Below are 72,089 nucleotides of genomic sequence, written 5' to 3'. Positions count from 1 at the left end.
CTCAAATAAATAAATAAAATCTTAAAAAAAAAGTAAATAAAGAACAATGTCTTCTCATAATGCCATTGGCAGAAGATTTACCTAATATAGTAGAAACAAATTTGTGGTACTTATTGTTTCAGAAATGTCACATTGCTTTAAAAAAAGTTTTATTTTTTTGAAAGGCAGAAGGACAGAGAGACAGAACGAGAGAGAGAGAGAGATCAAGATCTCCCATTTACTGATTCACTCTCTGAACTTTTATAAATTTTATCCAGCACTGAGTATCAAGTTGTGAGAGTAGACTGATCCAGGATCAGGTATTGTTAGGATTCCTTCCTCTGAGAAACTGGGAGTAGGGTAGAGTCCTAGTCCATGTAAGTTGCAATCCATACCATCACAACAGATTTGCCAGTGGTTTTCTTTTCCATATTGACATTTGCTCTTCTGCGTGGGTTAGTGCTGTCCTTCACAGCAATGCTATCTGGTGATGCACACCCAGCCATTTATCTCTTCTCAATGCTCTCCACTCCATGGTGTTGCTTCCTACTCCATCAGCATCTCTTACCGTTCCCCCTAGTAGGAACGCCCTGGATCCTGTCCTTTCTTACATATAAGAAATGACTTCTTTCTTGCAATAATCTGTAAACTGTGAGCCATTAGCCGTCATCCCACCACCACAGGTAATCTAGATGAACTGAAACTATTTACTTACTCTCTGATAATGACACATGTTTAAGGAGTTTTAGAAGACTTTCAAGGAGACATGTACATCTAAGGAAAAATTGTGGAAGACCTTGAAAAGGCAAAAAAGTTTGTTAGGTGCTCTATCTAGTGCAAACTTCCTGGTTTTTACTTTTTGTTTTCTTTGCTATTTTACACAACTACAAGTTATTCAGAAAAGTGGTAATAACGAAAATGATTTTTGTTCACAAAAATGCAAGTAATCGGCGCGGTGCGCCGGCCGCAGCGCGCCTACCGCGGCGGCCATTGGAGGGTGAACCAACAGCAAAGGAAGACCTTTCTCTCTGTCTCTCTCTCTCTCACTGTCCACTCTGCCTGTCAAAAAAAAAAAAAAAAAAGATAAAAAAAAATGCAAGTAAAATGTGTCATGTGGAATGCGATTGATAACTGCCCTGCAGATATTGATCAGTTTTTCATCTATTCATAAAGTCATTTCAGAATTTCTGATTGTCTATATAGCACATGGTAATGCTTTTTTCCAAAGAAGTTGAAACATTATGAAACATTATGAAGATGTAATTTTTGACTTGAATTAGCTTTATATTTATACGAGAACCATGGTTTTACCCCTTAAAAACCTGTCTTTTACATTACAAGCACAATGAGGATCATGAAAGGGGCATTGGGATATTTTAAAAGCTTATATTATGTATGTGCTTCATTGTTTTCCTGGTGTGTGCATGGTAGCCTAAAACAAAAAGAACAACAAAGACATTAACAACAAAGGAGATCAGTTAATAATGGTTTTCTTTTTAACTCACCATTATCCAGTTCTTTTCATGTCAGAATTCAGTTCTTTAATAATGCTCATAAAAAGAGTTGAATTATCCTATAAATATCTTATTCATTAGAAAAGAGGTTTTTTTTTTTTTTTTTGGCTGATCCTTTGCAATCTACAAAAGAACTTTAAACTCATCAATGTATTAGTGGAAGAGAAAGACTAGGAGAACTGAATAAGACCTTTGAAATTATGATTAATTTAGATTTTATTAAAATGGAATGTGTGGAATTTCACTCAAAGTCTATATAAACTTTTACTTTTGTATGTGAAAAGTAATGTATTTAGAATATTTAAAAAAGAAATTAAGTATATTAGTGTATATATTATTTCAGGAGACAACTTTAAGTGTATAGTGGGGGGCTGGCTCTGTGGCATAGTGAGTAAGGCCGCCACCTGCAGTACTGGCATCCCATATGGACACAGGTTTGAGTCCCGGCTGCTCCGCTTCTGACCCAGCTCTCTGCTGTGGCCAGCAAAAGCAGTGGAAGATGGCCCAAGTCCTTGGACTCCTGCAGCCATGTGGGAGACCCAGAGGGAGCTCCTGGCTCCTGATTTTGGATCAGTGCAGCTCCCGCTGTTGTGGCCATCTGGAAACTGAACCATTGGATGGAGGACCTCTCTCTCTCTACCTCTGCCTCTCTGTAACTCTACCTTTCAAACAAATAAATAAATCTTTAAAAAAAAAAGAGAGAGAGTAATGATTATTGGCATCCCAAGAAATCCCCATTTGTTAATATTTGCTTGCATACCATGCTGGTAGATGTTAATGTTAATAGCAGATGAATAGATTGAACTTATTTGTTTATATAATACAGGTATTTCCAAGGCCAACCCTGTGAACTGGTTTAATTTTAATGAAAACTAGCATAGAGAAACTATATGTAGTTTTTTATTTTATTTTATTTTTTTAATCTTTTATTTAATGAATATAAATTTCCAAAGTACAGCTTATGGATTACAATGGCTTCCCCCCCCCATAACTTCCCTCCCACCCACAACCCTCCCCTTTCCCGCTCTCTCTCCCCTAATAGTACTCTGAATTTATTTATTTTCCAATTTCCTTTCTTAAATTATTCTATAATAGAGAAATTTTAACATAGTTTTCATTTTCCTTTGCTATTATCTACAGATGAACAATAAAATTCATAACTACTTTTTAAAAAGTTATTTATTTATTTGAATGTGTTCATAGAAGGGGTTGGTGGGAGAGAGAGAGAGAGAGACAGAGAGAGACAGAGATTTCTTCCATCCCTTGGTTCACATCACAAATGCCCACAAATAGCCAGGGCTGGGCTAGACTGAAACCAGGAGCCAGAAATTCCATCCTGGTGTCCCACTTCGGGGCAGGAGTTGAAATACTTAGGCCACCTTCTGCTGTCTTCCTGGGTATATCAGCAGGAAGTTGGATTGGAAGCAAGTAGCCAGGACTCCAATACGGTATGCCAACATCATCGATTGTGGAGCCTGCTGCACTACCACACCACCCTTGGTAACTGATTTTTAATATTTCACTTTCATTTGAGTTCTGGCTCTGGAAAGACTCTGCTTATTAAAATGGATCAAATGAATACAGTGGAGAGACTGAAGAGAGGAAAAAAACCAAAATTAACTAATAAATAAAAATACTACTGAAACAGAGCCTACAAATTTATTTTACAAATGATCAAAAGTTAACCAAAGATAGAGTAGAAGACTACACTTAATCATTTTGTTGACGCTTAAATATATATTCTGTATAACTATTTGACAAAATTTTCAGTGGCTTAAAGATTCAGGAACTAATTAAAACTTATGGAGATCTGAAATTGTCATGTACATGGATAATTGAATAAGCAAAGGATTATAAACTGAAAAATCAATAGAGATTGATTTGGAGAGATTAAAATGGAATAAATAAAGCTAAGCAAATATTAAAGAAAAACACCTCTTATTCAGATATATGGATTTATTTGATGGGGTACATTTTTAAGGCTGCTACATAAGATTTATTATTTATTAAAAATATATCTCATGAGAAAATGAGCAATTGTAATAAACCCTTAGGGGATGCTATATAAAGTATTTTCTGGATAAAATAAAATTGTTTTTACAAAGTTTGTTATGTTTACTAGTGTTTGTGCTTTGGAATAAGTTGAGTGTGAATATGAGGGAGAGAAAGATGGGAAAGGTTAATTAATAACTGTTAAGTTATAATTAGATAGGAGCAAGCAGTTCTGGTTTTTATTGCCCAGTAGGGTGAATATAGATAATGATCATGAACTGTACATTTCTCAGAAAAAATCCTAGAAGAAAGTTTTTCAAGTGCTTTTAACATAAAGAAAGGTAAATGCTTGAGGAGGTAGCATTTATGGTTCCTTCGGTTGGACATTACACAATGTATACATGTATCAAAGTATCATATGCCAGTTAAAATTTAAAAAATGAGGAAACTAATTCTGAACATTTGTTGAGGGTAAATTGAGCACCAGACACCAGTCAAGCTATTTTTCATCTTGTCCCTCATTTAATCCTCACAATAGCCTTTTTTTAAAATTTTTTTTCCTTAAACTTTTATTTAATGAATATAAATTTCCAAAGTACAGCTTATGGATTACAATGGCTTCCCCCCCCATAACTTCCCTCCCACCCGCAACCCTCCCCTTTCCCACTCCCTCTCCCTTTCCATTCACATCAAGATTCATTTTCAACTCTCTTTATATACAGAAGATCAGTTTAGTATATATTAAGTAAAGATTTCAACAGTTTGAACCCACATAGCAACACAAAGTGAAAAATACTGTTGGAGTACTAGGTATAGCATTAAATCACAATGTACAGCACATTAAGGACAGAGATCCTACATGATATTTTTTTAAAAATTGATTTTCTATGCAATGTACAATTTAAAACCAAGGTTTTTTTTTTCATTTTAAATTATCTTTATATACCGAAGATCGATTCAGTATATACTAAGTAAAGATTTCATCAGTTTGCACCCACACAGAAACACAAAGTGTAAAAATACTGTTTTCAGTACTAGTTATAGCATTGCTTCACATTGGACAACACATTAAGGACAGATCGCACATGAGGAGTAAGTACACAGTGACTCCTGTTGTTGATTTAACAATTTGACACTCTTGTTTATGGCGTCAGTAATCTCCTTAGGCTCTAGTCCTGAGTTGCCAAGGCTATGGAAGCCTTTAGGGTTTGCCGACTTCAATCTTATTCCGACAGGGTCATAGTCAAAGTGGAAGTTCTCTCCTCCCTTCAGAGAAAGGTACCTCCTTCTTTGATGGCCCTGTTCTTTCCACTGGAATCTCGCTTGCAGAGATATTTCATTTAGGTCTTCTTCTTTTTTTTTTTTTTTTCCAGATTGTCTTGGCTTTCCATGCCTGAAATACTCTCATGGGCTCTTCAGCCAGATCCGAATGCCTTAAGGGCTGATTCTGAGGCCAGAGTGTTATTTAGGACATCTGCCATTCTGTAAGTCTGCTGTGTATCCCGCTTCCCATGTTGGATTGTTCTCTCCCTTTTTGATTCTATCAATTAGAATGCTGAGTGAAATAAGCCAGTCCCAAAGGGACAAATATCATATGTTCTCCCTGATCGGCGACAACTAACTGAGCACCAAAGGGGAAACCTGTTGAAGTGAATTAGACACTATGAGAAACAGTGACTTGATCAGCTCTTGTCCTGACTATTGATGCACAATGCAATACTTTATCCATTTTAGTATTTTTTTTTGTTCTAGTACTATTGTTTGAACTCTGTAATTAACGCACAATTATTCTTAGGTGTTTAAATTTTAACCGAAAAGTGATCCTTGTTAAATATAAGAGTGGGAAAAAGAGAGGGAGGAAATGTACAATTTGGGACATGCTTCTGCCCCAAATGGTGGAGTTAGAAACGTGCCAGGGGATTCCAATACAATCCCATCAAGGTGGCATGTACCAATGCCATCTCACTAGAGCAAATGATCAATTTCAGTTCACAACTGATCACACTGATAGGTCTAAGAGTCAAAGGGATCACACAAACAAGACTAGTGTCTGTGAATACTAACTCACAATAGCCTTTTAACATGGCAATGGATTCCTTAGATTATGCTAATGTCACTGTTCTGCCTTATGGCAGTAGACAATCTGATGATTTTATCTTTCATCCACCTCCAATTCTTTCTCCATGTAGGTAGATATTACATATTGTGTTACACTGAAAAGTTAAAGACAATTTAGTTTGAGTATGTTACCACTACTTTCCTTTGTTTAAAAAAATCTATTGGGGGGCACTGTGGCCTAGCAGTTAAAGTGTCTGCCTTCAGTGCTGCCATCGCACGCCAGTGCCGGTTCAAGTGCCGGCTGCTCCACTTCTGATCCAGCTCTCTGCTATGGCCTGGGAAAGCAGTAAAAGATGGCTCAGCTCCTTGGGCCCCTGCACCCACGTGGGAGACCAGGAAGAAGCTCCTGGCTCCTGGCTCCTGGCTTCTGATCAGTGCAGCTCTAGCTGTTGTGGCCAACTGGGGAGTGAACCAGAGGATGAGACCTCTCTCTCCCTCCCTCTCTCTCTCTCTGCCTCTGCTTCTCTCTCTGTAACTCTGACTTTCAAATAAATAAATAAATGTTTTAAAAAATCTATTGCATTTTAACCAATTTTACTGCTTTTTGAGCACACCCAAATTCTAATTAGTGTTCTAAGCATTTTCCTTACATTATGTTACTTAAGTCTACTAAGTATATGTTAGTATTTTCACTTCCAGTTTTCTGCTGAAAGGCATAGGCTCAGGCATGGAAAGGTAATGTAATCATCCAGTGCCACATGGCCAGTAGGTGGCAGATTTGGAATTACAATTTTGTCTCTCTTCAAAGCTGGCATTCTGAATCTTTGTGTTATACTATCTCCCTGGAAATTGGTGTTAGTTAACAGACCAATTTCATATAAGCACACATTTGAAGTAAAACTAAAAATACACAGATACACAGATTTAAAAAAAAAATATTTATTTTATTTATTTGAGAGGCTGAGTTATGGGGAGAGAGAGAAAGAGAGAAATACAGAGAGATCTTCCATCCTCTAGTTCACTCTCTAGATGGCCATAACTGCCAACGATGGGCCAGGTCGAAGCCAAGAGCCAGGAGCTTGTTCCAGGTCTCCCACATTGGTGGCAGAGGCACAAATGCTCAGACCATATTCTGCATCTTCTGCTGTTTTCCCAGGTCATTAGCAGGGAGTTGGATTGGACATGGAGCAGCTACAACACGAAGTGGCACCTATAAGGTATGTCAGCATAGCAGGCAATAACTTTACCCGCTGTGCCAGAACACTGAGACCACAGATTTTTCTATTTTTTTCTTTTAAAGATTTGTTTATTTAAAAGGCAAAGTTACAGAAAGAAAGGGAAAAATAAAGAGGGAGAATGATCTCCCATTCACTGGTCCACTCCCTAAATGACTGCAACAGCCTGGGTTGGTCTAGGCTGAAGCCAGAAACTGGAAGTCTATTGTGGTCTCCCACACTGGTAGCAGAGGCCCAAGCGTTTGAAACATCTCCCAGGGCTTCCCGGGCACATTAGCAAGGAGCAGGATGGGAAACAGAGTGGCAGGGAATTGAACTGGCATCGTGGGCAGAGCTGGGCCGATCCGAAGCCAGGAACCAGGAGCTTCTTCCAGGTCCCCCCACATGGGTGCAGGGGCCCAAGGACTTGGTTCATCTTCTAATGCTTTCCAGGCCACAGCAAAGAGCTGGATTGGAAGAGGAGCAGCCTGGATTAGAACCAGCGCCCATCTGGGATGCCTGCACTTCAGGCCAGGGTGTTAACCCACTGTGCCACAGTGCCTGCCCCTTTGTATCTTTTTTTTCATTTTTCCCATTTCATCTATGATGTTGAATTTACCATAATTTGATTCTTTATCATATTTTTAAATTATCCTTTCAATGTCTTTAGTTGGTGACATTGACTTTGAATTCCTTCATATCTGGATAAGTCAAGCCATTTTAATTTTCATTACATAAATTGCTGGTTTTGTTTTTATTATTTTCTTGTGCCTACTTTGATTATCATTTGCCCTTTGTGTTATTCCCTGAAGTGATCATTTACTGGTTGATAGAGACCTTTCTTACAGATACAAATTTCTTTCTAATTACTTTTATAAATTTTGATACAACTTATTTTTATTATAAATTATCAGATCAGAAATCTGTTCTAATTTTTGTTGCCTTTTTAAATCCTCCTAATTCACAATACAATGTAGATTGTTTTACCTTATGTGTGAGGGCTTTTAAAAAGTTAGCATCTAAAATTAACTTTGTTATTGATTTCTTTTTTTTTTTAAGGTTTTTTTTTGTTTGTTTGTTTTTTATTTTTGACAGGCAGAGTGGACAGTGAGAGAGAGAGCCAGAGAGAAAGGTCTTCCTTTTGCCGTTGGTTCACCCTCCAATGGCTGCCGCGGCTGGCGCGCTGCGGCCGGCGCACCGCGCCGATCCGATGGCAGGAGCCAGGTGCCTATCCTGGTCTCCCATGGGGTGCAGGGCCCAAGCACTTGAGCCATCCTCCACTGCACTCCCTGGCCACAGCAGAGAGCTGGCCTGGAAGAGGGGCAACCGGGACAGAACCAGCGCCCCGACCGGGACTAGAACCCGGTGTGCCGGCGCCACAAAGCGGAGGATTAGCCTAGTGAGCCGCGGCGCTGGCCCTTGTTATTGATTTCTAATTTATGTGAATTAACTTTGAAGATTTTGCAATTTGGGAATTATTTTATACAACAGAGATACTCTATCTTACTGAAAAACTCATGTACAGTGTTTTTTTTTTTTTTTTTTGTAAGGGTGTATTTATTAATTTGAAAGTCAGTTACAGACAGAGAGAGGGAGAGACAGAGAGAGAAATCTTCTATCTGCGTCTTCACCCCCTAAATGTCTGTAACAGCCAGGGCTGGGCCTATCTGAAGTCAGGAGCTTCTTCTTCAATATTCTTGTGATTAGTTTTGTATGGGATAACTTCTTTTTTTCTTCTTTCAATCTGCTTGATATTTAAAATGTCTCCTTTTCAATTAGCATATAGTTGGGTTTTGCTTGCCTTATCAGGTTCAATAATCTTTTATTTTCAATCTCTTAGACTGTTAAGTAATTTATGTTTAGTCTAGTTATTAATTCAATGTATTTATCATTATATCATTATGTTATTTATTGTCTGTCTCATCTGTTTTGTTTCTCTGTTTCTTTTTTTCTTTTCTTTTTAAAAGTGAGTTTAATATCCAAATTTGATATTCTGGCTTAATTCCTCTGTTGGCTTTTTGATTATGTACCAGCGTATCATTTTTTTTGAAGCAGTTTAGGGATTAACTGTGTCCTTTGTTTATAACCGTTTACTTGAAGTTAATATTGTAGCTCTTTATCCTCCTGTCTTGTGTGCTATAATTTTCTTATATTTTGATTTATATATTATAAAATGTATATGATGCATCTCAAAATATAATGTTATGCTCATTTTGCTTTAGACAGATGTCTTTTAAAGAAACTAAGAGAGAATTCTGGGTTTTGTATTTACTTACATAGTTGTTTTCTGCAGTACTGTTTCTTTTGGTATGTTCTTACAGCTTCTTATATATTACCTTTGGCCTTTGTATTCCTTTTTAATTTTGTATAATGTAGGTTTGATTGTACTGAATTATCTCAACTGTCACTTACCTGAAAGTGATTTATTTCTCTTTTATTATTGAGGTATATTTTGATGAAAAAAAATTCTGGGTTGACATATTTTATAGGACTTAGAAGGTGATGTTGCGCTGTCTGCTGGATTGTATTGTTTCTGGTGAGAAGCCAGATCTCATTCATATATGTACCCCCCCGTATGTAATGTGACCTTTTAGGTCTAGATGTTTTTAGGATTTTGTCATTATTTTGGGTTTTAAGCAGTGTCACCATAAGTATGGCGAGGTGTGGTTTTTGTTATGTAGATCCAGATGGAGTTTGTGAGTTTCTGAGTTTGTATCCCCATACAACTTGGGACAATTTTAATGATTTCTTTTTATTATTTCATTTTTACCCTATTACTTCATTCCTTTTATTTTAGAATTCAACTTCACATATGTTAGACTGCTGCCTGTTACCCTTCAGGTCACTTAGAATCTAATCTTTATTTTTCATCCTTTTATCCTTGTCCCTCATATTAAAGCTTTTCTACTAATGTTTCTTAAACTTTCTTTGATGAGTTCCCTCTCCCTTCCAATTTGCTTATACATTCACTGAGGATAAACTTCATATCATAGAATGCAATTTTTTTAAACTAGAATTTCTACTTTTTTGATTATTTGCTTTTTTAATTTAGAAATTCTGATTTATTTTAGAAACTTGATTTTTGTCTTGTTCTTCTAAAGAATATTACTTTACTCTTTATCTGATAGTTAAATTATTTGCTGATTATATAGAACTGTGCAGTCTTGTGTTTTCACTTTGTTAGATAGGATCTGTGGAAACCTTAGGTGTTTACTAAGATTTTTGTAACAAGGAAGGATTCACACTCCAAATTCTCACGCACTGGGAAACTTCTTAAATTTCTGTTCAACTCTTTCAATCCTCCAGCTGTTTTCCTCTAGAATTATTCAAATCTTTCCCATGAGTTCATTTTATTTAGGGGTCAGCAAAAAAAATGTAAAAGATGATATAATTTTGGATCTCCAGCCATTGTGGATCCCTTCGTTACTGAATTTCTCTTAAGATCCATTCATTTTGGTAGCCTAGACTACATAATTGGATACTTCAAGCAATCAAATCTAACAAAACAGTGTCAAATAAAATAAAATTGTAACTTTTTTCTCAATTCCTGCTTGCTTGACTTATATAGACATGAATATGTACTAGGGAGAAAATCCATATGAATGTCAGTTCTACCCAATAGACCTCCTTTTCTTCAAGGATTGAATCCTTCCCAGTTTTTGCTTCTTTTTTGTCCCTCTCCATTGTTTTCCATATTTTTTCTTTATTGCATTTTGGGCAGATATGGTACTAATCTGCAAGAGAGCTAGTCTACTAGCAGGAAGCTACAGTAATACATTCAGACTGCCTCAACAATTGCACTGTGCAATGGTTTATGCTGGAATCCAATCTCTTTTTTCTCATTGTTTTGTTTGTACTGTTTGTTGTTTCCCATCTCTGTATTTGTCATCTACTCTAAAACACAATCCTAGATTGGTCTTTTGCTAGTGAACCCTATTTTCAAATGTCTGACCATAGGTTCAACAATTCCACCTCTCATAGCATTGGTATCCAGGTCTTGCTTATAACAGGGACTACAACAAGCACCAGCCAATCATGTATGATACTGGCTTTGAATATCTCCCTGAGGTTCTTTCTTCTTTCTTTACTTACAATCCCAGCCCCTGCAATTATTGAACATGTTTTATTTTCTACAATGTTTGTAAGCTTAAGTGATACAAAGGGGACTCTTGTAAAAACAAAGTCATCTGTTTCTCTGTTTAAACTTTTTTTTTTTTTAAACTGATGGGTAATGGATAAAATAGGCACACATATTATATAAAAATGATGGCTTGAGGCCAAATTTCATCTGTCCTAATAGACAAAAAAAAGCAAGCCAGAAAAATTTTTTCAATGTATTTGACTTTCAAGTCATTAAGAGAAGGTTAGTTATAGTTGACAATGTCTTAATAACTCATTTAAAATGTAGCTAAATGTAAATGCAATGGATAATGAGTGGTAGCTCTAAAAATAACATTTTTTATACTTATCAAAATGGAAAATTAGAACTAATCTAAATGTCTAAAAAATCTTTCAGAAGAAGAGTTTGACTCTGACTTTCACCTAACATTTTACAAATAAACCAACCATTTGGTTCCTATTCAGGGATTTTACCATGAAAAATAGTTAAAAAACTGATAACAGATAGAATTTGAGTTCAGTGAAATAAAATAACATAATGGAAACTATACTGTAATGAATTATGAAACAAATATGTCATATTCAGAATCTAAAAACATAATTAAAATCAATAAAATTTATTTTAATTGCTTTCTTTTTACTGTTTATTTTAGAAACTTTATTAGTTAAATACAACACACATAGGTTACAAAAATCAATCATAATGTGTAAGGTATGAAAAATAAATGCTGTATTTCCCTCTCTAAAACATCTCCTATTGGATTCATCTGTTATAAGTTCTTTTGAATTATTTACTATACTTTTTATTGAATTCCTTTCATTCCTGTGCAAGCTTCTGAAGGTTTCAGATGAATGTGTAAACACTTTCATATATTCTTTTTAACCTATTTCAAACATTTTTTCTTGTTATTAATTTTTTCATAGTCAACATTTTAACTGCATTACAATACTTGAACTTAATGCAGTTCACTAGTTTTTATTAAATATAAAAATATTATACAACATTTTTTCTGTTGTATGCATTATGTCATCCACATAACTTTAAGGTTTATTTTCTTTTTTCTAAAAGGGAATGATACCTATCTCATAAATTTCAGGAAGGAGTAAATAAAATACTTTAAAAAATGTTTAGCATGCTACTTGATACAATCTTGATTAAAATAATATATTAGTTTCCCTTGATATTTTAGGCAAATCAAATACAGCTTATCAATACTATGCCACAGATGAGTGGATGCATATGGTAAACAAAATGAGAAACATATTGGTAGATTTTTACAGTACATTGAGTAGGTCATACATTAAGAAAGAACTTGGGAAAGACATGTTGTGGATATTAACCTATAATTAGTGTAAAACATATTTTTGGCATCTGATATTTGGCAAAATATGTGTTGGAGGAAGATAAATAGTTTATTTTCTTTATACCTTATCTCCCCACCTCTATAAACAGCATTTAGTGCTATAATCTCATGGTTGAAATTTGGACTTGCAGTTTGAATATGACTCTGCTCCCAGATGAAATGAGTTGTAAAAACTCGAATTATCATTTAAAGTAAATGTTTAAGTTGAAAGCATCCACTCCTCAGGATATTTTCTTTTTCTTTTTCTTTTTTTTTTTTTTTTTTTTGACAGGCAGAGTGGACAGTGAGAGAGAGACAGAGAGAAAGGTCTTCCTTTTGCAGTTGGTTCACCCTCCAATGGCCGCCGCGGTAGGCGCGCTGCAGCCGGCGCACCGCGCCGATCCGATGGCAGGAGCCAGGTGCTTCTCCTGGTCTCCCATGCGGGTGCAAGGCCCAAGGACTTGGGCCATCCTCCACTGCACTCCCTGGCCAAGCAGAGAGATGGCCTGGAAGAGGGGCAACTGGGACAGGATCGGTGCCCCGACCTACTGGGACTAGAACCTGGTGTGCCGGCGCCGCAAGGCGGAGGATTAGCCTAGTGAGCCGCGGAGCCAGCCCAGGATATTTTCAAACCAAGGTGATAAAGAAGAGGACCCTGGATCAGGAATCAGGAGTCCAGTATCCAGGTCTACTGCTGTTGGCAATAAGCTGCGAGGGAAACTAGTCACTGGCACTCAGTTTTTCCATTGTGTGAGATAGGCTTTATCATCTCCTCTTTGAGATTCCATGAGAAGTCTGCATGTGACATACACATTTAAGATGTTTCATTTTAATTTAAATATCATGTAACTTAACAAATATATATTTTAAAAATAAATGGTTTACGAACATCTGATGGCTACAAAACCTTTCACACTGAAAGACTCATAAATAAAATTTTAAATTCAATTGTTTTTCCAAAGTGAGTAACAGCGGAAAACAAAACAAAACAAAAAAAATTCAGTGTATCCTCTACTAAACTAGATACATATCTCCATGTTGTTGTAGCCCTGTGGCTTCCAAAGAACACACTTTTGTTTTGGTATTTAAACAAGAAGGTTTATTTAGTTTAACTCCTAATTGAAAACTGTGACTCTTAACATATCAGGTATCAATCATCTAGAGGCACCTTAGTGAAGGTGCTTCTAACCAAATGATTATGTCAAGGATAGAATATAATAGCTTTCTCCAATTAATTAATAGTATACACCTCTCTTTTATAGTTATATACACTAAATTAGCAATGGCAATATGGTTTTGAATTTGGCTTTTCTGGAAAAATTACAATTTTAAAGCCTCCAGCATCAATGTAAGAGTGACTTCAAAACGTGGATTACTGGTAAATTTCAATGAAGCATTATCTAATACTAGTGGAAGAACTAAAAGCAGGGCAGGATGCAGACAAATTCATTTAGGTGGGAAGGCCTCAAGAAATAGGCGCACTTTCTTCCTTTGTAACTACCTGAATGGAAAACTAAATGTACTCTTCTGTAGCAAAGATTTGTGCTACATAAAAGGAAACCCACAGAAATTGAAAACCCCATTGCTGAAGTCAAGGGAGATGAGTAAAGATGGGGTTGTCAGTTGTGTTAAAGTGTGTGGTGGGAAAGCACAGGCACACAGGAATGTAAAGATGTCTTGGTATGCTGAGCTCTTCTCCGTGAATCCTATAAGAAATGGGAGTTGACATACTCCATTACCTAGAAATAAAATACATTTTTAGATCAAACAGTCATTTTTCACAAGGTCTTGAAAGTTCAGCCAGCGAGAAAGCCAAAAAGGAATGGAACAAATGGACTTATTTAGCTCATTGTGGACTGATTATTTTTTCATACTTTTTCAGTTTATAGACTAACTAGTAGGTAAATATTAAAGTAAATAATAAGAAATTTAATAAAAATATATTTGGATTCAATAAATAGCACAAGCAAAAAGATTGTATGCATCAATTCATTTACCCTGACCTATGCTATAAACTTAACATGAAATATGAACAGTGCTAAGTACTTGCTTAGAAAACTCTTATAGCTGGATTGATAGCAAACACTTCTTGTCGCTATGTTAAGTATATATTTTGGTCATAATATACAGGTGTCTACAAGCCTGTAATAGGATTAAAATCATATCCTAAAAACTCCAAGTCAAAATTCAAACAACCATAATTCTGAGTCCTGTTTCACCTATATAATTGCTTTTCCATTAGTTATAATAAAATAATATCACATTTCTAGGAAATAGGAAAATAGATAGCAAATAGAAATGAAAGACTTAAGAAAATAAGGAAATTGTCCTAGTTGCTGTTTCCCTAAGGAAATGTTTTTCTTTCAAGATTGTCAGGTAATTTGAAAGTAAAAGCAACTGTGTTATAATCATAAAACTACTATAGAGGGGTGAGTGTTATCAAGTGACTTCAAAAGTGGGTGGGAGAAAATAAAATACAAGTTTATTTTGGTGAAAAAAATTTTGAAATCTGTGACCAGTTTCATAATACACATTTTCCATGAACTTCTTGTATGATGTCCAGTAGCTCATATGTATGATTTCAAAATTTTCAAATTGTAGTAGATCTATGTTGGCCAAACTTTTGAGGATAAAAACTACCTTTTGAAGACCACAGTAGTTTCTTTCTTTCTTTTTTTTATTTGACAGGTAGAGTTACAGACAGTGAGAGAGGGAGACAGAGAGAAAGGTCTTCCTTCTGTTGGTTCACTCCCCAAATGGCCTCTATGGCTGATGCTGTGCTGATCTGAAGCCAGGAGTCAGGTGCCCCTTTCTGGTCTCCCATGTGGGTGCAGGGGCCCAAGCTCTTGGACCATCCTCTACTGCCCTCCTGGGCCACAGCAGAGAGCTAGACTGGAAGAGGAACAATCAAGATTAGAACCTGGTACCGAAATGGGATACCTGCGCTGCAGGCAGAGGATTAACCAAGTGAGCCACAGCACCGACCCCGAGCATGGTAATTTCAAGAAACTGGAACAGAAAAGTAGCCATACTGCTCTTACTATTAGTTTCTAAGAGTCAATATTTGCTTTTTTTGAATTTGTATTTTGTTATTCATAGTAATATCAGACATACTGGGAAAATACTTGCTTACTATAAGAAATGCAAGTTAACACTAAGAAAATGCAATATAGAGCTGTCTTGTGTGGCTTTAAATATAGATATGACTCTACCACTCATTAGTCGTGTGATCTTAGGCAAGCTACCCAAGATTTCCAAATCTCAGTTTCTTTATCAGCAAAATGAGCGTAACATACACCTATCTTGTAAGGTTACTTTAAGCTTTAAATGAACAGAGGGTGAATACTTTATACATGTTAGATACTGTTATTAGATGTTCATTACTCCTGCAAAACTTGCTCATAGTACTGCCTTTCTAAGTTGCTTAAAGACAAGCATAGCTAGATTCTATTAAATAATGTAATTGATCCAATAACACATGATCTCCACTTTTACCAAGATATATGTTTGGTTCTGTAACTTTAAGGTAGGAGAATTGCTAAATTGGCTCTTTTTATCATTGCAAGACAGAGTATTTGAAATCGTGCTGATCAGGAGAAGGCAAGAAATAATTTAGGAGATCATGAAAATATCAGCATTTACCTTGGGATCTACTTGTAGGAAATGCCTGCTGCCTTTAGCCAGGTTAATCAGCTTCTCCCTGGGCTCCACTTCCAACCATTAACAAATTACCTCCTTGTCTCTTCTGGGGCTGACAGGCAATTTTAGTGATAAATAAAGTTGAAGACTTTCAAAGTGAAGTTTGAATTACTTTGCATATATTTACACACATAAGCAAAGCAACATTTGGCAATTTAAGATTTGTCAGGATAAAAGACATTTAATAAATTTATTACCATCTAGTTGTTCCAGAGGCAAACACTAATTTCGATATGATTAATCTAAGCTTTCAAAGAGTGAATTAATGAATTTCTAAATAACTTACCATGGCTCATCTCTGCTGTTGCAGGTCTTACATCTGCTCATATTGAAATGCCTCATTGAATTTTTTCTACCTATCCTAAATTTTTGGGATCCCAACAATTAAGTAAGTAAATAGTACAAGACATGTGAAAAGAAGAATTCCTCATTCTTCTAAGCACCAATGGACGTGGGAAGGAAGGACATTCCCATTTTTAATAATATCTGTGATTCCTAATACATAATAATAAATCACTTTCATGAATCAGATATTGAAAAAATAAAAGGTTGTGTCTGCTCTCCCATATAGTGTTCTATGCTCTATGCTCCAGAATATTTTAAAGAAAGTGCAAGTGTGCCTAAGAACATTCTGGAATAATAACAGTTATAGGGAGGAGAGCGATTTATAGCTCAACCTTCTAACAGACTGCATTTGGCAGAGTTCCTTTGCATAGCTTACCAGTAAATAAATAAATGTTATTAACTATAAATAGATATGGTTAGAAGAAACTAGGTTATGAAAGCAGAGGCCATTTTAACCTGTTCTGGGAGACCAAGCATGAGACTTTCAGTGAAGTAGTGGATAATCTTAGACAATTTTAGATGTTTATTTTGTCAGCAGCATACCCTGGGGGTCAACTCTATGTGGTTAACATCCCCTTCATTGGTCTGGAAACTGCAAGGTCAAAGATTATTCACCATGTTATTGAGTACATTATGATGGCACTTCAGACTGTCTATAGAAAATAGAATTTAAAGATAAGTCTATTTTGGGACAAACATTTTTGAAATATATGCATAGTTCTTTCATAATATGCAATCTCCATGAAGCTTTTGATGATCCCTTTTATGTTTGACATCATCTTGCATCAAAATAAATACACTGGGGCCCATCTTGTGCCACAGTGGGTTAAGCTGTCACCTGTAATGCCAGTATCCCCTATGAGGCCCAGTTTGAGCCCTGGCTTATTCACTTCCGATCCAGCTCCCTGCTAATGCTCCTGGGAAAGCAATGACTATGGCCTGAATGCTTGGGCCCCTGCCACCCTTGTGGGAAACCAGGATGGAGTTCCAGGCTCCTGGCTATGGCCTGGTCTAGCCCTGGCCATTGCAGCGTTTTGGGAAGTGAGTTAGCAAATGGAAGGATCTCTCCCTCTCTCTGTCTCTTCCTCTCTTTGTAACTCTGCATTCCAAATGCATCAAATAAATCTTTAAAAATTATCTTTTAGTTCCATTTTCCATAACAGTTCCTTTATATTTCCTGTCTGTGGAAAGAGGAAACACAGGAGTTGAAATGACTGCTTAGGTGGTTTCAAGGACCTATATGAACAGTGTGACAATACAAGTTCTCCCTTTCAGTGATAAGGAGACAGGATGCTAGACCAGAGCAAAAGAGGCAACCTCTGTGGTGATGGCATGACATGCAAGCAGTTTGGAGGATTTGATTGCTAACGCAGTTAAATTCTCAATCTCTAACACCAAAAAACCGGAGCTGGCAGAAAGAATAAACTATACAAAAATCAAATACTTGGGGAAAGAAACTTAGAAAACATCATTTTCCTGACTAGAAAAGAGAAGCTACATTGTGATCAACATCACCTTCTTAAAATACAACATTCTGTTTGCTGTTTCAGGTCATTTGTCCATAGAGTTCTTATCCCAATGCAAGGAATTGCTATTTTAATTTTTGTTCAGATGTGAAAACATGGAGTCTTGATTTTGTTTTTATTTATTTATTATATCTCTTGCAAACCATCCATACTGACTGCAGTTTTGCAGAAAATGAGAATCACCAAGTAAGCAACTCATGTTTTAACTATGTGATTTAAAAAAAAAAGATTTATTTATTTATTTGCAAGGCAGAGTTGGGCAGGGGGAGAGAAACAGAAAAATTTCCATCTGCTGCTTCACTCCCCAAATGACTGCAACAGGCAGAGCTGGGCTAATTTGAGGCCAGGAGCCAGGAGCTTTTTTTGGATCTCCCACATGGGTACAGAGGCCCAAGCACTTGAGCCATTTCTGCTGTTTCCCATACCATTAGGAAGGAGCTGGATTGGAAGTGGAGCAGCTGGGACATGAACCTGTGCCCATATGGGATGCCAGTGACACAGGCAGCGGTTTTACCCACTACGCCACAGCACCAGTCCCAATTATATGAGACTTTTATCCCCCAGAATGAACTTTGTAAAACCAGTAATACTTGAGCAAAAAATAAATGTAGGTGGCAGTTTAGCTGAATCTCTTGACCTCCTTGAACCTGATCTTTCCTGTCCCTCTAGTAGTCCCTGCAGAACCAGCATCCAGTTTTGATAATGGTTGGGAGAAGGATAACAGAGACTTATTAGTTGACCTAGAATCTACACACCCTGACACCTGAGTTACCAGTTTCTCCTGGTTACTTTATTATTATTATTATTACTATTATTATTCATGGGGGGATGAAAAGAATGATGGAAAAGGAAGGACTTTCACCCAAAATAGACCTTTGCCATTTACTTATTGGTCATTCAGAGTGTGTTGTAAAATTGCTTTATTTTACACTTTTAACAATGCTTTTCAGTTACTGATCTTTAGGAACACACCTGTCCTTGAACAGAGTTGGGTTTCTTGACTTGCTACAACCAGGGGGACCACATACTATGGGGAGCCATAGAGTATCAGTAAGAAGATTTTAGAGAGCATCACTTACTGATTTTTAGCTTTTGTTAGGTGCTTTTGGGGAGAATTCCAGGAAGTGGGGCCTTGCTTTGGATTGAATAGTATTAGAAAGGAATGGGTATTTTCACATTTGTGTCTTAAAAGCAAGAAGTTAGATTGAAAGCAGAGCTGAGATTCAAATGAGGCACTGTGATATTGTCTATTTGCATCCTAATCCCACACTGGGTCAAAGGCACACCCCAGTAGAACACTCTTTAGTTTAAAGATTTTTTTTTCTTTTTTTATTTTAATAAGATTTATTTATTTTACTTGAAAGTCAGAGTTACAGAAGAGAGAAGAGAGGCAGAGAAAGAGAGAGAGAGAGGGAGAGAGAGAGAGAGGTCTTCCATCCACTGGATCACTCCCTAATTGGCCGCAATGCTTGGAGCTGTGCAGATCTGAAGCCAGGAGCCAGGAGCTTCCTCTGGGTCTCCCATGCAGGTGCAGAGGCCCAAGGACTTGAGCCATCTTCTACTGCTTTCCCAGGCCACAGTAGAGAGCTGGATAGGAAGTGGAGCAGCCGGGTCTCGAACTGGCACCCAAATGGGATGACGGTTCTTCAGGCCACAGTGCTGGTCCCAGTTTAAAGATTTTTTTTTAAAGCAAGTTATTACATTATGGAGAGACTTTAATAATATAACAGTACATAAGCTATAGAAAAATGAAGTAGTTTACTGAAATTTTAGATATCTGGAATGTACTGAAATATTGTATAGCCATGAGAAAGTCATCATACATCTTTCCCTCATACTATGTTTTTAAGCAGAAAAGTTGACATAGAAAAGTAGTCTTAAAGTAGCATTAGAATTCTCTCTTTGAACAAAATTTTCTAGAATCCAAAATTGTAAAGCAGAAGAAACTGAAGTGAAAAATCTGGTTGCAGTGGTTAAAGAGGTGCTGAAGCTAGGTCATTAGAGACTTGAGTAACACTCAGGTAACCCCATTCTTGTTTCTTTCTACATATTTTTAATTTATTTTAAAAGGCAGAGAGTCAGGTAGAGAGATTCTGTCTGCTGGTTCACCTCACAAATATTCTCAAGAGCCAGGGCTGGGCCAGGTCAAAGCCAGGAGCCAGGACCTCGGTCTGAGTCTCCTACATGAGTGGTGGGGACCCAAGTCCTCAAGGCAACATCTGCTGCATCCCAGGGTACACAGTAGCAGGAAGCGGGAATCAGGAGTTGTGACTTGAATGCAGACTCTTCAACATGGGGTGTGGGTAGCCTCAGTGGCTTCTTATCCACTGTACCAAGCCCTGCCCCTCCATCAGTGTTTCTTAAGCAGTTTTGTCATACATTTTAGAGAACTTCTGGACTCACGCAGTTCATAATCTTTGAATTAAATAATTGCACTAAGACCTCCATTATCTACAGCATTCTATGACTCAATGAGCCTCTTAAGGAATGGAGAAATGGAATAGACCTTGAGAACAATGATATAGAGGGGATAAATTATCCTGTGACATATATATATATATGTGTGTGTGTGTGTGTGTGTACATATATATATATATATATATACACATATATATACACACACACACTTCAGCTGATATCCTTGGTTATTTTTAGGAACACCAATCAGAAAACAAGTTATAATCCTAAAAACTTATAAAAGTATGAGAAATATGGGGTTGGAGTATATTTAATACAAATCCCTGTAGTTCTCATTTTTTTTTTGTTTTTGTAAATCAGTATCATGTTTCTGTGAATATTGGTTTTCTACTAGCTTGAAGAAAACTTGATGTGCATGAGAATGTAACCACTACAATGTAGCACGTACTGTGATTAGGTTTTAAAAACTTTATTTTTGAATAACTTTAGAATTATGGAAGAGTTGTAAGGTGACACTTAGCGTTCATGTACGTACTTCTTACAGTTTTCTTTCTTTCCTTAACTTTGACATCTTATATAAACATGGAAAAATGATCCAAACTAGGAAATTAACAGAGGGACAATATTAGTCACCAAATGGCAGATTTTACTTGGCTTCACACTTATCCTGGTATTCTTATTTTGTTCCAGGGTGCAGTCCAGGATCCAACATTTTACTTGTCATTTCCTTTGGCTCCTCAAATCTATGAGAGTTCCTCTGACTTTCTTTGTCTTTCATTATTTGCCACTTTTAAGAATACTGGCCACTATATGGTCAAATGTCCCCTGATTAGAACTTATCTGATGTTTTCTCATGATCAGCTTAAACTTGTGAATTTTACACAATAATATCACTGCTCAGTATATTCCATCAGTGATAGAGCTAGGCATGTCTTAATACTCATAGTTTTCTATGATCACTTGGTTAAATACCATCTCCCAATTTTATTTATTACTCTTCAGGAAAAGTTCTATGATTGTTGGTGAATTCATAGAGTTATATTTCTACTACCACAATAACTTACAGATTTGTTCGATCACCTAAGAATTTTTCTAAGACTGTCTCAACCCCTTTTCCTACTTCCAGTCTCTGGCAACCACTGATCTGTTTTTCTATTTTTATAGCCTTGCTTTTTACAGAATGTTGTAGACAGAAAATATGCAATGTGTAGGCTTTTCTATGTGATTTCTTTGCTTAAAAATGTATTTGATGCATGGACATTGTGGTACAGTGGGCTAAAATGTCTTTTAGGATACCCGCAACCCTTACTAGAGTGCTTGGTACCTGATTCTAATCCAGTTTCTAGGTGATACACATCCTGAAAGGCATCAGTTGATGGTTCAAGTACTTTATTCCCTGTCGTGGTCCTGGTTTCAACTTGACCTGTGTTGAGTTGTTGTGAGCATTTGGGAAGTGAACTACCAAAGGAAGATCATTTTCTCTTCTCTCTCTGTCTCTCTCTCTGCCTTTCAAATAAATATATAGGCATTTAAAAGTTTATTTCTGGGCCAGCATTGTAGTGGGTAAAGCTGCCATCTGCAATGCTAGCATTCCATGTGGCCACCAGTTTGTGTCTCAGTTGCTCCACTTCTGACCCAGCCCATGATAATGGCCTGTGAAAAGCAATGGAATATTGCCCAAGTGTTTGGGCTCCTGCTTTCCACATGGGGGATCCAGATGAAGCTCTTGCTTCCTTATTTGGCCTGGTCCTGTACTTGCCGGTATAGCCATCTAGGGAGTAAACCAGTGGATGGAAGATTTCTCTCTCTCTCTCTCTCTCTCTCTCTCTCTCTCTCTCTCTGTGTGTGTGTGTGTGTGTCTCATTCTCTCTGTAACTCTTTCAAATAATAAACTTTAAAAAAAGAAAAAAGTATATTTCATGTCCTTGTGTTTTATTATGTGAATAAGTTATTTGCTTCTTTTTATTATTCCATTTTTATTTATCAATGAATATGAACAATACATATAAAGATAATTTTGTCTCAGAAACATGAAATAGAAGAGAGATGGAAATGAAAACAAATAGGAAGAGTGATTGTTGCATATTGTTTCATGCAAATTTTATTTATGGCTATTACTGATTGGCATTTTTAGTAAAATGCTTTCCCTATCAAGGACAAACTGGGTTTAATTTTATAAAGAATTTAAAATATTCCACGTGTCACCAAATAGAAGTCTTGCTCTTCTTTTCTTATAAAAAGAAAAGTGAAGACTGGCATGTGGCCTGGCAGTTAAGCTGCTAGCTGGGATGTATGTGCCTCACATCAAAGTCCCAGGGTTCAACTTCCAGCTCCAGCTCCTGAATCACACTTGCTGCTAAAGTGCACTCTGAGAGGCAGCAGTGGTGAGTCAAGTGATTGCATTCCTTCCACTCATATGAGAGACTTGACTGCTTCTTCTGGCATTGGCAGACCATTTGCAAGCATTTGGGAAATGAACTGGCAAATGAGAGCACAGATTCTCACTCTGTCCTTCTTAAATAAATGAATAAATAAATAGAAAAGAAAAGAAGATAACACATAAGTCCATAATTATGATTTCCAAGAGAAACACATGGCAAAATGTAGTAATCTATCTTGCAGTTTCCTAAAACTCGGTTTGCATCTACAGTCATTTTGGAATTTTTTAATTTACCAGATTTTCATTTCTTAGCTATTCAGTTTCAAAACAATGACTTCTTCATACAAAAAAGACTTAAAAAATTATCAATTTCCATGGAAAAAGGAGAAGCAGAGCTGAGTGTGTCTTGTAACACAATAGAAATAATGAAGAATTCAATATTGAAATAAAGTGATAATCTAAGCATACAGTGAAATTGGAAAAAACTTATGTATTATAAATTTAAAAAAATTCTTAGCAACTATTTCTGTTTTTTGGAAATTCTACTACTGATAATTTTAAGGTTTGTCAGCAATTTCTTAAAAGAAGTATTGGCTGTGGAATATCTTATCAATAACCCCTGTATTACAGTTCTGTGATAATATGCATTAACTTGATAGACGAGGGGCCTTTATAGTCTATCACTGCAGTGATCCATATATTGAAGACTCCCTAAGTACATGTTGACACAATATTGCCTCAGTGATCCATGAATTAAATGTTCTCTGGATCCGAGTCATTACAAGTTTAATGGGAGAAATGCACCAATTCCACTGAAAAATGCCAGTTTTGACTCAGTGTGATCAATTCTTTCATAAACACATTTCCAGTGTCTCCCAGTAATGAATATTCTTTGTGAACTGCCCCTGCTTATTGTTATGTGACTTCATCAACATTTAAATTCCCATTTTATATTGACTACATCTGAAACTCCTTGAGTGTCACAGATTGAGATCTATAGAACAATTGTACAATAGTATCCACACAAATGTAATTCTTTTGTGAATAATGAAAAGCACTTATTTTTATCCTTTTAAAAAAGGACTAGGTATAATAACTATTCAATAGACTTAAATGAAGGAAAATTAAAATTTTATTTGGGTCATTACTCAGTCCATCCTTCATTATAAAACGCTTATGAGGTTATTGTCATGTCAGAGCACAAGAAATGTGATGATGTTCCCTGTTCTTTTATTTCCTGTACTTTTATTTCTGCTTCTATTCCACAATTTTTCTTTTACATACATTAAATTTTTCATAGTATATATTACATAAAATAATAGTAATAGTTTCTCAAATATTTACAATAGAATTTCTATATGCATTATACTGAGAATTGTTTTTCACTCTTCTGAACATATTCTGGGTACTGCTTCTCAAAAGAAAGGAAGGTATGATGGCAGAATAGGGAGGCAGCTCACTGATAGTCCAGGAAAAGATAGTTTGATAAAAGTGGAGATACTGTAGTCTCAGGGAACAGTTAGGGGAAAACCTGCAGAGGAAACTCTTCCAGAATTCGAAGGACACAGTAGACCTACATGGAGGGCATGGGTGTCCACAGCTTGGGACTCCAGCTGTAGAGTCTATGCACCAGCACTGGAAAGGGAGGTGAGGTGAAACTGCAGTAGCCTGAGACACTGGCAGAAAAGTGTAAGGAAGAGCCTAGAGGGAACAAGGCTTGAAGCCCCATGGGGGAAAGTACACCAGCATAACTAGCGGAGAGAAAAAAAATAAAAGGGACCAGTATGAACAGGATTTTCTCTCTTCACTCACCTTACAAAGGAGAGCATAGAGCAGGCGCCATTTTGGACATACATAACAGCTGTGCCAGTTTGGGGCTGCGCCTGCCCTCAGCAAAGCTGAAAAACCTGACTCTGGTGGGGAGAAATAACAGGAGACTAAGACCTAGTGAATGTGTGGAGCTTATGAACCAGGACTGTGAAAAGAAGAAAAAAACTGAGGGTGTGTGGGAGAACTCATGGTGTGGCTGAGATGTGAGTAGTCTCAGTGGGAGATGCCACAAGTTTGGGCAGCTTTGGCTACACAATGAGAGACATTGCAGGGGAATCTGAGCTTACACTGAGGACTACACAGATCCTTGGTGTGGTACTTGAGACAGAGTAGACAAATATTATACCCACTGGGGCTAGCACTCAGGCACTGATTGCCATTGAGGAGAAGAGCTCAGCTGAGCAGAATTACTTCCTTTCTGAATAAGAGAGAGAGAGAGAGAGATTGATTTACCATGTAAAACCTGGGTGTCACCTTTGGCACATCCTTAACCTGAAGAACTGAGCAGAGCTCTCTGGCCACACCCACCATAAGCCTCTAGATTTAACCAAAAGCAGACAGTTCACTTAATCTAGAGACATAGTATAATGAGAAAATCCACCACAGTGAGAAAAAAAAGAAAAAAAAAACAAATAATATCTCCACAATGCCAAACAACAAACACAGAAACTGAGGAAACAAAAACAAGAAAACATCATGACGCTCCCAAATGAACATGACACGCCAATACAAGATTATGAAGATGATGAGATAGAAGAAATGCAAGATATGGATTTTAAAAATTTATGATAAGAACATCTAGAAGTTATCAAAAACAAATGCATGAACTACAGAAATCCATACAACACAGGACAGAAAATCTCTCTCTTGAAAATGAAATCTTAAGGAGGAATCAAAATAAAATAAGGAATTTAGTAGAACAGGAAATTGAGATATTGAAGAGAAATAAAAATGAAATGAAGAACTCAATAGAACAAATGAAAAATACATTTGAGAGTCTTAAAAACATAATCAAGGAGGTAGAAGAGAGAATATCAGAATTAGAAGACAGAGCACAGGAAAGTATACAGTCAAACCAAAGAAAAGAAGAGGAAATTAGAAATCTAAAAAATATTGTTGGGAATCTACAGGATACTATTAAATAACCCAACATTTAGGTTCTAGGAGTTCCTGAAGGCATGGAGAGAGAGAAAGGAGTAGAAGACCATTTTAGTGAGATACTAGCAGAAAACTTCCAGGGTTTGGAGAAGGTAAGAGACATCCAAGTACAGGAAGAATATAGAACCCCTGATAAACGTGACTGAAAGAGATCCTCACCATGACACATTTTAATCAAACTCACCACAGTGAAACATGAAGAAAGGATTCTAAAATGTGCAAGAGAAAAATGTCAGATTACTCTCAGAGGATCTCCAATTAGACTCACAACAGACTTCTCATCAGAAACCCTACAGGCTAGAAGGGAATGACGAGATATAGCCTAAGTACTAAGAGAAAAAAAAAAACCAAAAAACTGCCATCCCAGAATATTATATCCTGCAAAGCTCTCATTTGTGAATGAAGGTGAAAAAAAAGACCTTTCACAGCAAACAGAAATTGAAAGAATTTGTCACCACTCGTCCAGCCCTGCCTGCAAAAGATGCTTAAAGATGTGTTACACACAAAAACACAGAAACATGGCCATCAATACAAAAGAAGGTAGTGGAAGGAAATCTCCCAGTAAAAGATCACAGGAAGTTCAAAGAATATATTAGAAATATCTTTGGAAAAATGGCAGGGCAAAGTCATTACTTATCAATAGTCACATTGAATGTAAATGGCCTCAACTCTCCAGTTAAATGGCACAGACTGGCTGAAAGGATTAAAAAATAAAACTCTTCTATTTGCTGCTTACAAGAAACACGTCTTTCCAACAAAGATGCATGCAGTCTGAAAGTGAAAATTTTGAAAAAGATATTCCATGCCAACAGAAACAAAAAAAAAAGCTGGTGTATCCATCTTAATATCAGACAAAATAAACTTTAACACAAAAACTTTTAGGAGAGACAAAGAGAGGCACTATATAATGATTATGGGATCAATTCAACAGGAAGATGTAACTATTATAAACGTATATGCACCTAATTACAGGGCACTGGTTTATTTAAAAGATATGTTAAGGGACTTAAAGGGAGACTTAGACTCCAATACAATAGTTTTGGGGGACTTTAATACTCCACTTTCAGCAATAGACAGATCAACCAGAAAGAAGATCAACAAGGAAACAGCAGATTTAATTGACACTATAGCCCAAATGGATCTAACAGATATCTGCAGAACTTTTAATCATTCACTTAAAGACTTTACATTCTTCTCAGCAGTACATGGAACCTCTTCTAGGATTGACCACATACTAGGCCTTAAAGCAAGTCTCAGCAAATTCAAAAGAATCAAAATCATACCATGCAGCTTCTCAGACCACAGTAGAATGAAATTGGAAATTAGTAACTCAGGAATCCCTAGAGCATATGTAAACACATGGAGAATGAACAACATGCTCCTGTATGAACAATGGGTCATAGAAGAAATCAAAAGAGAAATCAAAAACTTTCTGGAAGTAAATGAGGATAACAACACAACATATCAAAACTTATGATATTGCAAAAGCAGTGTTAAGAGGAAAGTTTATAGCAATAGGTACCTACATCAAGAAATTAGAAAGGTATCAAATAAATGAGCTTTCAAGTCATCTCAAGGATCTAGAAAGACTGCAGCAAACCAGACCCAGAAATGAATAGATTCCTAGACACACACAACCTACCTAAATTAAACCATGAAAACTTAGAAAACCTAAACACACCCATAACTGAAAGAGAAATTGAATCAGAAATAAAGGCCCTCCCAACAAAGAAAAGCCAAGGACTAAATGGATTCATTGCTAAATTCTACCAGAATTTTAAAAAGAACTAACTCAAATTCTTCTCCAAGTATTCAGAACAATCGAAAAAGAGGGAATCCTCCCAAATTCTTTTCATGAAGCCAGCATCACCTTAATTCTTAAACCTGAAAAAGGTGCAGCAGAGATTACAGAACATTTTCCATGATCAACATAGATGCAAAAATTCTCAATAAAATTGTGGCCAATAGAATGCAACAACACGTCAGAAAGATCATCCACCCAGACCAAGTGGGATTTACCCCTGGTATGCAGGGATGGTTCAATGTTCACAAATCAATTAATGTGATACACCACATTAATAGACTGCAGAAGAAAAACCATATGATTATCTCAATAGACACAGAGAAAGAATTCGATGAAATACAACATCCTTTCATGATGAAAACTCTAAGCAAATTGAGTATAGAAGGAACATTCCTCAATGCAATCAAAGCAATTTATGGAAAACCCATGGCCAGCATCCTATTGTATCGGGAAAAGTTGGAAGCATTTCCACTGAGATCTGGTACCAGACAGGGATGCTCACTCTCACCATTGCTATTCAATATAGTTCTGGAAGTTTTAGCCAGAGCCACTAAGTAAGAAAAAGAAATTAAAGGGATACAAATTGGGAAGGAAGAACTCAAACTATCCCTCTTCGCAGATGATATGATTCTGTATTTAGGGGACCCAAAGAACTCTACTAAGATTCTATTGGAGCTCATAGAAGAGTTTGGCAAAGTAGCAGGATATAAAATCAATGCACAAAAATCAACAGCCTTTGTATACACAGGCAATGCCACAGCTGAGAAAGAACTTCTAAGATCAATCCTATTCACAATAGCTACAAAATCAATTAAATATATTGGAATAAACTTAACCAAGGACATAAAAGATCTCTAAGATTAATTACAAAACCTTGAAGAAAGAAATAGAAGAGGATACCAAAAAATGGAGAAATCTTCCATGCTCATGGATTGGAAAAATCAATATCATCAAAATGTCTATTCTCCCAAAAGCAATTTATACATTCAATGCAATACCAATCAAGATACCAAAGACATTCTTCTCAGATCTGGAAAAAATGATGCTGAAATTCATATGGAGGCACAGGAGACCTCAAATAGCTAAAGTAATCTTGGACAACAAAAACAAAGCCAGAGCATCACAATACCAGATTTCAGGACATACTACAGGGCAGTTATAATCAAAACAGCATGGTACTGGTACAGAAACAGATGGATAGACCAATGGAACAGAATATCAATCCAAACATCTACAGCCAACTTATATTTAATCAAGGATCTAAAACTAAGTCCTGGAGCAAGAACTGTCTATTTAACAAATAGTGCTGAGAAAACTGGATCTCCATGAAGCAAGACCCCTACCTTTCACCTTACACAAAGGTCCACTCAACATGGATTAAAGATCTAAATCTAGGACCTGACACCATCAAATTGGTAGATAACATCAGAGAAACTCTACAAGATATAGGCACAGGCAAAGACTATTGGAAAAGAGCCGAGCGGTACAGGGAGTCAAAGCCAAAATTAACAATTGGGATTACATCAAATTGAGAATTTTCTGTACTGCAAAAGAAACAGTCAGGAAATGAAGAGGCAACCAACAGGATGGGAAAAATATTTGCAAACTATGCAACAGATAAAGGGATAATAACCAGAATCTACAAAGAGATCAAGAAACTGCACAGCAACAAAACAAACGACCCACTTAAGAGATGGGCCAAAGACCTCAATAGACATTTTTCAAAAGAGGAAACCCAAATGGCCAACAGATACATGAAAAATGTTCAGGATCACTAGCAATCAGGGAAATGCAAATCAAAACCACAATGAGGTTTCACCTCACCCCGGTGAGAATGGCTCACATCCAGAAATCTACCAACAACAGATGCTGGAGAGGATGTGGGGAAAAAGGGACACTAACCCACTGTTGGTGGGAATGCAAACTGGTAAAGCCACTGTGGAAATCAGTTTGGAGATTGCTCAGAAACCTGAATATAACCCTACTATACAACCCAGCCATCCCACTCCTTGGACTTCACCCAGAGGAAATTAAATTGGCAAATAAAAGAGCTGTATGCATCAGTGTTTATTGCAGCTCAATTCACAATAGCTAAGATATGGAATCAACCTAAATGCCGATCAACAGAAGATTGGATAAAGAGATTATGGGATATGTACTCTATAGAATACTATACAGCAGTGAAAAAAATGAAATCTGCTCTTTTGCAACAAAATAAAGGAATATGGAATACATCATGCTGAGTGAATTAAGCCAGTCCCAAAGGGACAAATATCATATGTTCTCCCTGATTGGTGACAACTAACTGAACACCTAAAAGGAAACCTGTTGAAGTGAAATGGACATTATGAGAAATAATGTCTTGGTCAGCCCTTGTCCTGACTGTCGAAGAATAACTTACTACTTTATTCCTTTTAGTATTTTTTTGTTCTACTTAATATCATTTATTGAACTCTGTAATTAACACACAATTATTCTTAGGTGTTTAAATTTAACTGAAAAGTGATCCCTGTTAAATATAAGAGTGGAAATAAGAGAGAGAGAGAGAGGAGATGTACAGTTCGGCACATGCTCACTTGGACTTGACCCTAATGGTAGTGTTAGAAACGTGCTAGGGGATTCCAATTCAATCCCATCAAAGTAGCATGTACCAATGCCATCTCACTAGTCAAAGTGATCAGTTTCAGTTCATAATTGATCATAAGGATAAGATTACTTGTCAAAGGGATCACATAAACAAGACTGGTGTCTGCTAATATTAAATGATAGAATTAAAAAAGAGAGAATGATCCAACATGGGAACAGGATACACAGTAGACTCATAGAATGGCAGGTGTCCTATACAGCACTCAGGTCTCAGAATCAGCCCTTAAGGCATTTGGATCTGGTTAAAAAGCACATGAGAATATTTCAGGCATGGAAAACCAAGACACTCTGGAAAAAAATTACCTAAATGAAGGATCTCTGTGAGTGAGATCCAAGCGGAAAGAAGGGACCATCAAAGAAGGAGGTATGTTTATCTGAAGGGAGGAGAGAACTTCCACTTTTACTATGGTCTTGTCTAAATAAGATCGGAGTTGGGGAACTCAAAAGGCTTCCATAGCCCATGACGAGAGCCTCGGGTGGTTACTCATGCCATAAATAAGAGTGTCAATTATTAAATCCACAACAGGAGTCCCTGTGCACTTACTCCCCATGGTAGGATCTCTGCCCTTAATGTGTTGTACTATGTGAATTAACGGTATAACTAGTACTCAAACAATACTTTATACTTTGTGTTTCTGTGTGGGTACAAACTGTTGAAATCTTTACTTAGTATATACCAAATTGATCTTCTGTATATAAAGATAATTGAAAATGAATCTTGATGTGAATGGGATGGGAGAGAGAATGGGAGATGGGATGGTTGCGGGTGGGAGGGAGGTTATGGGGAGAAAAGCTGCTATAATCCAAAAGTTGTACTTTGGAAATTTATATTTATTAAATAAAAGTTAAAAAAAGAAAGGATGGTAATTATAGTTACAGAAACTTGAATTTAAAGGAAAGGAATAGATGATGAAGAATAATTTAAACAATAGCCACCAAAATCATAGGATCAGATATTTCTTACAAATGGGTGAGTTAAAGACAATATGTAGAGTAAAATGAGACAGTGGCAAGGCTTTTACATAAGCCAAAGAAGTCCTCTGCAACCTTTTGATCATTAAACCAAGGATATAGTTATTATACCATTAGGATGTGTGTAGAGCAGAAACTAAAGAAAATGAAAAGCAATTTAGAGTTTCCATTGTTAGGAGCATCCTCTCTTTTCTCATGGAAATGTCCATTCTCCAATGCTTCCCCAAGGCAACTGTCTTTGTTATCCTATCATACTTTAACTTTCCAGTCTTTGAACTCTTAAAAAGAAAACAAGAAACAAATAAAAGCTTTATCTGATTTTCATTTTTAAATTAACTCTCATGCTATTTCTCTGTTTTCCATTGCACTTTTTTTTTTTTTTTTTTTTTTTTTTTTGGACAGGCAGAGTCGTGAGAGAGACAGGGAGAAAGGTCTTCCTTTACCATTGGTTCACCCTCCAATGGTCGCTGTGGCTGGTGCGCTGCGGCCGGCACACCGCACTGATCCGAAGCCTGGAGCCAGGTGCTTCTCCTGGTCTCCCATGCAGGTGCAGGGCCCAAGCACGTGGGCCATCCTCCACTGCACTCCCGGGCCACAGCAGAGAGCTGGACTGGAAGAGGGGCAACTGGGACGGAATCCGGTGCCCCAACCGGGACTAGAACCCGGTGTGCCGGCGCCTCAGGCAGAGGATTAGCCTATTGAGCTGTGACGCTGGCCTTCCTTTGCACTTTTTAAAAAGAGCAAGGTCAAGAGTGAGTGAAAGTATGTGTGTATGTTTGTGGGTGTGTGTGTATGCTCCCATCCCCTGGTCCACTCCCAACACACCTACAGTGGCTGAGGGGCAAAGGCAGGAGCTCAGAACTCAATCCAGGTTTCCCAAATGGCTAGCAGGAACCCAACCACTTATCACTGACCATTGCCTCTTAGCAAGAAGCTAGAGTCAGAAGGTGGAGCTGGAAGTTGTACCCTGGAGCTCTGATTTGAGACACTGCTATACTAACCAGTGTCTTAACTGTTAGGCCAAATACCTTCCCTAACATAATTTTTGACCCTGAGTTGTTTCTAATAATTTTCTGTTCTTCCCTTGCCTTTTATTGCCTGCACTTTGTCAAAGTCATGACATTCAGGACATTTCTGTGAGCATTTGTGTAGGTGGAGGATGTACCAAGGATCTGGTTGCACCTCTAGCAACATGTGGATAGATGGTTCTGCTCTTACAGCTGATGGAACAGGTCTGTCTTTCTTCCTTCAGTGACAAAAATTGTAGAGTTGTAGGGTAGAATCAGAACTGGATCTGTACATACAGAGCAGGTAGGACCAGAAACACTTTAGAAAATAACTTGCATTGGCACTGCTGGTGTTGTAGGCAAGCATATCACCTGTATGACCTCATCTCCCTACCTGACCACACCTGTGTGCCCACCTGCCAATCAGGCTAGTTAATCACTCCCCTTTGGAAGTAGATTAAAGACCTGGAACATGGTGGGCCCAGCACTTTTTACCCTCTTTCGCCATTATGGACTTTTGCTGCCCTGTGCCTTCGGGTATGTGGCCTTTGGGCCACCAATGCTCTCTGCCTTCACTCTGCTGCCCATGATAAGCTGTTAATAGCTGCTAAAAACAGTTGCTGCACATGGCTTTTGGTCTGCTTTCTGCTTGGTATGGATTCCAACTTAATTTCCAGACTTTCCCTTCTCTGTTAGATTAGACTAACGCCCTCACTCTCCTACGCATTTCTCTCACTGACTTATCATGCTGCCTCATTCATTAATGCCAGTATTCAGAATTCTTCTCTGAATATAAGGCAAGAACACACATAGCTTATTAATTTCAAATCAATAAGCACCTGGTAACATAAATGGCATCCCAGATGGGACTTCTAAGGGATATATTTCTGATATTACTGGGATCATGGACTCAGAGATGAGCATGTTGTTAGCAGGGGTGGTGTAAGAGTGGGAGACGAGGAGATTGACTTTAGAATAAGGAACAGAAGAATGCCAGGGCTAGTGAACAAAAAGGTGAAATAAATGTGTGAAGGACTGAATCAATGACGAAGTCATCACTTAACTGCCAACTCTTTTTCAGTGACTGTGAATGTGCTTTTTCATATATTATCCCAATCATTTCTCACAGTAACCCTGTAAGGTATCCATGAGTGTATTAGGTATACAATTTTCAATTTAGTAACTGAAGCTTCACAATTCAGTGGCTACTTGAAACAAAGTGTGAATACTGATGACTGAGGAAGTGCCCAGGACGTCTCAGTAGTGACCAGAATAGGAGATTACCCCAAGAGAAGAAGACAGGACAGATAACAAGGAATGGTATGACAATATCACATGTCAAATACTGCTCTATCATTTGAAAACATACTTTAAGTATCAAAATATTTTATTGACAATAACAAGCTGCTCCCTCTTATTTATATAAATATGTAGGAAAACTAGTATTGATTATCTACTTAAAGTCTGGCTACTGACCAAGAGGGCCAAAAATTCCTTCAGTTTCACTAACCTTTAAAAAGGTTACTAATGTAAGTCCCTGTCATCTCTTTTCTTAGAGCATTTACTTTAGAAAATTTGCTAATTGCAAATTCTTTCTCTGTCTCTTTAAGATGTAAATCTTCTCCCAGCCTTTGGCCAATTTTAGAAACTAAGAGTGTCTTTTTCAAGGACCTGAGAGCCATTTCTTTAAAATGTAATGATCAAGGAAGACAGCACTGGTAGCTCCCTGGCTCTGTGAAAGCATAGGGCACCTAACTTCCTTCACTGTGTTTGACACACACAGATGGCCTATCAGACTATTTACTCCCTAACTTCCTCCAATACCTTTCTATTAGCTTAGCCAGTGCTTACAAAACACCCCACCTTAATTCTAGAAGGAGTTGGGTTCAATCTCTTTTTTTTCTGTTGCAGTCGTTTTTTGTTTTTTGTTTTTTTTTTAAAGATTGTATTTATTTATTTGAAAGGTAGAGTTACAGACATTGAAAGGGAGAGTCAGAGAGAAAGGTCTTCCTTCCCTTGGTTCACTCCCCAATTGGCCGCAACAGCCAGAGCTGGGCTGATCCGAAGCCAGGAGCTAGGTGCTTCTTCCTGGTCTCCCATATGGGTGTAGGGGCCCAAAGACTCTGGCCATCTTGTGCTGCTTTCTCAGGCCACAGCAGAGAGCTGGACTGGAAGAGGAGCAGCAGGGACTAGAACCTACACCCATATGGGATGCCAACGCCACAGGCAGAGGATTAACCTACTGTGTCACGACGCCAGCTGCCTTGCAGTGGTCTTGAATAAGTCTTCCATACCTATTTAACCACTCCCCATCAGAGAAGAGCAAATTTTGCTGACATTACTAATCCTAGATGAGAGCACACTTGTAAGACAGTGTAGACAATATTCCTCATGTATCAAATCATAAACTGCACATTGATTTGGAGCAATTTGTGTATAGTTCTCTCTAAAGAGATGATTTGGATTATCTTTGAGGTCAGTACATTTTCAAAACTTTGAAACAAACTTCAGTGTGGTGGAAAGGAAGAATCATTCACTGTGAAAAGCACAGAGATGTAAAACATTTTGAAAAACGAGATCAAGAAAAACACCATCTGGTAAAGTTTAATACCATGCAAACATACATATACACAATATGTAATTTTTAAAATGATTTGCTTTATTTATTTGAGAGAGAGCGAGAGAGAGATCTTTCATCTGTTTGTTCACTCTCCAAATGGACACAGTGGCTGGGCTGAGCCAGGCTGAAGCCAGAAGTCAAGAGCTTCATCCAGGTCTCTAACATAGGTGTAGGTAGCCAAACATTTGAGCTATTTTCCAGTGTTTTCCCAGGTGCATTAGCAGGGAGCTGGATCAGAAGGGATGTTGGTGGGGCCAGCACTGTGGCATAGTGGGTAAAGCTTCCTACTGCAGTGCCAGCATCCTATATGGGTACCAGTTCGAGTTCCAGCTGCTCCACTTCTGATCCAGCACTCTACAATGGCCTGGGAAAGCAGGAGAAGATAACCGAAGTCCTTGGGTACCTGCACCCACATGGGAGACCCAGAAGAAGCTCTTGGCTCCTGTCCTTAGATCAGTGCAGCTCTGGCCGTTGTGGCCATCTTGGGAGTGAACCAGCGGATGGAAGACCTCTCTCTCTCTCTCTTTCTCTCTCTCTCCTTCTCTGCCTCTGCATTTATGTAACTCTGTCTTTCAAATAAATAAATCTTTAAAAAAAGGATGCTGGCATTGTAGGTGGCAGCTTAACCTGCTATGCCACAATGCCAGAACACACAATGCAATTTAGGTGACAAATTATGAACTGTGCTCAGAATTAAACACACAAGAAATATTTGCTTCCTTAGATTACTGTACCTTCTTTCATAATTATTTAACTTCCTTTGAATTACAGAGACATACCTATGAAAAAATGTCACTCTATTGTTGGAATATGTGCATTTTATTTATTTCTTGTCATGAGTTTCCACCTGGGTAATGTAATTTCAGATCCAATGTCAATAAATAATATATAGTCGGGGCTTAATTTCTAGTGCAAGGTTCTTTCTTTGCCCTGTAGCTCCTGTGGACAGTTTCTTTGTCATTTTCCATAGCTAGCAGGTGGAACCAACTTATCCCTATTTCATGCTCATAGAGTCGTTGGGTATCGGGTATGCAGAGCCTGCATCTAACTTTCCACTCAGTACAAGTCTGAGGTCCATCTGACTTAGTGCATTACTATCCAGTCCTACAAGGTGTCTCACCTTCCATAATCCTGTGCCCTCTTCAGCTTCAGTTTCAATTTCAGTCATCTCTGTAACTTTGGGTTACCCCTTTGTTCCTTACCTCTAAGTATATTTCCTTAAAAATATAGTTATATTTTATTCAACATTATCATTTTCTTGGTAAATTTGACCAAGGATGAATGTTGAGTGACTTTGAACTATCAACTGACTCCACTGTTTGACTGAAAGTCATTTTAATCAATCTAAGCCTCCAATTAATCATAATGTTTATGACAGAATTTGTTTTTTAAAATATTCAATGAAATAATACATGCAAAGTTCTTAGCAGAGTGCCTTTTACATAGAAAGAGACCAATAAATATTAGCTGGAATCAGCACTAACTGAGCTGCATTTAAAATTTATATGTAAATATAACACAATAAATACAAGTACATGTTATATACTCTATTATTATATGCCAATGTATTATTAATAATATACTTATTTGTATATGGCTTTAGAGTATGTATATGTGTTTAAACACTTATTATGATTTACTGTATGTCAGAAACCATTCAAAAACATGATGAAATATTAAGTCATGTATTACAGCATCCCTATGTAGTACAGTTATTATTCCAATTTTACAAGGAAAAAAACTGAGGCACTTTGACATTAAACAAGTTATGCTAAGTCACACAGTAAATGGAGAAGTTGTATTTCAACATGTAATCTGGGTCCAAAACCAATTCTTCCACACATATTTTGTTGCTTGTTAGTATTAATCTGAGAGATATAGAAAATGAGAGGGAGACAAAGAGAAAGGTCTTCCTTCCATCGGTTCACTCCCCTAATGGCCGCTACGGCCGGCGCTGCGCTGATCCGAAGGCAGGAGCCAGGTACTTCCACCCGGTCTCCCATGCGGGTGCAGGGACCCAAGCACTTGGGCCATCCTCCACTAACTTCCCTGGCCACAGCAGAGAGCTGGACTGGAAGAGGAGCAACTGGGACTAGCACCTGGCACCCCAACTAGGACTAGAACCCGGGGTGCCGGCGCTGCAGGCAGAGGATTAGCCAAGTGAGCCATGGTGTCAGCCCACCTTACATTCTAAGCTCTGTAATAATGATGAGATTTTGGAAGCAGGCCCTGTGTTGTAGTAGGTTAAGCCTCTCCCTGCCGGGTTACCATCCCAAATGAGTGCCAGTTTCATATTTTCTTAAAGATTTATTTTATTTATTTGAAAGACAGAGTTACAGAGAGAGGTAGAGATGGAGATAGAGGTCTTCCATCTGCTGGTTCACTCCCCAGATGGCCCTAATGGCAGGAGCTGCGCTGATCCGGAGCCAGGAGCTTCTTCTGGGTCTCCCATGCAGGTGCAGGGGCCCAAAGACTTAGGCCATCTTATGCTGCTTTCCCAGGCAATAGCAGAGAGCTGGATCAGAAGAGGAGCAGCAGGGACTAGAACTGGCACCCACATGGGATGCTGGCACTGTAGGCCAGGGCTTTAACCTGCAGCACCACAAGGCTGGCCCAAAATTTTTCATATTCTATAACTTAATTTTTATGATGTTCTGGAGCAGGCTAAAGTCATCTTTGGTGGGAAAATAGTTAAAAAGATTGGGTGTCTCTGGGAGGAGCAGGGGAAGGAATTTATTAGGAAGGAGTACAAGGGAACTGTCCAGGCTGAGGTAATAATCTACGTGTTGATATCATGCATCAAGAGTTAAGAATGGGTATTTTAAAATGAAAGGTTAAGTTATACAGGTTATACATTTGCTGGTATTAGTTGAATATTGTTAACATTTGTGCATTTCATATAAGATACATTTAAACTAAAATTGTAAATAAAAATGATACATGTGCATATGTTCAAGTATTTAGATGGGAAGTACATTTTGAAATGCATTATAAGTAAGGAAGGGTTGATCCATTGATGTGTGTGTGGAAGCAGGAATAAATAGCTATATGACAAAGTCGATAAAGAAAAATGTTAATTGTGGAGTCTTTGATGACTGGCATGCAGGTATACATTTTAGCACTTTTCTCAATTTTACCTTTTCATTGTATTGTATAAGCATTTCTTGAAAATGGTCATAGAACTTCAGGAAAAACTACTGAAGATGATAAAAATTATCTTTATTATTTATATTTACTTTATTTGAAAAGCAGATCAACAGAGAGGGAAGGAGAAGAGTGGAGGGAGAGATAATTTCTATCTACTCACATCTTAGTTGTTTTGACCCTTAAAACTGTTCAAACCATTCCTGGGCCTGCCATGAAACAGAATTTCCAGTTTTTATGAGTGCTGAGAGCTCATGCAAACTTACTCACAGTACAGGTATTTTTCTATTGTTAAGGACTGAGAAAAACTTACTGCCTTGAATTTACTGTCACAGCTCTCTTCTGTCACAATGTACCATGGCTCAGAGTGTCTTGTTTTGTGTGATGATTGCATGTGTGCTGTTTTCAAGCTACATTTTTGTATTCTGTAACACTTACAGACTTAGCCTGACATAACTATATCACATAGAACTAGCATTAATGTACAAATGGTTTCTAATTTGTTGGCTTTGCATTTCACACATGTGCGTCTTGATTATGTTTTAGGTTTCTCAATTTTAGGGTATGTCTTCTATTTATTTTATATTCCTTACCCAGAGAATACTGTACATTACTATAGACACAGGGTATATTTAAATGATGATGGTGTCAGTCTCAGACTAAAGCAATCCCTTTACCAATTGTTAAAAATAACAAATATAGGGGCTGGTGCCGTAGCTCACTTGGCTAATCCTCTGCCTGCGGTGCTGTCATTCCATATGAGCACCGGGTTCTAGTCCTGGCTGCTTCTCTTCCAGTCCAGCTCTCTGCTGTGGCCCGGGAAGGCAGTGGAGGTTGGCCCAAGTGCTTGGGCCCTGCACCTGCATGGGAGACCAGGAAGAAGCACCTGGCTCCTGGCTTCGGATCCGCATAGCTCCAGCTGTAGCGGCCATTTGGGGATTGAACCAACGGAAGAAAGACCTTTCTCTCTCTGCCTCTCTCTCTCACTGTCTAACTCTATCTGTCAAATAAATTTAAAAAAAAAACAAATATATAACAAATGAATGAGCTTTAGAGTTATCAATTCAACTTTTACTTGAAGATTCGAAAACATACCTAAATGCAAAGCAAAAAACCACCAGGACACATAATAAGAGCCATCATGCTATATTGCAAGTATCCATAATCTAGAATGGAGAAGTTAGCTATCTCCAGGGAGGCTTCTAGAAGTTATCAGTCCTGATCTGAAAATTTGTAGATGTTAATTGTTAAGATTAAACAAGCTGGTGATGACCAACAGACAAGGAAATCATGGCAATACTATAATATGTGATGAAAAATATGTTGAAATGGGAGATACATGAAATCTAGAAAATGGTGGTAGAGGAAATAATTTGGTGATAGTTAATATTTTCCCAAATATATATTATGTAAAGTAGATAAAAAGTCTAGTCTCGAGAATTTCAAGGGTATCCATCCATTTTTTTTTTACTTAGCTAGAATGAAACAAAAACACATCAAGCTTGAATGAAATAAAACACATCAAGACTTTGCATATCTTGACCAGAAAACATTACAATTCCTTGATTTCTTTGATTTCTCAGAAACTATGATACTAAGGACATAATTTGATACAATAAATGAAGGTTATACTCCACTTACAAGGTTTACCTCTAGCTGAAAACTAATTATGGTTCCAATTTTTGTATATGTGCTGCTGAAGCGAGCATATGAAAACTAATTATCTATCTCCAAACATCATAGTGTGTAGATTTCATCTCTATAGCCTAACATTTAAATGATCCTTGGTTCAATAGATATTAAAAGTTCAGTCTTGTACAATGTCCTGAATTATAAATGGCAGTTACACAATTGTCCTGTGTTTCTTATTTCTAAGCTACCAAAATACATCATTAATGCAAACACCTATTTGTTTTTGTTTTTTTTTTTTGTAAAAGTTTTATTTTATTTATTTTAAAGACAGAGTGGCAGGCAGAAAAATATATTCCATCTGCTGTTTTATTTTCCCTAAATGATGGCAAAGATGCAGACCAAAGCCAGGAGCCTGGAATTCCATTTGGGTCTCTCATGTAGATGGCAGGGGTCCAAGTACTTGGATCATCTTCTCCTGCTTTACTAAGCCTGTTAGCAGGGACCTGGATTGGTAGCAGAGCAGCCAAGACTCAAACCGGCACTCTGATAGGGGATGTGAGTGTCATAGGAGGGGATTTAACCTGCTGAGCCACAACAGCGCTGTCAGGTTTTCATTCACATTTAACGCAGTTTCAAATCATCCCTCAAATTCATATTTTCACCTAAAATCTTTTATGTGTGTGTATATATCCACAAATTTAAACCAAAATCATTTTTTGTCAAATAATTATATCCTTTCTGGTGATTTTAAATGATTTCCCACCACTGCATAAACCTTGTAGTAAATTTTTTTTTTCCATGAGGATAACCATCTTTTTGTTGTTTTATTAAAAATACTTATCAACTAACAGCATGGCAGGATGTTCTTCCACTAAAGCCTTCTATGAAATCTGAGGGCAAAAAGGTGTATTAGTTTTCCTCTCTTATAACTTTTAATACCCTTGTGTGGCAATGGGAAGATGATGATGTCTGTTACCTATCAATGAGAGCATGATGGATTATTTATTTTTAGCATATCAATCACAAGACAGCGGCTAAAGCAGATTTTTATTTTTAGGCTCTTGCCTGATCTATGATATGTCCGCTGGCTAAGAGGCAGTAATGACAGCTATTTAGCCCACGTTGCTTCAGGAAATAGGCTGAGCACTCCATAAATCCTGTGTTTTGCCTTATTTACTCCATTCACACACACAACCTTTATTCTGTTCATCTACTTGGAGTCTAATTTAATTTACTGAAGAGTGTGCATTTCTCACCCAACTGTAACATGAACTTGATTCAACTATAACTATTGTAAGCTAATTGTGCTGTGTCGGATTTAAAGCTGATAATGATGTGCAGTGACAGGTTTAACAAATTTTCGATTACAACATTCAATTACTTTTGGTGCATCCTACTCATCAACGAGCCAACAATTAATTCATTTAAGGTTTTGACAAAGAATATAGGATAAGATGATTCATTAGGGAGACTCCCAGGACAGGCCTTGCACTTCAGATGCTATTAAACAAATCCCGCTATGTTGCTGTACAAGTTGGTTTTAAAATACAGTTGTACTGTAGAAAATGCAGTGCTTGTTTGTAGCATTTTCCTGTCTGGAATAGATTACTCAACATTTTGTTAATACTGTATTAATACATAAAAGTACTTCAAGAAGTTCTTGGAAACATGAAATTAAAGGTAAGTTTATTTGGAAGCAAAATTTCTGGAATGCATGCATAATTTTCTTTTTTTTTGTTTTAAGATTTATTTATGCATCTATTTAAAAAGTATAGTGAGAGAGAGGGAACGAGAGGCAGATATCCATTCACTGGTTTGCTGCCAGATGACTGCAATTGCCCAGGATGGCCCTAGATACAAGAACTCCAAGTCTCCCATGTGGGTGACAGGAAGTCAATTATCTTACCAATCACCTGTTGCCTTCCCAGGTACATTAGCTGATATCTGTATAGGAGATGAGTAGTCAAGATTCAAACCAGCACTCTGACATGGGATACAGATGTGGCAAGTGGCATCTTAACCTGCTGCGCCACAAGTCTGTATCATCATGAATAGTTTTCTCATACTGCATATTTTCTATGAATTTTGTTGAAGGCTCCTCAAAAGACAGTTCTAAAATATGTTTTTCCCACACTGGCCAGAGTATAATGATTTTTATATTAAACTTTTTAGATACTAAGATGTAGCTCGAGGGACATCTGAACAATATTTTTGATTGCTATTATACTTATAATGCTCATTTTACTAGGTTGTGTGCTACTTTGCTAAGCTTATCTTCCTTCAGAAGTCTGCCCTCCACCCTAGTCCAGTTTTGGAACTGCTCAATTACAAGATTGATGCTTTTTTATCCTCCCAAGAATAGTATGATTTATTTTATTTTGTTTTTTATTTATTTTAAAAAATATTTGGAATATATATGAAGAGAGAGAGAGAGAGAGAGAGAGAGAGAGAGAGAGAGAGAATCTTCCATCTGTTGGTTCACTCCTCAAATGGCCACAATGCCCCGGGCTGGGCCAGGCTGAAGCCAGGAGTCAGGAGCTTCATCAGGGTCTCCCATGTGGGTACAGGGACCCAAGTACTTGGCCCTTTCTGCTGAATTTTCTGGCACATTAGCCAGGAGCTGGATTGGAAGTGGAGCAGCCAAGACTTGAACCAGTGCCCATATGGGATGTTGGCATTGCAGATGGTGGCTTAACCCATTGTGTCACAATACCAGCCATAAAAAAAGGTTATTTAAAACTAATGTTTTGCTCTAGAATCTAGAGACTTGTAGTTTAACCTTGAATTTGAGATCTAGTTCTGATGTATGTTTTTGGTACAATCCTATTTAGTAGATGCTGTTGTTGTTGGACTGACCCAGCTTCCTCATCCCAGTGTAATCTTTTCTAGTTGCTAAATCTAAAGGTGTTTAATAGCTTGCAAGTGTCCCTGTTTGAATGAGACAGGAGTGCTATTGTGGCCCCCATTCCTGAGGATGAATCACTTCTGTGGTCCGATTCCTTTTTGGTTCAGTTCCTCTCTATAACTCCTCATGGGTCCAGTACATTTGTCTTTAGAGAAAATGTACTTTGCTCTTTTTCCCCTGTGTTATCTTGTTTGCCTCACTTTGCTTTCTCCTGAGAGCTTACCTCCAATGAATAACTTTCCTGAGAATCTTCACGTTATTCTCTGTCTGTAAAAAGCCCAACACTCCAGATAAGATATGTGGATTAGACTGATTAGTCACTTGTATGGACTTCATGATGATCCATAAATATTAATGATTTACATATTTGATAAGAGTAATGAGAACAGTGTTTTGGACTTTAATGATCTGTCCACAACCCATTTTCAGTAGCCTTTTGGAACCTGCATTCCATGGAAGCCATTAACAGCTTTCCTTGATAAGAGCGTAAAAATGTGTCTAAAATGTTTTGTGAAATTTTGCAATTAAAATGATGACTTAAGGAACTCCTTCACAGTGTAACCCATCTGTTGACCAGTGGAGGCTGTAGGCTATAGTGCAAACAAACAAAACTAACAAGCAAACAAACATAAAAGCAACAAAAAGACAAAAATTCAACTAATTCAAAGCTAGAGATCTTGAAATTTAATTCTCATTCTATAGTTTGCTTAATGTGAACTTCAGATTTGTCATGTAACTTCTTTATGGCTATATAACTCACGAGAAAATGGCAGTAATAATAATTAGCTAAACTTCATCCAGTGAGGATATAGTACACATTGGACATTATTTAAGTAACCACTCATTTCATTATTTGAACATTCTTTGTGGAGATTATTATATCCATCACAGAGGTAAAGAAAGTGAGGATCAACCCCTTAAATAGTCTTTGCAGTCTCACAAATCCTCAGTTACAAAGTAGAAACTCAGATCCAGATTTATTGAAGTCTTTAGCTTAAGCATTCTCTCTGTGTGACACCTTACCCATTTATACCTTCCAAGGGTCCTTAGGGCACAATCAACCTAAGTGAGGTGTAGTAACAGGCATGAATTGCAACAGAACAGATGGAAGCAATATCTGACTTTCCTTGACTACTTCTTATTTTCCACACCATCTTTTATTACTCTGCTGCAAGAACTATTTTTTATAAGCAGAGTAGTTCTTGTAAAATGTTCATTAATAATCACAGTATTCTGCTGCTATAACAAATTGCTGCAAAGTTAGTGCCAAAAAAAATACAAATTCATTATCCTACAGATTTGTAGATGAGTCTACAAAATAAGACTAAGACCTTTTTTCTGAACACATCAATGTCAGCATAGTTGGATTTTCTCCCTGGAGCAACTAGAAGTGAGTACTTTCTTGACATTTTTGGCTTCTGGAGGTCAAACACACTCCAGATAGCACAGAATATCTCCCCATTTGAAAATTCTTAAACTTAATTATATCTTCAGAGTCTCATTTTCCACTGAAGATACCATTGTTATGGCATCCAGGAAGTAGAGCACGTGTTTCTTTGGTGGGAGAACATTTTTCTGTGAAGTCCCGTGATAGAGGCACATCAAAAGTTTTCATCAATATACAGTTTAATAAAATAATAAGGGTACCTGATTTTATGTAGGAACATTTTCCCCACACTGATTATTAACTAGTTTTTTCCTGTTCAGCTCCCGTCTCTCCCTTGCTGATGTTGAGAACAGCAATTATGAAATTCATAAGTCTGTTTACAGTGGTAACCAACAGAATGCTACTGTATTGCCCCCAGAACAAGGCCCCTTATCAAATTAAAGCTCAAGGGAAAAATCAGTTACAATATGTGATTAAAGCATTGCATCACAGCATGTGATTTAATTATCAAATAATTAAATTGGGACAATACTATCATGACCATAACTAAATCAATGACAGAAACTGTAAGCATATGAAGACTGTGCAAACTCACAGGTAAACAAATGTGAAGTTTTCTACATATAAATTAAAATTTTTGATGATTTTTTTCTATTATCTCATCCTATATCTGCTGCAAAAATCCATGATTTTTTTCAAGTTGTGCCTGGTTTGACCAAGTTTAAAAAAAATTTTAAAGATTTATTTGAAAGGCAAGGTTATGGAGATACTGGGAGGAGAGAGAGAGAGAGAGAGAGAGAGAGAGAGAGAGAGAGAGAGACTGTAGAGACTGTAACCAGAGCTGGGAAATACCAGTCAGGAGCCTAGATCTTCAACTAGGCTTCCATTTGAGGGTAGGGGCCCAAGTCTTTAAGCATTTTCCTCTGCTTTCCCAGGCTCATTAGCAGGGAACTGGATTAAAAGTGAATCAGCTAGAACTCCAATCAGCACCCTATGGGATGATGGCATCACATACTGAGGCTTAACCTTCTGTGCCACAACTAGGTTCTACCATTGAGGGTTAATATATTTGCAAGAGATTTTCCTTCTTATAGCTAACTGCCATGAAATGAAAATTCTTCTCACAAGTTAACTGGAAGTAATAAATGCATGGTTTTACTGAGACTTGAATTTGACATGGCCAAATTCTACTTCATTTTAGAAGTAAAAATGTAAATTATTTTCAGCTCTACTGTCTCCTTCTCTTTATTCACTCTGTTTTTCTCCAAGGCCTTTTGACCTGAATATATCTCCCTAAAGTTGTCACTTTAACTCATTTAACTCCTGCAATTTATTTTTCATCTTTCAATTCAGTGGATTCTCATCTAATCAATTCTGTCGTTTACTTTTCCTACAGGAAAGAGCTTATGAAGTGACATTTTTATAGCTCTAAAAGTTTCCTTACCTGTGATTCAATCTATCCATTATGTTGTTTCCTAATTTACCTGGTTTTGATTAAAATTATCCTGCTAACTTCTATTTAAGGGTCTTTTGTTTCTTTCAAAATCAAAACTGTCCATTACAAATGTTATTTTCCATTTTTCCTTTTTTAAACTTTCATTTAATAAATATAAATTTCCAAAGTACAGCTTATTGGTTACAATGGCTTCCCCCCCCATAACTTACCTCCCACTCGCACCCCTCCCATCTCCCGCTCCCTCTCCCATTCCATTCACATCAAGATTCATTTTCAATTCTCTTTATATACAGAAGATCAATTTAGTATATATTAAGTAAAGATTTCAACAGTTTGCACCCACACAGAAACACAAAGTGTAAAGTCCTTTTTGAGTACTAGTTATAGCATTAATTCACATTGTACAACACATTAAGGACAGAGAAATATCAAATAGTATTATTATTTTCTTTTTTTTTTTTTTTCTTTTCTTTTCTTTTTTTTTTTTTTATTTTTGACAGACAGAGTGGACAGTGAGAGAGAGAGACAGAGAGAAAGGTCTTCCTTTTGCCGTTGGTTCACCCTCCAATGGCCGCCGCGGTAGCGCGCTGCGGCCGGCGCACCGCGCTGTTCCGATGGCAGGAGCCAGGTGCTTCTCCTGGTCTCCCATGGGGTGCAGGGCCCAAGCACTTGGGCCATCCTCCACTGCACTCCCTGGCCACAGCAGAGAGCTGGCCTGGAAGAAGGGCAACCGGGACAGGATCGGTGCCCCGACTGGGACTAGAACCCGGTGTGCCGGCGCCGCAAGGCGGAGGATTAGCCTGTTGAGCCACGGCGCCGGCCAGTATTATTATTTTTACAGACTATTTGGTTTGTACAGTTGTGTGTGTGTGTGTGTGCATGAAAACAATTTTATTTCTTAGATAATAATTTCCTTTGGCAATCTAACAGTGTTATTATTATTGATAAATTTCTGTTGAAATTTTTCAGAGATGTTTCTGCAGGTTAGCTCATTATTATATCAAAAGTAGTGTGTTCTAAGTCCATATTTGAATATTTATAAATGTTGTGGTTTTGATTTTTCATGCTGCTATTATTGCAGGAATCTATATTTCCAAGAATCATCCGTGACCAACATGAACGAGGAGCACAAACAAGCAAAATTTTATTGAAACAGAGGAAATCTCATGGTAGGAGGAGTTCCTGAGTAGGAACCGCTGAGGGGAAATTGTCTAGCAATTTATATCTTTGGGGAGTGAGGAAGTTGGCACAGCATTTCACAAACATGTCAGTTAGTCACCAATGACCTTCTCATTGTTGATGAGTTAATATCCAGAGCTGGATGGGGCCAGCCATAACCACATCCTGTTTTGTTTTCAGTATCTCTGTCTTGCTTTTGGTTAGTGAGGCATTTTGTTCCAGTTGCACATCAGGCTTCAGTCTCCCATATGTTAGGCTTGAGTCCCTTACTTGTTGGGACCTTTGTGTGCCTTTCTACCTCAGGCCTCAACTATCTCCTGTCTATATCAATCCCCCTCTGAAGAGGTATCTCTAACTTCCATTAGGGAACAGAAATGATGACCATTCTAGCCACTTCATGCTGGAAACGGACAGTGATGAGGGTCGGCAGAGCGAAATGACCCTCAGAGTGGTCTGAAGGCCCTTGGGGGAAGGAACTGTTTTCCCGTGGGTCAGGGTGAAGTGTCATTTGTAACTGAGTTTCCTGTATTAGAGAAAAAAATAAAATGGGTAAGCTAACTGATTATGAGAGGGGCAAACAGCAGAAGTGTGAAGATGATGGCAAGTGGCCCTAAGAGGAGAAACAGCCAAGAATGACTAGACAACATAGGGGTCAGGAGATGTACTTTGTTGAGATTGTGTAACCAGCTGGCCTGTTTATAGAGCTCCCTGATGTTGGTCTCAATCTGTCCTGACTGTGCAATAGGGTCAGGTATTTTATCATAAGGTGATTGTCCATGACACTCCTGCCAAGGAATTTAGTGATTGTGGTAGCCCTGCAAAGATGTCTCCAATGCTTTGGAATGTCCAGTCTACTGAAAGGGCTTTAAGAGTCACCTCACCGTATCTGTATCCTCACCAAGGGTAACAGAGGCAACAGCAGCGGCTGCTCTAGCTATGATTAGAGCAGTGGCCCTCTGAGATTGGCAGTGGGAGGTGATTTTTCTGCAAATGACTAGCCTCTTGAGGCTGTTTGGTCCTGATTCCTCCTCTAGGGGGTGCATTTTAATGGTTTTTACATTTGGGACTGATGACTGGTTTTCCAGTGGCTTGAGCAGGAAAAAAAAAAAAAAAGTTCATTTATCTTTTTCGACTCCAGCCAGCTGTGGCTGCAAAGACATGTGCAAAGCCACGGGGGATGGGTCAACTCTGAAAGTGCATGTTGTTAACAGTGATTGACCCCTGTGTGTAAAACCTCCTCTATAGGATCACCTGGTTTTCATTTAGGGTAAGGCTCCTCCTGAGAGACAACCTACTTTCCTGTAAGGTATAGCATTCCTTGGTCTCATGAGGATGCAAATATCACACAAAGTTTATCCTTAAAAGTTTCTGCAGCTTGGAGAGCTGCCTCCTTTTCCAGCCCTGTTAGGAGTGACACTTCATCTGTCCATGAGAAATCATGGATTTAAGTTAAAGTCTGGAAAGCCTGGGCATGCTGACCAGGGCCATCTGAAAATCTTCCAAAGTCTCCTCTGTGCAAGAGCCTTCAGAGAAAAGGGGGTGTGGACATGAGCAGAGCTGCTGAACCCTCTGGCAATCTCCTGGAGGGGTAAAATAGTAGTCAGCTATCGGACGCACTGTTTGTTAACAGGTAGTCCCAGACAGGGGTGGCAGGAGGAAACAGGAATGGCAGGTGAAGGATTTGGTGTAGACTGCAGCAGGCTTTGTGGAGGAGAAGGAAGGAGGCAACGGGGGTCTAGAGGGCAACTGCTGTTGAAAAGCACCGAGTCTATCTTACAGAGTTGGCAAAGATTTGGCTTATCTCACAGGGAAAAGAATGGTTGGCCATAGGGATCTTGAACCATTTTCCTGCCTTGCACCAGAAGAGGTCTAGTTGGAGGACGGTGTTAATGTTAATACTTCCCTGTTGGGCCAAGTATCTCCATCCTCCTGCTGTATCCTGGCCATGCTGTGGTACAGGCAAATACCAGACATTTGTTTCTTTGAGGTTTGAGGGTCAAAAAAAAAAAAAAATCCCAGTGCCTGATACACTGGATGTATGCTGAAGATAGTCTATTACCACTTCTGAAATTAGAGGACAAGAAATAAAGGCAGCTCTGAGTTTTTGCCCCACCTGACTTGAGGTATCCCTCAGGTTCCTGGGCTAGGGGAATATATCTTCCTGGAGTCCACAGCAGGGAGAGGTCAGAGAAAAGGAGTAGATGCTCTTACCTGTGTCTCCACCTGCTCCCTTGATTCCCTGGGATGTGAACACCCTTCTTATGTTGCCATATATCTTGCTATGACGGGAAGGCTGGAGTCTAAAACTTGACCACCTTAAAAAGCCTCCCAACGCCCGGCGCCGCAGCTCAATAGGCTAATCCTCCGCCTGCGGCACCGGCACACAGGGTTCTAGTCCTGATCGGGGCACTGGATTCTGTCCTGGTTGCCCCTCTTCCAGTCCAACTCTCTGCTGTGGTCTAGGAGTGCAGTGGAGGATGGCCCAAGTGCTTGGGCCCTGTACCCCATGGGAGACCAGGAGAAGCACATGGCTCCTGGCTTTGCACCAACGTGGTGTGCTGGCCGCAGCGTGCTGACCACAGTGGCCATTGGATGGTGAACCAACGGCAAAGGAAGACCTTTCTCTCTGTCTCTCTCTCTCACTGTCCACTCTACCTGTCAAAAAAAAAAAAAGAAAAAAAAAGCGCCTCCCAACTAGGACTCTGAGGGTGGGAGTTTGTAAGGAAGGTGTATGTACCCATGCCAGGATGATCTAACAAGGCTATTCACGGGGAGAAGGACTCAGTAAGAGAAAAACATGCCCCAATGGGACATCTCTAAGAGATGGAATATAAAGAGAACTCGCCATAAATGAATCCAAAAATAAGAGATCCCTGGACAAGTGCTGCCTGATGGCTCAGAATAGAGATCACAAGCAAGTAGGGCCTGCGATGATTCATAATGTAAAAATACCTGGAAAAGTTGATCTGGACCAAGTTGGTGATATGATATACTGAGTCCTCAGGAAAATAAAACATCGTTGTCCCAATTATATTTTAAAATGCATGTTAATATATATTTGTATCATATTCTCAGACGAATTTTAAATGAGAAGCACCTCCAGTTTCTATTTAGACACAACAAGAATAACAATAGTACTAGTAAAATAGCTCTGATAGGCAGAATTGTAAGATGGGCCTCATAATTCAATCTCCTTGATAGGAAGCTAGTCTGCTTGAGTGCAGATGAGAGCTGTGAAAATTACGGGTTGTCACTCCCACGATTATGTTGCCTTGAGTGTCAAAGGCGAAGGCATTTGGCATATGCAATGAATGTCTCTAATCTGCAATCTTTAAGTTCATCAGAAGGTTATCCTGGGAGGGTCTGACCTAATGAGGTGAAAGCACTTTATAAAACGATTTAGAAATTGGAGAAGTAGCAGTAGATGCACTGTTATTGGATTTGAAGAAACAAACCCCCATGCCACTGAAGGGCCACCTTGCAGGGATTGAGGGAGAGGCTCCAGTTATTGAGGGCCACACCCTCCCTGCTGCTAGGAAACTCTGTCTACAGCTGGTGAACCTAGAAGAGGTCTGAGTCCCAGATCAGGTTAAAGCACCAGGAATTCCTTGATTTCCGCTGAAGAATCTTGAGTAGAAGAGATAAAACCCAGGTCCAGACTGTTGATAACAGGGAACCTGTGATATAAAATTGTGTTGAATTTAAGCCATTAAGTATGTGGTGATTTGTAACATGGTAACAGAAAATGAATACAATTCCTACCATTTATTTAGCTCTTCATATGTACCAAGCAAGCTTTATGCTATCAATGTTATATATGTGATTTTATTTAATATCCCATGAAACAATTTTTTTTTTTACAGTTTTACAGGCGAGAAGATGAAGACTTGGAGAGGTTAAAACATTTGGTGCACGTCACAGTGGAATGTGATAAAGGAATGAAGATTTGAACTTGGGCTTTTACCACTTCACTAGACTATATTCTTTAATGCAAAACATCATCCACAGAATAATGCAAGTCAATTTTGTCCTGATTACTACCTGTTCAAATACTGTCTTTTTTCTCTTGCTTACCCAATAAAATGTGACAAAATACTAGAGAATAAACAGCCTTTGATGAAATTCAATTTAGATGATTTTTTTCAGAAAAGCTTTATACAAATACTTCACCAATTATAGTAGAAAGTCTTCTGAAAATAAATCTTTTTAAAAAGTTATTTAATTGCTATTTTACCTTGAAGAAGAAGAATCTATTTCCATCTATCAGGTAGTAATGAGAAATCATTATCTTGCACTCTTCTTTAATTAACATCAATTCTGATTAGTCAGAATAAATGAGGCTCTTTGTCTTTTTTCATAGTTGTGATTCCTCTAGTCTAGGAGCCATTCAATTATGTGTTATCATGTGTTATCATTACAAAAGATGTAAGAATAATTATATTACCACATTTCAAATCTTACTTTTAAGCATATTTCAATGTTAAAATGCAAGCTTTCTTCTTTTTTTCCTTAAAATGTGGGAATGAAGTAATTTTTATGTGATATTTTATAGTAAAATGCACAAAGCTGACTGCAGCTTGAGATTTTAATAGCTATTATTCATAATGTGTTTTAATCTAATAACAAAAGTCCAATGAATACTCAATGACTATTAAGGCAAACTTGGGGGCTTGGCTGGGAAGCCTATAGAATTAGTCTGCCTGGACTAAGGAGTAGAATTTTGAAAACTGAAGTTGATAGTTTGGCATATCTACTTGCTCATATATGGAAACTAATCAACTAACTACTACCATTTAAGATGATTTTCTATTCTTACATACATCTTTTAGATGCATTGAGATAGCCATTATTTTGTTTGTTTTATCATTGTATTAGCACCCTTCTACTCTAAACATTAAAAACTGAATGTTGCAAATGTAACTTAATTTTGTGTTTATTTGCTTATTTCATATGATGGAAGTGGATACACAGGTCCTGCATCACCATAGTAATTGGTCCTGAAATGTTGATAGGTATTATTTGCTGCATCCAGAAAAAGTAGGATAACAATTTATAAATGTCACATCCTTCCAATCCCATAGTTATTTTGTGGGTTAGGACTGAGCCAGCTAATGCATCAGTTTAAACAAAAATGAGAAATTGCACTGTATCTAACATTATTTGAAGAGAAAACTTTATTCTCTAGTTGTATCTAGAAAAACCTTTTACAATCAGAGTTCCTGGAGCTGGGAGGATTTCCAGACCTGTAAGGTGGATGCCAGTGTTGAAAACAAAGGGTGATTTGCTGCCCTGGGTGGCATTTATAAATTATACTTCTTAGTGTGGCTTCAGCTTTCTCCCTGCACTTTATTTCCTTTCATATTCTCATTGGTTTAGCATCTCCGCAGTGACTTATTACCCAAAACCCACCACATACTTTTTCTTTTTTTTATAACTACAGATACAGACCTGAAATTATTTTCCTTTAAGAATTTTAGGTTGTGCTCTTTTCTGTGGCATTTATTTGGCATTTTTAAGGTTAACTGATCATGTTTGAAACACAAATGAAAACAACAGAAGAGTTTTCATCTTTCTTGAGCTAGCAATGTTACAGATCATAGACTTGGCTCCAGAGAAATCATGTTCTTTATTTGCAACTAAGATGAATTTTGCACTATTTTCATTATTTGACAGGGCCATCTGAAGGAAAAACTTATTGCTTGTGTATAGCACCATTACAAAAGATAAAATAATCTTAAATGTAAAGACTCTCTTGCTCTGATTTAATAGAGCAGATTTAGAAGTAAGATCAGGGAAGAGGATGTATGAATGCCTAGTTGGATTTTTCATTTTGCTAGAATAAAAAAGATATCAGCACTATTATAGAGATTTGAATATTGGGAATAAAACAGACCACTTACTTAAAACGATGTATTATAATACAATATCAGTCTTGAATTGCTGTTTTATCTTTGATAATCAACTCAGTAATAACTTTTTGGAATTTAGAAACACAAATCAGTTACCCACACTGAGATTTGTTGATTCCATGTATTGTACTATGTGTACCAGGAGATCACAATTCAAATGAGCAGAGGAAGTTACATAGGTACACATATTTAAAGTTTTCAGGATAAATCTGTAATTAATTATGGAGGCATTAGAAAATTTCAGTGTTTAGTGCAGTAGTATCCAAATAAAGGAGACACATTCTTGAATACGCTGAGAGGTCTCTGTGCCTAGCACAAGGGTAATCCAACAAGTTAGAGGAAAATAGAATTAAAAGATGTAATTTTGATTCAAAAAATTAATACATTCATGCATATGAGTTTTTGTTAATTTGAAATGGGCTTATTTGAAAGAGCACCGAGTAGAGGAGAGAGGGAGGCAGGTGGGAAAAGTGTTGTAGAACAGCAGGTTAAGCTGCTGCTTGTGACACTGACATCTCTTCTCAGGAGTGCAGGTTCAAGTCCTGGCTGCTCCTCTTCCAATCTAGCTTCTTGCTAACGCATCTAGGAAAACAGCAGATAATGGCTCAAGTATTTGGGTCTCTGTCACCCACGTGGGAGACCCAGATGGACTTCCTAGCTTTGGCCTGGCCCAATCCTCTCTGTTTCAGGAATTTGAGGAGTGAAGCAAATAGATGGGAAACTGCTGTCTCTCTGTCTCTCCCTTTCTCTACTTTTTGAATAAATAAACAAATAAATACATCTTTGAAAAAAGAGCTATGATTTGTCTTCTCAAATCTTGGTAATTCTAGCACCTAATATATCATCTGAGACGTTAATAAGAAGCATTGATTAAATATGTGTTTCCAAACAAGTTAATTTGGTTATGTTTTCTGAATTCTATTTTAGTTTTGAGCACAATGAATTATTTTTCTGCCTTATTTTGTATCCTCCAAAATTACAAGGTGTGTTAAAAAATGTCCAGGTGGCAGGAATTAGGAAACATGTGTTAATCTTAGAAGGTGAGACTGCTAATGAAGAAATTTTTATGCACTCATAAATCAGTGCTTTATAACAGTGTCACCTGAACACCATCTGCACTGGAATAACTTGCATGGCTAGTGCAAATGAAGACTCCCAGGCCCACTCTGGTGCTACCGAATCAGAGCTGAGGGTAGGGATAGGGAATCAATAGTTTTTCAAGGTGTGATTTACAGACAAACAGCATCAGCAATACCTGGAAACTTGTAAATGTGCAGTCTCAGATTCTACCACAAGCTTCTGAAGCAGAATCTGCATTTTAACAAGTTCTCCAGGGAAGTTAATTGGAGGTTAAAACCTGGAAATCACCACTCTGATGTATCAGAACTACACTTACCATCTTTTTTGTTTTTAAGATTTATTTATTTATTTGAAAGTCATAGTTACAAAGAGGCAGAGGCAGAGAGAGAGAGAGAGGGAGAGGTCTTCCATATGCTGGTTCACTCCGCAGATGCCCACAATGGCCAGAGCTGATCATATCTGAAGCCAGGAGCTTCTTCCTGGTCTCCCATGAGGGTGCAGGGGCCCAAGGATTTGGACCATCTTCTGCTTTCCCAGGCCACAACAGAGAGCTGGATTGGAAGTGGAGCAACCTGGACTCAAACTGGCATCCATAGGAGATGTCAGCACTGCAGGCAGCGGCTTTGCCCACTATGCCTCTGAGCTGGCCCTCACTTACCATCTTAAATTATAGACTGACTAGATTGACTCACATTCCTAAGGATCCACTTATCAGTTTCTATTATCAGGGCATTCCCACCCTGCTATTTCCTGATGAACCTGGAGAAAAATGTACTTATTTCTCAGTCCTGCTCTTATGTGCTTATTATGGAATTAAATTGTAATCATCTTTCTCACTAAACTGTGGGTTCCAAATTGACAACAACGGAACCTTTTCATCTTTTGCTTCCGACATCTAATGCTTAGAGAGTAAGTACTTAATTAGTGTTGAATGAATTACTGGAAACTACTCTCAAATTGCAGGAGGCACACATTTCAAAAACAGGAGAAAATTAACATTACCTTCATGAAGTTCATGACTGCACTTCTGATTTTTACCTTGTTCCCCACTGATTCATAAATTGCTCTAAAGAGAAGGTAATAATGATTTTGGTGAATTGTCTGAGAGAATGGCATAACAGCATCGGTCACTGCCAGCTTTTCCAAGCTCACAAGCTAGCTTCAACTACTTTCCAACCTCACCTTGCAGAGCTAATTCACCATTGCATTAGGATTTTTTTTCTTTGATTTGCAGTACCTCTCAAATCACAGTCCCAAACTTCTCATTTCAATAGCCATTTTTGTAATGTCCTAGTAAACCTGAATGCCTACCTGAGAGGCAGAGCTCAGAATAGTGAGCTAAGCAGGTATCCTCTGGAAGAAGCAGGGTATCAATAAAGCTCTGCTGTTTAAAGACCTCTCTTAATTTTAACCTCAAGGCCATATTGCAGAGAACTACTATAAATCTGAGTTTTGAAAAACTGGTTTGAACCATGTAATATTGTAAATATATCTCTAAATTCACTTTTTCAGATATTCTTGTTTATATTATGGTATGTATTTTATACATGTCATACCAGATACATTGTCTATCTCTGAAGGTTAAATATAGCCTTTCACAATAGTCACCACGAACACTGAATTGGTTAATATTGAACTGTTACTCTTAGGGGAAATGCAGGATTCAGTTCCTGAGATCATTTGTTTACATCCTCCTGAACCAATCCATATGTAATTCTGTTTTATGCGCCTTTCTGTTTAGAGACACCTTATTTAATATGAATTGATGATTTGTAAACATTGAGTTCTCAGCCAATAACACTAAAACTCATGACTGGAAAATCTTATCTGAACAGTGGGACTTACCCTGTAGACCAGTAAAGCCTTCTTGCACTTAGGAACAGTAGCCAGTACTTCAGCACTACACTTGGAGGCCATTTGAAACAGCATTTCACCAACAAACAATACAAAAATTTGCAAAACATGTCACTTAACAAACCTCCAGAAGGCCACCACGAGTCCCTATAAGTCTCCAGGCAAGAGGTCCAGCTTATTTTTCTACTCACTGGCATCAGAGACGGCCCCATAAATATTTTGACCAATATCATAGGCATAACTGACACCATGCCGGTAATGGGTAGAGACCTTAACTGGACCAAAAGCTTCTGCTTCTTGCCTATTGGAAAGCAGCTACCATTTAATCAGTGTGACTGTCCACACCCAAACCCATATGAAGAAGCTCTAGAGGATGAGTGGCTGTTATAAAACAGAGACTGTTTTGGTACCAGATACATGAAAGAAGAGGCCAACTCAGAACTTGACCTTCCAGCATGAGAGTAACTCCAATTGATGCCAACTGGATCAGGATTAATCACCCACCTGAGAAATTTCTGAGTTTCCAAGCCATAAAAACTTGAACCAAATAACTACTTGTTTTATGTCACTTCCTTTTGAAGTAGTTTGTAATGTAGTAAGCAATAACTAAAACAGGGAAAATGTATGGATGTACCCTGCTGAATTTTAAAATTTAATGGGCCGGAGCCAGCGCTGTGGCTTACCCGGTAAAGCCACTGCCTGCAGTGCCTGCATCCCATATGGGTGCCAGTTTGGTACCAGCTGCTCCACTTCTAATCCAGCTCTCTGCTGGGGCCTGGGAAAGCAATAGAAGATCACCCAAGTCCTTGGACCCTTGCACCCATGTGGGAGACCCTGAGGAAGCTCCTGGTTCCTGGCTTCGGATCAGCGCAACTCCAGCCATGGTGGTCATCTTGGGATTGAACCAGTGGATGGAAGACCTTTCTCTCTTTCTCTGTCTCTCTCTGCCTCTGCCTCTCAGTATTGCATGTAAGGTCAATATTCAATTAATTTTCAAAATTTTTTGCCTTTAAAATAAGTAAATAAATAAATAAAATTCAATGGGCCAATGAGTGCCCATTTTCCATTGAATTTGCTCCAAGTTAACCTGTTGGCTACATAAGTCCTTAAGTGTTTATCACTTACTATGTGACTGAATAAGTGACTCAACATCCAAAGCCTCAATTTCCTCACTGAACCAATGGGATTACCGTGAGAAATTAATGGTTCAATGAATGAAAAGCATTACCTGCTATCAATTGTAATCATTCTTTCATGATATTTTTAAATATAATAATTTATTTTCTAGGCTAGAATAAATGAAATTGTATTGCTTCTTGATTTAAAATGACTGATGTCTTTTTTCTATGATACTAGTATGTTTCAAGTTAAGACAAAAACATAGATTAAATATCAGAATGTACAAGAGATAGGTAGGGGGCACTCTTTCTGTTTGCTTTACAAAGCCATGTTTTCTCTGGTTTCTATATTTATGTTTCATCATTTTTTTTTTTTGCACTGTAGAATGCATACCTTTTCTCTACTTTTTTTACATATGGCTATCTTTCTACCTGGGCATAAGCTCTGACTTTAAAAACATTTGCTTATTTTTCTAGCACATAAACATAAATGTTTTTTCTGTCTTTGCATAATTGCTTAATCATTAAGGATAACAAATTTTATAATAGAAGCCTTGATTTTCTCTAAGAACTCCTACTCCTCCATTCTCACCCTTCCCTTCCTGATTCTCCATCTCTCTTGCTTTCTCTCTCTCTCCCTCTCTTTTTTTCTCTCCACACACCACACAGACACATGTACACACATACATACACATGATGATACTTCAAAAAAAGTTGGTGGAAAAAATAGAGTTAAAAAAGTTTATTTTGGGGCCGGTGCTGTGGCTCAGCAGGTTAATGTCCTGGCCTGAAGTGCCAACATCCCATATGGGCGCCGGTTCTAGTCCTGGCTGCTCCTCTTCCTCTCCAGTTCTCTGCTGTAGCCTGGGATAGCAGTAGAGGATGGCTCAAGTCCTTGGTCCCCTGCACCCAAGTGGGAGACCTGGAAGAAGCTCCTAGCTCCTGGTTTCAGATTGGCGCAGTTCCGGCCGTTGCGGCCAACTGGGGAGTGACCCATCAGATGGAAGACCTCTCTATCTGCCTCTCCTCTCTCTCTGTAACTCTGACTTTCAAATAAATAAATAAATAAATATTTTTAAAAAAGTTTATTTTGATACAAACCATTTTTGAAATCCATGTGTAGTTTTTTCATAATATGCATTTCCCATGAACTTTCTGAAGACCTGTTGTATGTACATATGTAGATCGGGCTTTCCAATTCTGGGTCACTGAGTTAGGATTGCTGTTTATGGACATCTAATAAGATATTAAATTTCTCTTACTTAAGCCCTTGTGACTGTTTGCCCTCCTGAGTTATAGTAAAATGTGACAGGGTTCAGTATTATAGGAAGTCCTTGTGAAAGTGAAGCCTAAAACTGAAATTATATGAAAATTTCAGGTCATGATAGAGTGTAGAATAGATAGGAGTAGAGAATGAGATTAACAACTTTTTGAAAATCAGCGATTTGTCTTATTTCCATGCTATATGTGGATATCTCTTACTTCTGTGCTCATAAAGTCTTAATTTTCTCTGACATCTGCCATCATGTTTCACCACATCATGCTAATTCATCTTTCTATATAAGATTTAAAATTCAAGAAGCTTAAATAAGCACAGAGCATGCTATTCATCATTCTTTTTTAAAAAATGAAACAATATATTTGCTTTATTTACAGTACTGACTTCATGCAAATCAAATTTATGTGAAATATTATTGCATCAAAGAGATGTAATGTGCATTTCTTGCATGGTGCTAAATTTATCTTTAAGAAACCAAGACAAGTGAAATATCAAATATTCTCTAATACAGACTTGCCAAAGAACCTCTTTCATCACACATATACTCTCATGAGTTACAAAGTTAGCTTTTGAAACTAGTTATTTTACAGATCTCAGTATTGCATATAGGGTCAATTTCTAACGAATTTTCAAAATTTTTCAGCTCACAATAGGGCAAAGGGGTTTTCTCATATCTGTACATGAGACTTCTTTGTAATTGAGACTGTCTGGTGGAAATCTGGCCCAGCAAAATGATAGAGGCAGCAGTCCAGGCAGGAACTATGTACAAAGCAGCTTTGGATCAAATCCTGCCTTGCCATATTATTATTATTGAGTAAGGTCAAGGAACAATGAGCATGGCTCACAAAAAAGGGGGATATAATGAGGTACAAGACCAAAATTTTGTCTTCAAGAACTTTAAGGCCAGACCTTTGATCAATTGATACTGAGCTTATGAGAGTAAGGCTTACCAAGCACTGTGTATGCAAATTGGAAGGGGATATGTAGAAAGACATATAATCTGTTTTTAATTGAAGAGGACCCATGAAATTAGCTAGTCATTTGGAAGTGTTTGATTCAGTTGAGACTTTATGATTATTACAAAGAGAAATACCTGAGAAAAGGAGCAAAGGAAAAATACTTAGAAAAGAAACGAAGATGCCAGGATGTAACCATGAACAGATTCTCTGGTCTCAAATATCAGTAAGACCAGAAAGTTCACTTTTAAAGGTAGGAAGAGCTTTGATGTCATCAGAATAAATTCCTCTATTTTTTTTTTTAAAGTTGTGGATGTCAGATACACAGTAAGCTATTTGGTACTTGTGGTACTCCATGTATGTTGTTTGAATGAAAGAATAAAGCCTAGAAAATTGAGTGGAATATTGACTGGTGTACACAAATCCAAAATCAACATTACAACTTTGATAAACTAATTCACTATTTAATCCCACACCTATAGTGCTTCTTAGTAATTTATCACAGATGATACCAATAGGATTTGTCTTTAGTGCAGGTCAAGATAATGATTTAAATTCATGACAATTAAATTAGAAGTTTAAATTGCTGAGTTAATTTCCATTGACACTAAGAACTTGCCTTCATAATTTCAAAATTTCCCAATTTGTTTTAATCTTTGTTTTATATTTTGTATTTCTGTAGGCAAAACTTGAAATCCGTGAAAACATTATACTAGGGGGTTGGCATTGTGGTGCAACTGGGTTTAAACACAACTGTGATGTTGGCAATTCATATTGGAGTGTAGTTCAAGTTCTGGATGCTCCATTTCTAATCCAGCTTATTGCTGGCATGCCTAGGAAAGCAGTAGAAGATAGCTCAAGTTTTTCGGGTCCCTGCCGCCCAAGTGAGTTACCCAGGGGGAATTCTTGTCTCCAGGTTTTTGTCTAGTCCCAGGCTGGCTATTGCATTCACTTGGGGAGTGAACCAGCAGATGAAAGATTCTCTCTCTCTCTCTTTCTCTCTGTGTGTTTGTTTGTGTGCGACTAGTATCAGGAAGCATATAAGAATGTTCAGTATGGAAATGTGTATTCTTGTTCATTCAGAGATAGGCCAGAAGAGGCCAGTATTTTTCAGACTGCCCCCAAAGATTTAGACATAAGTACAAAGGGCCAGTCTATTTGAGACTATAAGAATTAGAAGTAAAAGGGTAGGGCTTCCTAAGCTCCTTTATATTGTGTAACAAAGGCAACTAACTTTCTGGCTTACTGAATAAAATGGCATTTATAATAGAATAAAAAAATTTCCTGAAGGTCAGACATGCTATATTTATTGCTTCCTCTTTGTCTATTAGCCAGAACATTCTGTCACTGTTGTGATACAAGCCAACAAGAGCCAAATAAATCTTTGATCCTTTTGGCTCACTCTGTCATTAACACAACCCATTGTAAAGTCATGATGTGTAGAAATTGGTTGGTTCAGAAAGATGGACCACAGTGATTTCAGGGATGAAAAGTATGACTTTCCTGAAAAGTCTAAATAAGCTGTTATATTTCATTGAAAGAGGAGGAATAATTATCTTCCAGTTTTAAGAAGAATACTACCTTTATTTTGTCCACAGATTTTGAAACTACCAAATAATTGTTCCAAATTATCCTGTAACTAACATATTTGACTTATTTTATACTAGTCATTATAATGTTTTTCCTTAAAAATTCTGACTTTGCTTTTGACATTCTTTCATTTGAAAGAGTAAGTGAAGAAAAATGATGGGCAAGTATAAAACATCATTCTATTTTGCTTCTTCTTGTATCTAAAGAACAGCTTCTATTTTTCTCAGTATAAACAATCTTTGACAAGTTCTTGCTGTTTATCAAACTTGAATGCCTATGGGTTAAACTCTTCCGTGTCTTGGCTATGATGTGGGTTACTATTGCCCTAGTAATGGTTACAAAAAGGAGGAATGTTAAATATAAAATCACATTCTTTATTACTTCATAAACTGCATTATGACTTGGAATAATTGCAGGGAGTATTCTGAATAAAGATTAATTAACAGAACCTCTAAGTTGTGTTTAATCAATCACTGAGGATTTTAGAATTTACTAAGTGTCAAGTCTTGTTCAGTGCTAATTATTTGGGCTAAAGAGGAAAGGAAAAAGAGAAAGAGTAAGATATGACCTAAGAACTCAAGATGCTGATAACAAATAGTAAGGATTATTTAATGAATTAGAGGCTGGTGAGCAATACTTAATTATATTCATGTGTAATACCTCAAGGGAAAGACAAATCCTTGTTACGCCAGAACACTAGGAGGTAGGAGTCTAAATAGGATTTCTTTGCTAACCCTAGTGTTCTACATCAGCATAGCTCCATTTTTTGTAATGCCACCATCGCAATATATTCCCACCAGATTATTCTCTCTCTGTCTTTCTCTCTCTCCTTTCTTATTCTTTAAATTTGTGATTCTGCTTACTCAATGTCTTCACAACATTTTGCATGTCAAAACCTCAATTCTTCCTCCTGGTTCTATTTCCACCCTTCCATTTCTTGCCTCTCTGAGTAATCTTCTTATATTTATTAATTCAAATTCATTGAAGGGAATTCTGTGAATCTCTACTCATTTGAATGCCAGATAACATCACAGCTCCAAGACAATTCCTGTGATAGGAGCCCTTGCTCATTGGTGTTTCTTTTTCAGTAAGAGCTGTTGTGCAGGTAATTACCTTAGGGCTGAGATAAGACATGGCAAGTATCACAACTTGCATTTAAACTTTGAAGAAAGTATAAAATTTGAAAGGTTGAAAGGAAAATTATCAAGATTGAAAGAATACTTAGAAAGACCCAGATATTCAGAATAGGTATTTTCGCTCTCTCTCTAGAGAGAAGAAGCATGATACTTGGGGGGAAGCATACCCAGAGCAGTGGTAACACCTTTGATTAAGTAGTATGAGAAGAAGAAGCATGGATCCCTAAAGCAAAACAAAATTGTAGACTGATTGTTCTGGAGTTTAATTTAGCAAACAATAATTAAAAATAATTATTTCATGTGCAATTACATAACTTGATTGGGGTTTTAAAATACATTTTAGAAAACCTTCCTTTTCTATTACCTTTCATTTTGATTAGTAAGGAAATCTTATAGTGAGAAATAAAGATGTGTTTGATTAGAGGAAGAGATGTATTTCTTTTACTTGGAGAAATCCATAAGCCTTGAGAGGCTAGAATGTGATGAACTGGGAAATGGAGAAAATATCATTATAGGTTTTGATAGAGGACAATTTGACCCTATCCCTAGCCTGCTCATTAACCCTAACCCTAATCCTTAAAGAGAAGATTTTTGAAATGTACTTTGTCCTGAATGTTTGTAAAATCGTATTCTTTATATAGACAATTCTATTTAGAATTAATTTAAAAAATTTACATACACACATGCTGTGATTGTTTTACATTTTTTCTTTGAAATATTTATTAGATTATTTCATTTGTTCCTCTATCGAGAAAGACATATTATTGAAAATTATTTTATTACATGATGACTTGCTTATAATTTTGCTCTATGTCCGTGTTCAAAGGGAAAAATGTTAAGTGACAATGTGATCAAGAATTGAATATAAACAGCAATTCTTCTGATTAAAGAGTTTAGCTAGCACTTGCAGATTCTGATGTGTCTCTTCCTAGACAGTCGCTTTCTATACATCAATGAATCAATTCAAAGTATTGAAAACATTCTCCCCCATTGTTATGTCATTCATCAAATATATGAAAGTAGAAGATATATCCCCTTCCCACAATAAGCTTATAATTTATTTCAGGACACAACACTCACAAATATAAAACCATGTTGAACTGATACATGTTCATATAAATAAGTAGGCCTTGTTTTCACAAAGATCCAATTTTAAAATATGCCATTTAAAGATAAATTCTTAAGTACTATGCATTCTAATACTATTATCTATTATCTTTTGAGTCATATTTTCCTTACATACTTATTAAAGAAAGTTATTAATGAAAATGGCTATATTCAAGTTACCTATTGTGTATTATTTTTATGTATTTTCTTATTTAAATTGCACACAGTTTCAACCCAGTTCATGCTCCCTATTTTTACACAAGAAATCACTTATCTAAAAAGGTAGATAATGAGAAGTTAGAAAAGTTAGGTATATTTGCAAAGTGTCAATGCTATGATATGAAAATTGATTTTTCTCATTCCAACTTTAATATTAATTTTATTTCTACCTGCTAGGATTTCAATGTTTTAATTCCCCAAAATTCATATGTTGAAAAATAATCCTCAACACAGTGTTATTAGATTATACCAGCAGTGCTGTCTTTATTTGGATCAGTTCCCTTGTAAGAGACTTGCAAGAATGCATTTATGCCTGCTGTCATGATAGAAGGTGCCATATATGAAAAACAGGCCATCGTTAGACAACAAATCTGCTGACACCTTGATCTTGGACTTTCTACCCTCCACAACTGTGAGCGACCAAGTTCTGTTTATTAATTGTTTAGTCTAAGGTATTTTATTATAGCATCTCAAATGGACTGTAGTTTTCATTCAAGAATTGTGTAGGCAATGGATAATTGGCTCTAATTCTTCTCTGAGCATTGTGAATGCTCAAAACTCTAAAATGCAAAACAGATATACTGTTTGCACAATATACTAAATTCTGTTGTCCTGATGATTACAGTGGAGGATTGTTAAACTGAAGATGCTGATTGAAGGATACAACATCAAGTAAAGGAAAGGTTAGAAAGAGGAGGAGTATGATCAATGTGTGCTAGCATCAAGAGAAAGACTTCACAGGCAATTTGACAAGTCTTTTGAAGATTTAATAATAGCATCCATTTGAATGAATGTTTTCACTTCTTTCTTTCCTTTCTCCTCCTTATCTTCTTTTGTTTTTATTTGCTGTATAATGACTGTATGTCATAAAGTTGGTGAGATTTCCAAGACTAAATTGCATTTATATATAAAATCTAATGTTATAACAATTTTTAGATTAAGCAAAGAAGATGCTATCTCCAATTTATGATATGAAAACCTATAAATCTTATTTCCCTAGTTCTTGCCTTACATACTTATTTAGGATCCTAATCCAATATAATTTTCACCAAGAATTGCAAAAGTTCCTAAGAAGATTTTATAAGTGTTTATGGACTGATATATAGCTAGCTGATTTTCCAGACTCTTCTGGGCTTCTTCTGGATGGTACTTCATCTACTGTGTCACTTTAACTCATAATATCTGAGGTCTTTGAAAATTCATGAAAAATACACACTGTAGACAACTGATCATGAATTTCAAAGTTTTTTGCATGACAGTAAACTTTTGCTAACTTGTTACAATATGTTTGAACAAAATTTAGTTTGAGGCACTGGGAAGGATAGAACACTAGTTTGAAAAAGGTCCCTATCAGAACCACATGGAGTCTGCTAAAATTGAAGCAAGAACAAGCATGTGGTGGAGAAAGTATGGAAGACTGATTAAATGATTGAAACTATAAGAAAAGATTGTCAGGAATATAACTCAAAGAAATCAGCAGGTTAAAAATGGATAACTCATTTTAAAAAGGAATCAGGTGATGTTGAATATGATGTCCACAGTGGCAGACCACATACATCAATTTGCTAAAATGTAGAGCTTTCAATGGAAAATTTAAACAAGTAAGATCAAAATCCTGAAACATTTCTTCAAAGCATTTTAATAGGAGAGGAAGCATATCTTTACCAGCATTAACCTGAAGATGAAACACCATCAAAGTAATAATTAGCGAGATGGAAATGATCCAATAAAATAAAAAATGTACCAGTCAAGAGCTAAAACTATGGGAACAGTTTTTCAGGATACTCAGAGGATATTGCTTGTCCACTTTCCCATCAGTGATAGATAATGTGTGCTTAATAGAATATTTTTTGTCACGTTTACTTAAGCTTTAGCAAAAAGATGCCCAGGAAGGCTACTTTAGAGATTCTACCTTCATCACGACAATGTTCTTGCTCGTATCTCTAATTCTACAAGGTGATTTTGTAAGAATTTTATTTTTAAATCTGTTTACTTTTAAATTTTGTTTATTTTTGAAAGGGAGGGAGAGAGAGAGAGAAAGAGAGTGAGAGAGAGAGAATTTCCTATCTTGAAGTTCATGCCCCAAATGCCTACAACAGTCAAGTCTGGGCCAGGCCAAAGAAAGGTGCCAGAAACTGCAACCAGGTCTCCTACATGACTGGCTGGGGCCCAGGTACTTGAGACATCATCAGCTCCTTCTCATAAAGCACATTAGCAAGAAGATTTATTGGACATGGATCCAGGATTGAAACCCAAAGACTGGAATGGGATGTGGATATCCCCACAAGCATTTTAACTGCTGCACCGAATGCCTTCTCCCCTCCCCACCCCCCAACCACCACCCAGTTTGCAAGAGTTGGGATGGGAAATTATTAGGTTTCCATCTTGCAGTCATGATTTGGCTCCTTCTGGCTTTTTTTGTTTCTTAATGTTAAAAAATCATTTTAGGAAACCCATTTTATTCTGTTAAGAAAAAATTGCTTTGACATGGTTAAATTCCCAGGACCCTCAGATCTTTAGGGATGGATTCATGGGTAGTATCATCAGTTACCAATGTGTCTTAAACCTAGTGGAGTTTTTATTTTTAAATTCCATTTTCCATGTTAATTATTTTATTTTTATAAATTTTATATAAGTATAAAATTATTTACGGATAAAAGAATAAACAGAAATTGCAGAGAACAGATTCTTAACTTTTTTATAGAACAAAAGGGAGGAATCCTAACCAACTTTTCAATTAGCAAATGATATACTAAAGTGCCTGTCATTGTAGGTCAGAGCTGAACTAATGTATTATACAAGTAAATCTCAATGGTTTCCTAAAACATTGCATTTATGTAGTGTAGCTTTGTTCCCACTAAGTAAAAACTTATCTGGCTGTTAGTTATCACCCCTGAAGTAGGAAGGCATACAGGTTAAAATCACAACTTTGCTGTAATTTTCATTGGTCTCACAACTGGTACCCGGGCCCTCAGGAAGCTAGTAAAAACCACAAAGCTTTCAAACAGTTGGGAAACTATATTTTGTCCTTCTCTTCACTGTTATACTTTGAAAGGGTTACAATTATCTCATAAATTGTTAGGAGTCAAGATTTAGTCATCTCCTATTTGCAAGATCCATGATGGGAGTTCACAGGGAGCTGAGGCAAGAACAAGCAAAGTACTTAGCTTTGCCTCCTTTACTATGACCACTAGGCCTACAATTCAATAAAGCTTCTGCCAGACTTGCTTTCTCTGGGAGTGGTTAATTTACTTCCTTTTGAAAACAGCTTCCATGTAGGATCACTCAGTTATCTGCACATACATCTCCTGCTTTTTTTCTTTCTTGCTTTTTTATTTTTTTTAAAACAAATATTTTTCCCTGTTTTATTTATTTATATTTTCCCAAGAAACCTTTTATTTAAGAAATACACATTTCATGCATTTCACAAATGCAACTTTAGGAATATAGTGATTCTTCCCATCGTACCTGCCCTCCCACTTGTACTCCAACTCTTCTTCCTCCTCCCTCTCCTATTTCCATTCTTATTTTTAAATAAGATCTATTTTCATTTAATTTTATGCAAATATGATTAACTCTATACTAAGTAAGAGTTAAAAAAAGTATTAAAAAAAGACTACTCAGAGACAAGGGCTGTTCAAAATCATTGCAACTCAAAATGTCAATTTCATACTAGTGGTAGATCATTGTGGAGCATAGTAATAAAAAATGGATTCAGAACTAAACTTTATGAATTACAAAACTAAAAATATTTTCATTCAAAATATTCAATTTTTATATGTCATACACACGCATTCAAAACCATATTTCTTTATGTTATGGATGGGATTCAGAGGTGTAAACAGTGCAAATTCAGATGGGAGCAATTTTGACAAAGGCACAGAAATGCACATGAGCTTATTTTGTGATGAGGAAAACAAGCATTCCTGTATACCTTGAAAGGTTGTTGCTGGATAAGAACATGTAGATCTTTTAATGCCAGACAATGAAGTTTCCAATTTTCCCTTTGGTCTCTTGTTAATATCTAATCAAACTGTTTTCATGCTATAGTCTATTAGCAGCCTCCTAGGCTATACAGTTCAGAGTTCCCTCTAGTTTCCCAAGATTTCAATCACCTTATCCTTATACATACAAAATAATTATTTCATGAAATCATTTTTTTAGTAAGATGAATTTCTTGATCCTTTAAGGATACAGAAAATCATACCTTAAATTCAGTGTTTAAAATAAAACAAATTTGGTTTACTCATAACACGTGCATATCTTCCAGCAACCATCTGCTGTACTAAAAGCCCCAACATTGGCTTTTTCTGCAAAGAAAAAAGGTAAGACAAAGAAAATATTTTACAGCTGCTTTCAAATCCAAATTCAAAACCTTGGCTTGGACTAAGACTCAGTGGGACTTCATTAGAATTGCTGTAGAGGATTTGATTGAAAACTCAAAAAAGATTTTGTGCATTGCTTCCACAGAGACAGGTCTAAAGAATTCAGAATAATACCTCTGAGAAGCATTAAGCAACAAGTCATGATTTCTCACTTTCCTGTCTCATTTGTTTGAGAAGATAGTTTTCCTTTTGCGAGAGAGAGTAAAAATGAGGTCATTAGTTTCAATTTTCACTCTTTTCAAGTGTTGTGTCAAGTTCAGGTGTCAAGTTAAGCTTTAGGCTGTTTATATACCTGGTGGATAAAGAAATATGTCCTTTATAAATAAGATTGCTTTTGAGGATTGTTGTATTAACAGATAGCATTGCAAATGGACAGATTTCCAAGTTAACTGATGATCCATAAATCAATATCTTCTACTTTTTGCTTCCATTATAACCAGTGATGAAGATTCTTCCACACCAAATGAAGAGCAGCACAGAGAAAAAATTACCCTGCTTTTCCATTTTTGGGGGGTTAACTGCCGCATGCAAAGCTCTCTTAACACATTCAGTTTTTAGATATAAACTACACGTTTCTTAGATTTTTTTAAAAAAAAGCAATAGTGGCTAATGATTGTATTTTTTTACTTTTTGACTTTTTTTTATTCCAAAAGTATTCTGCCATTGTCAAAGAGAGTTAATTGTAATCTCTAATTTGAGTAAAAGACACTAAATTCATGTTTTCAAGAACAGCCTCTCACACATTAGTGAGAATTTCTGAATTTATCCTCATAGAGATCTATAAGGAAGGCATACTGTAACATTATTTAATGAGAGCAGAAGATGTAATCTCCTGAGTTCTTTAATATCTTTATGCTATTAGATGTTCCAGATTTTATTCTGTATTTCATTGTGTAGCTTTAATTTCCACATCAAGCTGCTTCAAGCAGAGACAGAACTGTTATTATAAATTATGAAAGATGTGATAAATGGAGTTTACAGAACTAAGTAGCCCCTAAATTGCAGGAAGGGTGGTGATATCACAGACCGAATTCAAAATTTTACACCAAAACACTTAATGCACTAATTTGAAAAGGTAGGGAAGCTAAGAAACCATCATGACTAATGCCAGCACTGATTTAGGCAAACGGGGCACCTGCTCTGGATCCCTATGCTTGGAAGACCCTATTTTACTGTCTTGCTGTTTCTCTCCTCCAAGTACAAGGGTTTTCTGAATTTACAGGTTTGTTTCCACCCAGAGTCTATGGTCCATCTTCTACACTATGTTCCAGTGATCCCAGTATTTGATAGTTCACATATAGTGTCTGAATGAACTTCTTCCTATCCATCTTCCTCACTGGAACTTAGCATGGTGTAACTTGTACTCTTGTTGAAACGCAGAAAATGTTAGGGGCTACTGATCATGTTTGTCCATAATACATATTAAGCTGTACATGGAAAGCTGTATTAGTCTGCTGGTTATCAGAGAAGGAAGGGAAAGGCAATCTAATCAGCTTTCTGTCTCTGTTCCTAGGGCTTAGGCATCCATCCGTAATCAAATTTTTACAGAAAAGATCAATGATGTGTATATAGGAATCTGAAGAATTGACTTGTACAACTTTGGAGTCAGATAATCCTGCTACAGGGGTACATATGAGAAGCATGGGGAGAGGACCAATCCTGAAGATAAAAGCTGCACGAGGAAAAATCAGTTATTAAAATAGTGAGGATTTGACTGTGAAGTGGGATGTTGAAATACATTTATCAGCATAGGAAAATTAACTAGTTGAGTGGGAGAGAAAAAACTCCCTTTATTACAATCTGGTATTATTAATTAAAACCTTTGAGTTTATTGGTTATTAAAATTTCCTCTTTATTGGGGCCAGCATTGTGGCATAGCCAGTTGAGCTGCCACCTGCAATGCTAGCATCCCATATTGGAACACCGGTTCACATCCTGGCTGTTCCACCTCTAATCCATTTCCCTGCTAACGCCCCTGGAAGGCAGTGGATAATGGCCCAAATGCTTGGGCCTCTGCTAGCCATGTGAGAAACCCAGTAGGAGTTCCAGATTCCTGGCTTTGGCCTGGCCCAAATACTACTGATGATGTGGGACACAGGGATGAATAGAATTTTAGTCCTGTAAGAACTCTCTTGCAACTTGCCTTTTTAAAAAGCTCTAGAAGTCTCACTTCTTTTTCTTGGTTATTGTGATGAGTGTTCTCTGACTGGACACTATTTAGCCCTCTGACTATGTACCAGTGACACAGTAGACTGCAGACTTGCACTTTCACTCGAGCAATTTACTTATTTGTTTTAGAGGATAGGGAAGTTCTCATTGTTTCAAGAACCTGGGTGGCCAGCACTGTGGGGTGGTGGGCTTAGCCTCCTCCTGCAGCGCCAGCATTCCATATAGGCATTGGTTTATATCCTGGCTGTTCCGCTTCCAATCCAGTTCCCTGCCAAGGTGCCTGAGAAAGCAGCAGAAGATGGCCCAAGGACTTGAGCACTTGTATACCTACATCCATGAGGGAGGCCCAGAAGAAGCTCCCGGCTCCTGGTTTCAGATCAGCATTGCTCTGGCCATTGGAGAGTGACCAGAAGATGGAAGACCTCTCTCTGTCTGTAACTCTACCTCTCAAATAAGTAAGTAAATAAATAAATAAATAAACAAACAAACCTATATACATACAACTTGCAAGCAATTTATTTCTAATGAAAATAAATGTTGGTCACAAATAACTTTTACTAATTCTTCAGAAATGGAGTAATATTGTTTTATCATCTGTTAGAACAGATACAGGGCATAAACAATAATAAAAATTGTGCCTTTTGGAGAGGAATTAAGACTATAATAAATATCCAAATAATAAAGCAACATGAAATAACATTTATTATGATGGTTTGCATTTCTATCTGTATACTGTCAGTAACATAATATGAATGGTAAAATTACTTAAAATAATCCTCAGGGCTGGCACTGTGGCGTAGTGGGTAAAGACGCCACCTGCAGTGCCGGCACCCCATATGGGCACTTGTGAGAGTCCCAGCTGCTCCACTTCTTTTTTTTTTAAGATTTATTTATTTGAAAGTCAGAGTTACACAGAAAGAGGAGAGGCAGAGAGAGAGAGAGAGAGGGAGAGAGAGAGAGAGAGAGAGAGAGAGAGAGAGAGAGAGAGGTCTTCCATCTACTAGTTCACTCCCCAGTTGGCCGTAATGGCTGCAGTTGTGCCGATTTGAAGCCAGGAGCCAGGAGCTTCTTCCGAGTCCCCCATGTGGGTACAGGGGCCCAAGGACTTGGGCCATCTTCCACTGCTTTCCCAGGCTATAGCAGGGAGCTGGATCAGAAGTGGAGCAGCTGGATCTCCAACCAGTGCCCATATGGGATGCCTGTGCTTCAGGCCAGGGTGTTAACCCGCTGCGCCACAGCGCTGGCCCCTGCTCCATTTTTTATCCAGCTCTCTGCTATGACCTGGGAAAGCAGTAGAAGATGGCCCAATTTCTTGGGCCCCTGTACTCATGTGGGAGACCTGGAAGAAGCTCCTGGCTCCTGGCTTCGGATTGGCACAACAGTGGCTGTGTGGCCAACTGGGGAGTGAACCAGTGGATGGAAGACATCTCTCTCTCTCTCTGCCTCTCCATCTCTGTGTGACTCTGACTTTCAAATAAATAAATAAATCTTTAAAAAAATAATGCTCAGCCTGTTGTTGACTGGAAATAGATTTCAAGTTTTCATAGATTATTTTGAATGAGCGATATGTGGAATGGAATGGAAGTCTTGAGGAGGTGATGTCATCAAAGGTCTTGACTTTCTACATATCTAAGGAAGCTGATGTGAAGCACTTTTCTGTTTAGGAGAAGGGATATGAATTCAAGAGAGCTGGCCTGGAAGAGGGGCAACCGGGACAGAATCCGGTGCCCTGACCGGGACTAGAACCTGGTGTACCGGCACCGCAAGGTGGAGGATTAGCCTATTGAGCCGCGACGCCGGCTCAACCTGGCATTTCTTTATACCTGATGCAGCAACTGAAGGCATCTGTTGTGTGTGTGTGTGGTGGGGGGAGTGTCATTGTCCCTAGATTTGTAATTGAAAACTTCTGACCATACCAAGGGAGACTGACATACCTAGAAGGAAGAACTGGTTGAGACTTGGCCAGAAAAACCAACCAGAAGGTATACTGTCTTTTCTTTAAAGCCTTAAAACTTCTCTCTGCAACCAAAGGATGCTGAAGCTGGTAGAGAGAATCAGCAAGTGTCCCAGCTGTGCAGGTGGTCTGCACTACGAAGCCTCTTTGTTTTGTTCTTGGATAATACACTCCTTCCAGAGATATCAGTGTCGGTGATGGAACCAACAAATGAGACCCAGACACAGTGGATGGTAAGGTGTGGGAAGCCTCTTCTTCCTCACAGGCCAGGACATCAGGACTGTCAGGAGAAAGCAAGTAGTGAGTTCCCACCAGGCTGCTCCTCCAGGAAAAGACACCCAGAACACCTGAGATAGCACCAGCATAACCAGTAGGCTCACCAGAAAAAACAAGAACAAAAAAGCATTATAAAGGGCCAGTGCTGTGGCGAGTGGGTTAAAGCCGTGGCCTGAAGCGCCGGCATTTCATAAGGGCAACGGTTCTGGTCCCGGCTGCTCCTCTTCCAATCCAGCTCTCTGCTATGGCCTGGGATAGCAGTGGAAGATGGCCCAAGTCCCTGAGCCACTGCACCCATGTGGGAGACCCAGAGGAAGCTCCTGGCTCCAGGCTTCAGATCAGTGTAGCTCCGGCCATTGTGGCCATCTGGGGATTGAACCAGCTGATGGAAGACCTCTCTCTCTGTCTCTATCTCTTTTCATATTATGAAAAGGCTATGTAAGGATTTCAAAAAAAATTTGAGTCACAACAATCATCTATTAATTTCTTTTTTCTATGAACTTTCTGAAGTACTCTTTTTAAAAATAGATATATTTGTTTATTTGGAAGGCAGAGTTACAGAGAAGGAGGGAGAGGCAGAGAGAGAGAGATGTTCCATCTACTGGTTTACTCACCAAATGGCCATAATGGTCAGAGCTGGGCCATTCCGAAGCCAGGAGCCAGGAGCTTCTTCTGGGTCTCCCACATGGGTGCAGAGGTCCAGGTACTTGGATCATCTTCCACTGCTTTC

Source organism: Lepus europaeus, chromosome 2, assembly GCF_033115175.1.
Source record: "Lepus europaeus isolate LE1 chromosome 2, mLepTim1.pri, whole genome shotgun sequence".
Classification (NCBI taxonomy): Eukaryota; Metazoa; Chordata; class Mammalia; order Lagomorpha; family Leporidae; genus Lepus; species Lepus europaeus.
This window is presented reverse-complemented; position numbering follows the sequence as displayed.